This window comes from Oncorhynchus mykiss, chromosome 2 (assembly GCF_013265735.2).
Source record: "Oncorhynchus mykiss isolate Arlee chromosome 2, USDA_OmykA_1.1, whole genome shotgun sequence".
NCBI classification, from domain to species: Eukaryota; Metazoa; Chordata; class Actinopteri; order Salmoniformes; family Salmonidae; genus Oncorhynchus; species Oncorhynchus mykiss.
The window spans coordinates 34,621,141-34,692,696 of NC_048566.1; the positions used below are offsets into that span (position 1 = coordinate 34,621,141).

At 42.7% G+C, this 71,556-nt stretch overlaps 5 protein-coding genes across 6 annotated transcripts in view; 4 read left to right on the plus strand and 1 right to left on the minus strand.

Moving 5' to 3' along the window:
• The first annotated feature begins 5,220 nt into the window (after positions 1-5,220).
• Positions 5,221-13,834, plus strand: LOC110488146 (transmembrane protein 106B). Its single transcript, XM_021560187.2, has 8 exons — positions 5,221-5,375; positions 6,152-6,362; positions 6,615-6,678; positions 6,816-6,975; positions 9,906-10,046; positions 10,461-10,510; positions 10,598-10,651; positions 12,288-13,834. The coding sequence occupies exons 2-8, from the start codon at positions 6,158-6,160 to the stop codon at positions 12,406-12,408; spliced, it is 795 nt and encodes a 264-aa protein (XP_021415862.1). The 5' UTR covers positions 5,221-5,375; positions 6,152-6,157; the 3' UTR covers positions 12,409-13,834.
• A 9,460-nt stretch (positions 13,835-23,294) lies between these two features.
• vwde (von Willebrand factor D and EGF domains) lies at positions 23,295-25,637 on the plus strand. Its single transcript, XM_021560203.2, has 5 exons — positions 23,295-23,700; positions 23,895-23,990; positions 24,226-24,330; positions 24,609-24,704; positions 25,309-25,637. The coding sequence occupies exons 1-5, from the start codon at positions 23,460-23,462 to the stop codon at positions 25,416-25,418; spliced, it is 648 nt and encodes a 215-aa protein (XP_021415878.2). The 5' UTR covers positions 23,295-23,459; the 3' UTR covers positions 25,419-25,637.
• Positions 25,638-25,814: 177 nt separating this feature from the next.
• LOC110534811 (von Willebrand factor D and EGF domain-containing protein) lies at positions 25,815-56,515 on the minus strand. The gene is made up of 31 exons (XM_036946716.1): positions 56,109-56,515; positions 50,774-50,964; positions 45,580-45,811; positions 44,333-44,398; positions 43,360-43,592; positions 42,830-42,919; positions 42,487-42,640; positions 42,048-42,265; positions 41,165-41,238; positions 40,747-41,020; positions 40,217-40,419; positions 39,004-39,872; positions 38,653-38,789; positions 36,936-37,100; positions 36,492-36,596; positions 35,516-35,630; positions 34,703-34,965; positions 34,089-34,308; positions 33,636-33,770; positions 33,220-33,483; positions 32,528-32,959; positions 29,044-29,139; positions 28,785-28,880; positions 28,442-28,537; positions 28,194-28,289; positions 27,986-28,081; positions 27,719-27,814; positions 27,428-27,523; positions 27,196-27,291; positions 26,978-27,075; positions 25,815-26,877 (listed from the first exon to the last, which is right to left on the minus strand). Exons 1-31 carry the CDS (start codon positions 56,179-56,181, stop codon positions 26,863-26,865), a joined length of 5,394 nt encoding a protein of 1,797 aa, XP_036802611.1. The 5' UTR covers positions 56,182-56,515; the 3' UTR covers positions 25,815-26,862.
• Positions 56,516-66,968: 10,453 nt separating this feature from the next.
• On the plus strand, positions 66,969-71,146 carry si:dkey-30e9.6 (uncharacterized protein LOC564083 homolog). 2 transcript variants are annotated; one of them, XM_036946727.1, is made up of 5 exons: positions 66,969-67,062; positions 67,217-67,697; positions 67,858-67,942; positions 68,166-68,308; positions 68,691-71,146. In XM_036946727.1, exons 2-5 carry the CDS (start codon positions 67,254-67,256, stop codon positions 68,772-68,774), a joined length of 756 nt encoding a protein of 251 aa, XP_036802622.1. In that variant the 5' UTR covers positions 66,969-67,062; positions 67,217-67,253; the 3' UTR covers positions 68,775-71,146. The 2 variants fall into 2 exon arrangements, with proteins under 2 accessions (XP_036802622.1, XP_036802619.1); XM_036946724.1 differs by lacking the exon at positions 68,691-71,146 and having other exon boundaries at positions 68,166-68,613.
• Positions 71,147-71,469: 323 nt separating this feature from the next.
• arl4aa (ADP-ribosylation factor-like 4aa) overlaps positions 71,470-71,556 on the plus strand; it is a 2,595-nt gene continuing 2,508 nt past the window's right edge. The window contains exon 1 of the mRNA XM_021560237.2: positions 71,470-71,556. This exon is cut by the window's right edge and continues 43 nt beyond it. The gene's annotated coding sequence lies outside the window, so the exon portion shown is untranslated.

Genomic DNA, 71,556 nt, shown 5'->3' on the forward strand with positions numbered 1-71,556 from the left:
CACAGTTTAATCACACTTTCTGAACAGCAATGGACAAAATTATTTACAAGTTGTAGGCCGATAAGTGCTTCTTATCTATCAAGGTTTGCAGCACACAGTAAAGACCTATTACCTAGTTTAAAAGCATTATAACAAAGACAATATTTTTTACATGATTATTGATCAAGGTCAGCAAAAGCACTTTTTTGTAGAGATTAAAATGTAGTACAAGAGACAACAAGGTTACAAGGCTAACAGTGCACAGTCTAATCAAGCTTTCAGAACAACAATGGAGAACATCCTTTATAGTGTAGCGGAAGAATGAGAGAAGGTGATACCCAAGACTAGCGACTGGCTGGCGTGGGAGCACAGCGTGAGCACAGTGTGATGACTCAATCCCAATTTATAGCATTGTTTGCATGACAGGTTTCATGCATGTTAACATAAGAAGCTTCCTCCCTAAGTTTGTTTTATTCACTGCTTTAGCACACTCCGCCAACCCGGATGTCCTAGCCGTGTCTGAATCATGGCTTAGGAAAGCCACCAAAAATCCTGAAATTTCCATCCCTAACTATAACATCTTCCGACAAGATAGAACTGCCAAAGGGGGCGGAGTTGCAATCTACTGCAGAGATAGCCTGCAGAGTTGTGTCATACTAGCCAGGTCTGTGCCCAAACAATTCGAGCTTCTACTTTTAAAAAGCCACCTTTCCAGAAACAAGTCTCTCACCGTTGCCGCTTGTTATAGACTGAAAAATCTACGATAATCGAAAGTTTCAAAAAGCATTTTTCTACGGCTTGCCATGCTTTCCACCTGGCTGCCCCTACCCCGGCCAACATCTCACCACTCCCTGCAGCAACTTGCCCAAGCCCCCTCTCGCTTCTCCTTCACCCAAATCCAGAAAGGGAATGCTCTGAAAGAGGTGCACAATCTGTATCTCTACAAATCTCCTGGGCTAGACAATCTGGACTCTCTCTTTCTATAATTATCCACCAAAATTGTTGCAACCCCTATTACTAGCCTATTCAACCTCTCCTTCATATGGTCTGAGATCCTCAAAGATTGGAAAGCTGCCGTGGTCAACGACCTCTTCATAGGGGGAGACACTCTAGACCCAAACTGCTATAGACCTATATCCATCCTCCCCTGCCTTTCTAAAATCTTCAAAAGCCAAGTTAACCTCTCCAGATTGCTGATTATAAAGAATGATTCATTTAAGTTTGACTTTGAGTTCCTGGTGGTAATTTCTACAACAAGGTGAAGAAGACTAATGAAACTTGAATCAAGGAAACGAATGTTACTGTGTGAATTAAATGGTCATGTTTAGATTGATTCAAGAGTTTATAAAGAGCTATGCATTTTGACATGTTTCATTGTTCTGTAAGTGCTATGGATTTATAGTTACAGAGACACTGTGTTTTTCTAGTCATCGGATGGCGGATAGTTCAAAGAGGAGAGACACAGGGGGTGACCCAGTATCATTTAGATAAGAGTTGTGAGGATTAGATCCAAGAATGTGTGTGTTGTTTTCATGCCTTTGTTGGAATGTTTTGGGCCATGCAAAGTGATGTTAATTAGAGAATAAGAGATACTCAGAGTTGGCACTCTTGGAAGAATAAAAGCCCGGTTTAAACGTAGATCCTGGAGTCACTGGTAAACCACTCTCCCGATGCACGTTAGTATGTCACAGTGGTGAATTGTCTATGCTGTTAAGACATATTATCTTTTGTGTTCTTGTTATTGTTAGATATCTGGTATGTCGACTGAAAAACAGAAGCTGGCGCACAACAAGAGAAAATTGTTTTGTGTAGAGGCGATGACTAACGGCAAATAAACTATAAGCTATTACAATAAAGAAAGTCGCACACTCTATATATAAACTCCCAGTAAATTATTGGGCATATCACCAATGTTTCGGCATAACTGTGCCGTCTTCAGGGTAATGTCAGGAATGCTTGAACCAGGTTATGTAGACAAACAGTGCAATTCGTGCAACCAATGACAATAGTGAGGGGTGTGTCCTAATTATTAAGTTAATTAGAATGAATTGAGTGAAACTGTTTGATAACATTTGTTTATAGCATATTGAATATATTAGGCGATTTTATCTTATGAAAACATAATTAAATATTGTACATAACATTAGCATCAACATACATTATTGTTTAATTACATTTTACATATATATTTAATTGTTTCCTATTTCATTTTTTAGCAACATGCTCAATGCCTGTGTATTTGAGGGAGGAGATAGGATGGTTAGCTTCAACAAAGTGAACTGCTTCTGGATAACCAATGTTCTTACACCTGATTGAGCTGCGGTGTTCAGCTATGCGTTGTTTTAATTGTATTTTCGTTTGTTCTACGTAGGCTTTCCCGCCTAAACAGGTGATGAGATTACTCCCTTGGTCTTGCATAAGATGGCCATATACCACACCCCCTCGTAGTCTTATTGTTTAAATATAGAGACGTGTTGATTATCGATCAAGGTCAGCAAAGGCCTTTTCTGTAGAGATTAAAATGTATTACGTAGTAATTTTCTCTCTGACAACTGATATAAAACATACTCTCACATGCCATTGTGACAAAGCATATTCACATTGCCCTCTAATAAGACTGCATTACAGAATAAGCACACACAAACACCAAAACTACTACCATCTGAGTGTCTTCTAAAATCCATGCATTGCCAGATACTGTAATGCCAGGTATTTCTGAAGTGGAAGTAGTGTATCCTTTAATTCTCTATCATACTGGCTTAAGGAATCCATCATTTTAATATGTAATGTAATACAATTACTGCTACTAACTATATGTTGCATATCTATGGCTATAACTGTCCAATGTGACATTAAGTTCATAGGCACTATCACATAATCAAATCAAATCAAAGTTTATTTGTCACGCGCTCGAATGCAACAGGTAGACCTTACAGTAAAATGCTTACTTACCAACAGTGTGATTTTTAAGTAAAAAATAGGTATTTGGTGAACAATAGATAAGTAAAAAAATAACAGTAGCGAGGCTATATACAGGCACCGGTTAGTTGGGCTAATTGAAGTAGTATGTACATGTAGGTATGGTTAAAGTGACTGCATATATTATAAACAGAGAGTAGCAGCAGCGTAAAAGAGGGGTTGGGGTGGGGGCAATGCAAATAGTCCTGGTAGCCATTTGATTACTTGTTCAGGAGTCTTATAGCTTGGGGGTAGAAACTGTTGAGAAGCCTTTTGGTCCTAGACTTGGAACTCCGGTACCGCTTGCCATGCGGTACCAGAGAGAACATTCTATGACTGGGGTGGTTGGGGTCTTTGACCATTTTAATGGCCTTCCTCTGATACCGCCTGGTGTAGAGGTCCTGGATGGCAGGAAGCTTAGCCCCAGTGATGTACTGGGCCGTACGCATTACTCTCTGTAGTACCTTACTGTCGGAGGCCGAGCAGTTGCCGTGCCAGGCAGGGATGCAACCAGTCATGCAAATTGTAGTGGGTCTAGGGATTCTGGGATAATAGTGTTAATGTGAGCCATTACCAGCCTTTCAAAGCACTTCATGGCTATGGACGTGAGTGCTACGGGTCTGTAGTCATTAAGTCAGGTTGCCTTAGTGTTCTAGTGCACAGGGACTATGGTGGTCTGCTTGAAACATGTTGGTATTACAGACTCAATCAGGGACATGTTGAAAATGTCAGTGAAGGCACCTGCCAGTTGGTCAGCACATGCCCGGAGCACACGTCCTGGTAATCCTTGTGAATTTTGACCTGTTTAAAGGTCTTACTCACGTCGGCTGTGGAGAGCGTGATCACACAGTCGTCCGGAACAGCTGATGCTCTCATGCATGCCTGTGTTGCTTGCCTTGAAGCGAGCATAGAAGTGATTTAGCTCATCTGGTAGGCTTGTGTCACTGGGCAGCTCGCGGCTGTGATTCCCTTTGTAGTATGTAACAGTTTGCAAGCCCTGCCACATCCGACAAGCGTCGGAGCCGGTGTAGTACGATTCAATCTTAGCCCTGTATTGGCACTTTGCCTGTTTGATGGTTCGTAGGAGGGCATAGCAGGATTTCTTAAAAGCTTCCGGGTTAGAGTCCCGCACCTTGAAAGTGGCAGCTCTACCCTTTAGCTCTGTGCAAATGTTGCCTGTAATCCATGGCTTCTGGTTGGGGTATGTACGTACAGTCACTGTGGCGAACATGTTCCAGTCAAGTAATATATTGACTGTAACGGCAGCTTTCCCACTCACCTTCTGTGGATCCTTGCGATGCACCCTGCTCTGTGTCCTCTGTACCTGCGTCTCTTTCTCTTGCCAATGACGGGGATGTTGGCCTTGTCGGGTGTTCGAAGTACATCCTGTGCGTACCTTGCAGTCGGAGGCTGAGCAGTTGCCTTACCAGGCAGTGATGCAACCAGTCAGCATGCTCTCGATGTTGCAGCTGTATAACCTTTTGAGGATTATAATTCATAAAAATATATATTATTAAATTATTTTACGAGGAAAGTCAGTTAAGAACAAAATCTTATTTACAATGACAGCCTAGGAACAGTGGGTTAACTGCCTTGTTCAGGGGCAGAATGACAGATTTTTACCTTGTCACATCGGAGATTCAATCTAGCAACCTTTCGGTTACTGGCCCAGTGCTCTAACCACTGGAGTACCTGCCGCTCCCCTAGATAACTCCTGCTCTATAGAGATCATCTTCATCTTAAAAGAGTCAAATATAAGATGTGCCTTGTAGTGTCCTTTTTTGGCATTTATCCCTGAATGACAGATTACTGAGCTCAATATGTAGGTCAACCTCCCATTGCGAACTGCTGAAAGATCAATAAAGCGAGATAAGGACACAAGGTTTCACATTACTGTGGATGACTTTTGACCTTACTCGAGAAACATAAAGTACAAGAAGTGCTGGAGAACGAAGTGCTGTATGACACACACATATGTATGACACAGTCCCCCTCCAAAACTAACCATATTTGGTTAGTAGAGATCCTACTGTGTATTTTCTACCCCACTTTAGCTGAGACAGGCGGAAACGTTTTCTCATTACAGCCCAATATTCGCAACATACTAGTGTCAACATTGTATTTTCATTATTGGTCTTAAAAAATATTATTTACATTTGTTTTCATAAATTACTTATTGCAATTTCTTGTTGACACAATAAAAGTGGCCATAGATTAAAATTCAATATAATTTGAATTAGTTATACACATTGACATAGATTTTTTGAAATGCCGACCTTTATTTTGAAGGTTTCCACATTACCATACGAAAGTGACGTCTCGTCGGAGCTGCTGGCAGAATACTAGTGCGTGTATTTATGTCAGTACTATATTGATAACAACAGCGGCTATTCGTGACCAAGCATATGTAAAGCAATTCTGCGTGAATATATGCAAAGGTAAGCAGATGAATCAAATATCGAATGTTGCCATTTTAATCATATCCGTAGTGCGTGTGTAATACCGCACAGTGAGGCTTTGACATTGTCAGGGGAACCGGGCAACATTTTGCAATATGGAAACATTTTATCCATGCTAACAATGCCCTGTGCTCTGCAAGTATTCTACGCAATCATTCACATCAATAACTTGACACCAAATAAAAATACAACAGAATATCGGAGCAAATACGCAACAATGTATTCGTGAGTTTCGGATTAAAATGGCAGGCGGCGAACGAGTTTCTCTGGAAGGAACATGGTGTACTGTGTAGCATAATGGTCTTCTGCACGTCATCACAGTACCTCGACCATTGGCGCACAGTGTATAGTAGGAGCAGAAGACACGATGCGATGTGTTTTGCTGACTAGGTTACATATATTTGGTCCATACGAAACTTTGGTCAGAACAAGTGTCTTTTGTTTGACAATAATTGTTTCAAGCACGCATGAATTACATAGATGGTGCGCACTTGATAAGAGCTATTGGGGAGTTGGTGTAAACTGGTCTAAACAAAACCAAAATAATCTATGCAAAAATGGAATAGGAGAATGGTAGCCTGTCTACAGTATAAATGGTCATGACGTAGGCAGGTACCTTGTTATAGTACAGAAGTAGTATAAAACAATGTGTGTAAACTGACCATAACTACCATGTAAATATCAAATGAATATGTGGCATGAGTTTTCACTACCAACCACACCTACTTATTAGATCTTACATGTTTTATTCACAGAAAGTGATGGGGAAGTCACACTCCCTCTTGTCGAAGGGGAAAGCCGACCGTGACAGCCAGAGTGGCCTGACGACTGGTCCAGAGTACATAGACACACAGAGTGAAGAGGATGGAAAGAATGGAGATGTGTCTCAGTTCCCCTATGTGGAATTTACTGGCAGAGACAGTGTCACATGCCCCACATGCCAGGGCACTGGCAGAATACCACGAGGTAAGGGGATAAACAAATACATTCCTACACAGTAATAAACATGAACTCTCACTCACTGACACAATACACCTACATCTGTTCTAAATCTCCACCTCATGAGCTGCTAATTTTTTTTCCTAATTTGCATTTTGATTTGATAGGCCACCTAGAAACACCGTGACTTCCAACATTCACTGAAAATGAAAAAGACATATGTTTGAACCAACATCAGTTTCCTCTGTAAATGGCTTTGTCATCACATCTCTAATGCAGGCCAAGAGAACCAGCTTGTGGCTCTGATTCCATACAGTGACCAGAGGCTCCAGCCAAGGAGAACGTAAGTCTCATCTCGCTCAGCCAGACGTCTCTTTTTTTTGAAAGCTGTGCAATTGAATGATTCAACTGTGGTTGACTGTGGTCTAATATCCAACTTCTGTCTTTCTTTTAATGGCGCTTCCTCCCTTTCTCTTGCAGAAAGCTGTATGTCACGGTGTCTGTGTTTCTATGCCTCCTGCTGTCTGGCCTGGCTGTGTTTTTCATGTTCCCTCGGTCTATCGACGTCTCCTATGTGGGCGTGAAGTCAGCATTCGTCTCCTATGACCAGGACAAACGGATTGTCTATCTCAATATCACGGTAAGATCCTCTCTCTGGTGTTCGTTGTTCTTGTGTTTCCATCTAAGGGTTGACATGGATTCAAATCAAATTGTATTGGTCACATGTTTCGTAAAACAACGGGTGTAGACTAACAGTGAAATGCGTATTTACCGACCGTTCCCAACAATGCTAAGAGAAAAATAGAAAGACAACAACACAAGGACTAAATAGACCATGAGTAACAATAACACGGAGTACTAGCACCGAATCAATGTGCAGAGGCATGAGGTAATTGAGGTAGATATGTACAGTTGAAGTCCGAAGTTTACATACACTTAGGTTGGAGTCAGAAGTTGGATTTTTCTATATCCACAGTAAAATGAGTCCTATATCGACAACCTGAAAGGGCGCTCAGCAAGGAAGAAACCACTGCTCCAAAACCGCCATAAACAAGCCAGACTACAGTTTGCAACTGCACATGGGGACGAAGATCGTACCTTTTGGAGAAATCTCCTCTGGTCTGATCTCTGGAGTTGATAGGCTTGAAGTTATAAACAGCTGCTGGCAAACGCACGAAAGTGTTGTTTGAATGAATGCTTACGAGCCTGCTGCTGCCTACCATTGCTCACTGCTCTAGCAAATCATAGACTTAGTTATAACATGATAACACACAGAAATACGAGCCTTAGGTCATTAATATGGCCGAATCCGGAAACTATCATCTCGAAAACAAGACGTTTATTCTTTCAGTGAAATATGGAACCGTTCCGTATTTTATCTAACAGGTGTCATCCATAAGTCTAAATAAAATCAAAAATAAAATCAAATTTGATTTGTCACATACACATGGTTATCAGATGTTAATGCAAGTGTAGCGAAATGCAGTAATAACCAACGAGTAATCTAACCTAACAATTCCACAACTACAACCTTATACACACAAGTGTAAAGGGATAATGAATATGCATATAAGATATATAATGAGTGATGGTACAGAACGGCATAGGCAAGATACAGTAGATGGTATCGAGTACAGTATATACGTATGAGGTGAGTAATGTACGGTATGTAAACATTATATAAAGTGGCAGTGTTTAAAGTGGCTAGTGATACATGTATTACATAAAGATGGCAAGATGGCAAGATGCAGTAGATGATATAGAGTACAGTATATACATATACATATGAGATGAGTAATGTAGGGTATGTAAACATTATATTAAGTGGCATTGTTTAAATATTCCTGTTACATTGCACAACCTTCAATGGTATGTCATAATTACATACAATTCGGGCAAACTAGGCGGCCCAAACTGTTGCATATACCCTGACTCTGTGTGCAATGAACGCAAGAGAAGTGACACAATTTCACCTGGTTAATATTGCCTGCTAACCTGGATTTCTTTTAGCCAAATATGCAGGTTTAAAAATATATACTTCTGTGTATTGATTTTAAGAAAGGCATTGATGTTTATGGTTAGGTACACATTGGAGCAACGATACGCACCGCATTGATTATATGCAACGCAGGACACGCTAGATAACTACACATGGTTGATGATATTACTAGTTTAACTAGTGATTATGATTGATTGATTGTTTTTTTATAAGATAAGTTTAATGCTAGCTAGCAACTTACCTTGGCTTACTGCATTTGCGTAACAGGCAGTCTCCTCGTGGAGTGCAATGTAATCAGGTGGTTAGAGCGTTGGACTAGTTAACTGTAAGGTTGCAAGATTGAATCCCCCGAGCTGACACGGTAAAAATCTGTTGTTCTGCCCCTGAACGAGACAGTTAACCCACCGTTCCCAGGCCATCATTGAAAATAAGAATGTGTTCTTAACTTACTTGCCTAGTTAAATAAAGATTAAATAAAGGTGTAAAAAAATATGAATATATTTTTTTTAATTGGCTAATTCGGTGTCCAAAAATACTGATTTCCGATTGTAATGAAAACTTGAAATCGGCCCTAATTAATCGGCCATTCCGATTAATTGGTCGACCTCTATTCTGGATGGCAGGGAGCTCGACCCCAGTGACGTACTGGGCCGTACGCACTACCCTCTGTAGCGCCCTCTGTAGCGCCTTGCGGTCGGATGCCAAGCAGTTGCCAAGTGGTGATGCAACCAGTCAAAATGCTTTCAATTTTGCAACTGTAAAACTTTTTGAGGATCTGAGGGTCTGTGCCAAATCTTTTCAGCCTCCATTTGGGGGAGAGGTGTTGTCTTTCCTTCTTCACAACTGTGTTGGTGTGTGTGGACAATGTTACTTCCTTAGTGATGTGGACACCGAGGAACTTGAAGCTCTCAACCCGCTCCACAACAGCCCTGTCGATGTGAATGCGAGCGTGCTCGGCCCTCCGTTTCCTATAGTCCACGATCAGCTCCTTTGTCTTGCTGACGTGGAGGGAGAGGTTGTTGTCCTGGCACCACACTGACCTCCTCCCTATAGGCTGTCTCATTGTTGTCGATGATCAGGCCTACCACCATTGTGTTGTTAGCAAACTTAATGATGGTGTTGGAGTCATGTGAGGTCATTCAGTCATGGGTGAACAGGGAATACAGGAGGGAAAAGAACACGCACCCCTGACGGGCCCTGTGTTGAGGGTCATAGTGGTAGATGTGTTGTTGCTCACCTTCACCGCCTGGGATATATATATATTTTTTTTTTTACCTAGGGGCAGCCCGTAAGGAAGTCCAGGATCCAGTTACATAGGGAGGTGTGTTTAGTCCCAGGGTCCTGAGCTTAGTGATGAGCCTGGATGGTACTCTGGTGTTGAACGTTGAGCTGTAGTCGATGAAGACTATTCTCGCATAGGTGTTCTTCTTGTCCAGGTGGGAGAGGGCAGTGTGAAGTGCAACAGAGATGGCACCATCTGTGGTTCTGTTGGGGCGGTATGCAAATTGGAGTGGGTCCTACGTAATGACTCTCTTTCCAACAACTGTTGTGCCGTATGTCTTTTCTTCTAGAACACTCTGAACATCACCAATAACAACTACTACGCTGTATCCCTGACCAACATCACAGCCCAAGTGCAGTTCTCTAAGACAGTGATTGGGAAGGCCCGTATTAGCAATGTGACGACCATCATACCACTGGATAAGCAGCAGGTGGGTCTTTACCATGTAAATATTAGAATAATATGCCTTGGTATAATTGCTTGTTATAAACATATTACAGTTCATAAAGTGAGCATAGCTTGACAAGTGAATCAAAGTTGTACTTTCAACTGTCCTGAAGTGCTTTTCTATCGCTCAACACAGCAGCGTATTGTTCCGCCCGCTTTGCTGCAAAATCTAGCAACAAAATCAGCCCGCATTGATAATGAACCTTGTTGTTGACGAATCCACTAGAACATCTGTCCCTGTTCTGAGGGCATCAGTAGCAGCAAGGATGGAATAAGGCTGTCATTTTTGGACTGTTGCCCTCAAACGTTACTCATTACTTACTCAGTCAGCACTCAAGCGCCCTGTTCGATATGGGAGATGGATAACGGCTGCATTACATCATATTGTCTGTTCCAGATTGACTACATGGTTCCCACAGTCATTGCTGATGAGATGAGTTATATGTTGTAAGTATTTCACAAGTAATTGCATTTTATTGTGTGGTTGACAGTACAAATGGTGGCATTTCTTTAATAAATGTTCTGTGTTTGCAGTGACTATTGCACCCTGCAGTCCATAAAGGTTCACAACATTGTGGTCATGATGCAGTAAGTATACAGTGCATTCGGAAAGTATTCAGACCCCTTCCCCTTTTTCCACATTGTGTTACACATTACAGCCTCATTCTAAAAATGTTTGCTCATAAATCTACACACAATACCCCATAATGACGAAGTGAAAACTGTTTTTTTTAGACATTTTTGGAAATGTATTAGAAATTTTAAAAACAGAAAAGTCTTATTTACATTGGTATTCAGGTCCTTTGCTACGGGACTCAAAATTGAGCTCAGGTGCATCCTGTTTCCATTGTTTCTACATGTTTCTACAACTTGATTGGAGTCCACCTGTGGTAAATACAATTGATTGGGCATGATTTGGAAAGGCACACACCTGTCTATATAAGGTCCCTGACAGTGCATGTCAGAGCAAAAACCAAGCCAATGAGGTCGAAGGAATTGTCTGTAGAGCTCCAAGACACGATTGTGTCGAGGCACAGATCTGGGAAGGGTACCAAAAGATTTATGCAGCATTGAAGTTCTCCAAGAACACAGTGGCCTCCATCATTCTTAAATGGAAGAAGTTTGGAACCACAAAGACTCTTCCTAGAGCTGGCCCGCCCAGCCAAACTGAACACTCAGGGGAGAAGGGCCTAGGTACGGGAGGTGATCAAGGACCCCAAGAACCAGCTCCAGAGTTCCTCTGTGGAGATGGGAGAACCTTCCAGAAGGACAACCATCTCTGCAGCACTCCACCAATCAGGGCTTTATGGTAGAGTGGCCAGACAGAAGCCAATCCTCAGTAAAAGGCACATGACAGCCCACTTGGAGTTTGCCAAAAGGCACCTAAAGGACTCTCAGACAATGAGAAACAAGATTCTCTGGTCTGAGGAAACCCAGATTGTTCTCTTTGGCTTAAATGCCAAAAATCTGGAGGAAACCTGGCACTATCCCTACGGTGAAGCATGGTGGTGGCAGCATCATGCTGTGGGGATGTTTTTCAGAGGCAGGGACTGGGAGACTAGTCAGGATTGAGGGAACGAGAGAGCAAAGTACACTGAGATCCTTGATGAAAACCTGCTTCAGAGTGCTCAGGATCTCAGACTGGGGCAAAGGTTCAACGTCCAACAGGACAACAACCCTAAGCACACAGCCAAGACAACGCAGGAGTGGCTTCGGGACAAGTCTCTGAATGTCCAGCCAGAGCCCGGACTTGAACTCGATCAAACATCCTGGAGAAACCTGAAAATAGCTGTGCAGCAACGCAGAAACTCCCCAAATACAGGTGTGCCAAACTTGTAGCGTCATACCCAAGAAGACTCAAGTCTGTATTCGCTGACAAAGGTGCTTCAGCAAAGTACTGAGTAAAGGGTCTGAATACTTAATGTAAAAAAATATATTATTAAATTTCAAAAAGCCCTTTTTGCTTTGTCATTACGGGGTATTGTTTGTAGATTGAGGGAAAAACACTATTTAATCAATTTTAATATAAGGCTGTAACATAACAAAATGTGGAAAAAGTCAAGGGGTCTGAATACTTTCTGAAAGGCAGTGTACCTTTTCAAATATCTACTAATACATTGAGTTTACACATGTTACTGTACCTACTCTATTTTGTCAAACCACACACGCCCATGTGGGCAGACATTTTGGGGAAACTGACTACTGTCTATTGACTGGTTTTCAGGGTGACAGTGACCACATCCTACTTTGGGCACTCGGAGCAGGTCTCCCAGGAGATATACCAGTATGTGGACTGTGGGGGCAACACCACCTCGCTGCATGGACATGTGAAGATGTATCAGTAAGGCAGTCAAAACTCAGCCATAATGGAAGCCCATCCATCTAAAGGCAGACGAGAGGGTTTTTACGGAGTTCCTTTGGGCACACGTCCCCTGGAGAATAGGAGGAACCATGAAGCAAGGTACCAATGTTCAGTGTAATGAGGGTTTGAGGATGTCGCAGGTAGAAAATCTCTTCCTAATCGAATGACCCAATCCAATGTGTACAGGCATTTGAGGTAAAGATGCACTTTAGCTTTGTATGGGAAACGCAATCATCAGAAAGTATTTATATGGCAGAGTTGTTGATGTAATGTAGTCTGTACCACTAACCTTCCCAGAACACTAGCTTTGGGACGTGCAATACAAATGAAGTAATAGGACAGCATCCTCATTTGGATTACCAGCACCACTAATCACCCCTAACCACTTTTTTGATGGCATTTTATGCCATTCTTTTTTTTTTTATATACCAGCCATTTTGTTTTCTTCAAGGATGTATTTTGTACAAAATAGTACTTCCTGATGATGTGTGTCGTTACACTTACATTTTCATTGTAATGATAGAATGAGACGTAAATCTAACTGAGGTGGCAGATCATGTCGGGGTGGAGTCGGCGTAATTGTGATGACTACGGACCACAATTAGATTGCGACATTTAGGGATCTAATGAGAGGGATCTTGTATTTTTTATATAATTCAAATACTGTACCTATAACTATTAGATGTGGTGTTTTATGATGTGAATTACTCTTTAATTGTAAACCTCTGAATTGTTTGTTGTAATGGGAATGTTACAGGGTTTTTTTCTAACTTGGGTAGTAGACGGCTACCCATTTCGAAACATGATATTACATAGATACCCTCAATGGTGTTGTAAAATTAGGTTTTTATTTTCTCTTTGGGAATCGATTTTAAAGAGGTCATTTTGTCTTTACATTTTTAATTTGATGCCCTTTGCCCCTTTTTTAATTTGTCATGATTGATCACTGAAACTCGCAAGTAAGTTGTGCTTTTCGAGTTTGTGTTTCTTTCTGAGATGATTAAATGTCAGGATACAGTAAGTATCCATTTTGTTATTTTCCTTAAACATTTGTTATTGCTTTTAACATCTGTTGTGCATGCACGGAATACTGAACTGAGGACAATAAAAATGCCCAAGATAAAATATCAGATGTGTACATTGTTTATATTATCTGATATACACTATGGAGGAACAATCACACCAATGTATCGTTGTATATGTCAATGTGCCATATTATGTACCAAATCACCCAAGAAGGAACATTTTCATCAGTTTAAAGTCAGTTCTGAATCCTCACTGAGGCGCGTTGACTGTGTACTACTGTGTAAATGTGGATACTGTCCATGTAAGCCACTGCCAATCATACAGTACATGTAACAATGTTTTTTTCCTTGCATGAAACTGGGAATAAAAGTGGTTGATTTTGAGGTTTTTGTTTGGTGCATTTATTAATAGTTTGTAGTTGGGGGAGAATTCAAAGGGTGGAGAAATGTGCAATACCAATCACTAGCACAGGGTGGCGCCTAATTTAACTAAATTAACTTAGAAACAAGTAAGTGTTGGAAGAAAATATAGTTTCTGTAATGACAAATGACCATATGCACAAGTTTGCATAAAAAGCTTACTTTACTCACTATTGAAGTCCAAGTAATTAACAACACAATGCATGTCATTCATGTGTAAAACACACCGAGTCCAATATCTTAAAAATAGCATGACGTTACATTTAAAGTCACTCAGAATAGACAGGCTTAGGTATGTTTGACAGGGTGCTCTAGTGAACACATGTACTTTTATACTAAATGGACAGTATACAGCATGTGTTTGCTGTCATACAGTATTGTGTCAATGTGGTACTCTGTTCTACAATATCCTAAACAGGTTTGTATGCTGTATTGTAATGCATGTGTATTGTAATGCATGTGTATTGTAATGCATGCTGTATTGTAATGCATGCTGTATTGTAATGCATGTGTATTGTAATGCATGTGTATTGTAATGCATGTGTATTGTAATGCATGCTGTATTGTAATGCATGCTGTATTGTAATGTATGCTGTATTGTAATGTATGCTGTATTGTAATGTATGCTGTATTGTAATGTATGCTGTATTGTAATATATGCTGTATTGTAATGCATGCTGTATTGTAATGCATGCTGTATTGTAATGCATGCTGTATTGTAATGTATGCTGTATTGTAATGCATGCTGTATTGTAATGCATATGCTGTATTGTAATGCATGCTGTATTGTAATGTATGCTGTATTGTAATGCATGTGTATTGTAATGCATGCTGTATTGTAATGCATGCTGTATTGTAATGTATGTTGTATTGTAATGTATGTTGTATTGTAATGTATGCTGTATTGTAATGAATGTGTATTGTAATGCATGCTGTATTGTAATGTATGCTGTCTTGTAATGTATGCTGTATTGTAATGAATGTGTATTGTAATGCATGCTGTATTGTAATGCATGCTGTATTGTAATGTATGTGTATTGTAATGCATGCTGTATTGTAATGCATGCTGTATTGTAATGCATGCTGTATTGTAATGCATGCTGTATTGTAATGCATGTGTAATGTATGCTGTATTGTAATGTATGCTGTATTGTAATGTATGTGTATTGTAATGCATGCTGTATTGTAATGTATGTGTATTGTAATGCATGCTGTATTGTAATGTATGCTGTATTGTAATGTATGCTGTATTGTAATGTATGTGTATTGTAATGCATCTGCTAGTCCTGTATGACCTTTGATTTTATTTGTAGACTGTTCTGGATGTGTGTCAGTGTGTTACTTTGTTTGCTTCTAGATGCTTCAGGTCTCCAGTGTGTAACGGTATGCTTACCTCACATCTGTTGCTGTCGTTTAAACGGCAGTGGACTTCCTCTCCAGGATTCAGGTCTGGGACTTGGAACGGTTCCTAATTAACCAGGGCCCAGTTTCCCAAAAGCATCTTAAAGCGATAGTTCTCCCAAATGACAAAATTATACATTGGTTTCCTTGCCCTGTAAGCAGTCTATGGAAAAGGTATGACAGCGATCCATGATTTGGTTTAGTTTCCCTGGCACTGTTTCCACATGCTAACGTTCTAGCATTTGTGGCACAAATCCCATTCAAGTCACGGGACCAATATTAGCATTTTTCACGCACCATGTCCAAATCATCTGAAGGTATCTCAAATTGATTGTAAAAGCTCAACAAAGTCAGTTCTAGATGTTTTGAACATGATGCGCAAAAAATGCTAATATCGGTCCCATGACTTGAATGGGATTCGTGCCTCAATAGTTTCCCTAAACCATTGTTACTAAAGTTTCACTTGAAAACACAGCTAAGTGCGTCGTTAAATACTTCTGCGTCACTTTATACACAGAAGATCTCCACCAAACATACAATAAGGATGTTTATACACCTCTGTGACCACAAGGTTCAATAGAAATACAAAGTTGCCAATGGCTTTGCAATTGTTACAAACAAGCAAAGGATATAAAATATGCTTCAAATGAAAACCGAGATGACTGCATTAAAATGTAAATACAGTATAGGCTACATAGGCCTATGTATTTCAATCATATTGTGTAACACGTTAAGCTTAAGTTCCATCTATTGGGAAACCGGGTCCAGACACAGACACAATGCAGTCACATGCTGTGCTCACTGGCATCATTTATGACCACCAACTATGAGGGAGACTGAGTTTTCCTGTATTCAGAGTGTATTGAAACTAATGGTCAAGATTCGGAACTATTTGTAATGGTGAGCAGTCTTACTGTGCTTCCTCAGCATGATACAAGACATCTGGAACATAAAGTAGACTGGGTGAGGATGTGAATCTGGTTTCAGACTTCTGGGTTAAGCAGTTCATGCAATGTTCACAAAATGGAGTTCTTGCGGAAATAGGGTTGTTCTTCAGGGAGAAAAGCTACAAATGGTGAACGTAACATGATGTTTTTACAGCTATTGAGGAAGTACATTAACCCAGGGATGTATGGATGCCAGTGTATGGGTTCATGTTTCAGGGGTGTAGCCTAGACAAACAACAAGTGTGTGAAATAATGATCTAAATCCAATTGTGTTTCTACAAACAACACTAAATATCATAGCACACCGAAAAGGACATTTAAATATCAGTGCAAGGTAGACTAGGAAGTTAGAAATGGGAGCAGACTAGACTAGTTTGGTTGTGTAAATGTAATTTCCTTCCCCATAGATGATACATGCTTTCCCTTTTCCAGATGTAAGGAAATGACTTTTCCAGGTGCACTGTCGATGGACTTCCATCACAGAGAAAACCAACTGAACATTTCTGTTCTACCACTACCCTATTTTCCCTTCCATGATGGAGAAATAGAGTTGCCTAGTACAACCTCAAATGGTTCCCGAATAACCCTTTTTGGTTCCAGGTATAACCCTTTTGTGTTCCATGTAGAACCCTTTTTTCCAGAGGGTTCTAAATGCAACCCAAAATAGTTCTACCTGGAACTAAAAAGGGATCTACCTGGAACCAAATGGGTTCTCCTATGGGGAACCAATTTTTCTAAGAGTGTACCTATCATTGTGAATTAGGTCTACTTCAAACTCAGCAGGCTATACTTTACAGGCTATAGCCCACATTAGGCCTGCATTCTGACTAATAACCATCACATCGCGCATAGACCGTAATAATGAAGCCTTGATCATTTTTAAACTTCTATTGAAGTCTATCAGGTGGACACGTTAGCCAGGTTGCCTTCTCTGTTCAGCTATTACATTCCACTCCTTGCCACTTGTCATTTGCCAAAGAGACTGGCCTTTCGGCAATCTTCAAATATGAACGTTCTATCATTAATGAGCTCGAGGAGATCAGAGGATTTGATCCTGATTCGATAACCCTCACAGCTATCCAATCACAATGTTTATGCAAATTAGATAGCATTTAAAAATAAAAATAACTTAATTCATACATTTGATTGGAAGCATTCTAACATTCAGCATTCTGACAAAAAAACATTTTATTGTAAACATAAACATTGGGCGCGGGGAACACAGAGCATTCCCGTTCATTGCTTTCTTACCACCAGCCAATGTGATCACATCACACCAGAGAAGCTTCCCTGCTACTGTGAACACTGTAGCATATGTTATATCCAGCAAGCAAGAGCAAGGTGCTTCTTTGTCGAATATATGTTTTAATTGCTCAAAATAGGTGACCAAACTACATTAAGTGTCCAAAACATTAGGAACATCTACTCTATCCATGACATAGACTGACCAGGTGAATCCAGGTGAAGGTTCTTGATGTCACTTGTTAAATCCACTTCAATCAGTGTAGATGGAGGGGCAGAGACAGGTTAAAGAAGGATTTTGATGCTCAAAAAGAAAGGAGGACCAAGGCACTCTCATATAATGAATTAAAATGCCTTTATTTGTATGGCATGTTCAATGTAAACAACGTTTTAAATATCCAACGCCTTTCGGCTGCGTGGCTTTTGTCAGGGAGTACAAAGAAAGGATAATACAATGCCCTCTTTTGAACAGCTTTTTCCAAACAGAGGATTTTTATGCCTTGAGACAATTGAGACATGGTTTGTGTATGTGTGCCATTCAGAGGGTGAACGGGCGAGACAAAAGATCTAAGTGCCTTTGAAAGGGGTACGGCAATAGAAAGGGGCAACTCAATATAAGGAAGGTGTTCCTAATGTTTTGTACACTCAGTGCATTGGGACACACATTGGGCTAGACTACTGGTTCAATAGTTATAAGAGGAATAGAGAGAGGATGGATGTAAGAGAGGCCAGTAGAGATGCCAGCGGAGATGCATGAATTGCACAATAATATTTTTGGTCTGACGCACGTTTTGTGCCAATGAACTGAAATTGAACATCACCAAATTTGTCGGTTTAATTAAATATGCAATAAAAAAGTATAATGCCTAGGCCTATTTGAAGACTTGTTGACTTAGAGAATTGAGATCGCCTGAACATGTACAACATTTTTACCGTTGCACTAATCTTTCGTGGGTGGGCAGCTGACAAATTACCTGAGACTTTAGTTCTGGGTGAACAGAAATGACCATTGCACAGAAGTCACTCACTGTTTTGAAGTGATTTATTGACAGCTGTCTCTGAACTCTGTCGAGACTTTTCCAACTAATGTGAAAGGTCAACAAGGGACTCCCTTAATGTTAGAGAAACCCAATTATGGTCCTTTTCCAGTTCACACAAACATTTGAATACTTATAGCTACTATGTCAGGTGTTCATAGTCTGTGTACCAGTCTTTTTGGCTTACATTCCACTCCTTGACACTCCTGTAAGTTACCTACATAAGCAGCCAGGGTTTATCACTTTGACTGGCAGGCATTCCTCTCTGCAGAACCACTTAACAGAGAGGTCCTGAGAGGAAATTGAGACCACCTTCAAACTCCCCAATCCCACCCTGTCCACACCAATGTGAAGCTAGCCACAATAACTATTAGCCACAATAATGGTATTTGCGAGTTGCCTTCAAAATAAAAGTCCCACGTTGAAAGTGATGCAAACGGATACAAATAGTGGAACTATGCCATATTTGGACTAGATAATGCTAAGCAAGCCTGGCTTGAGGTTACATAATTCTAAATAAATACAATAATTCATAAATAGTACAACAAATGTTTTAATCCCACTGTGGATGTATTTGACTGCATAATTGCATTTTGGGGCATACATACAGTATATGCACTGTACAGCCTTACCTACGGAGTGTGCACTGTCTGTGCACCCATGGAATGGGGTTTCAGCCTATTCAGTGACACCCACAGATTACAACTCGGTACAGTTTACACAAATATTAGCGTCAGAGCTCTTATTGTCATTGGTGATCAGTCCTGCTACTGTCATGTCGTCAGAAACCTTGATGATGGTGTTGGAGTCAAAAATATAAGCGTCTTATTGCAGGACTTTGACTGTGGCAAATCACCTCCTCAGTCAAACCCTTGTGCGTATTGAATATTAATTCATGTTGGACTGTACAGCCTTAACTATGGAGTGTGCGCCCATGAATGTGGGTATTAGCCTACTCAGTGACACCCACAGATTACAACTGTAGAGTTTACACATATATTAAAAATCAAATCAAATGTTATTTGTCACATGCTTCGTAAACAACAGGTGTAGACTAACAGTGAAATGCAGGGTTAAAGATAAAAGATCAAATAAAAAATAGAAATAGTTACACGAGGAATAAATACAGAATAACAATAACAATGCAGAGTAAAAAAAGAACATGGCTATATAGAGGGAGTACAAGTACTGAGTCGATTTGCAGGGGTACGAGGTAATTGAGGTAGCTATGTATATATACAGTAAGTAGGGTCACTGTAAAGTGACTAGGCAACAGTATAGATAACAGACAGTAGCAGCAGTGGGGAGCCATTTGATTAGCTACAGTGGCAAGAAAAAGTATGTGAACCTTTTGGAATTACCTGGATTTCTGCATACATTGGTCATAAAATGTGACCTGATCTTTGTCTAAATCACAATAATAGACAAACACAGTATGATAAAACTAATACCACACAAATGATTGTATTGTTCTTGTCTATATTGAATACATCATTTAAACGTACACAGTGTAGGCTGGAAAAAAATGTGTGAACCCCTAGGCTAATGACTTCTCCAAATCCTAATTGGAGTCGGGAGTCATCTAATCGTGAGTCCAATCAATGAGACAAGATTGGAGATGTTGGTTAGAGCTGTCCTGCCCTATAAAAAACACTCACAAAATTTGAGTTTGCTATTCACAAGAAGCATTGTCTGATATGAATCATGCCTTGAACAAAATAGATATCAAAAGACCTAAGATTAAGATTTGTTGACTTGCATAAAGTTGGAAACAGTTACAATGTATCTCTAAAAGCCTTGATGTCCACGGTAAGACAAATTGTCTATAAATGGAGAAAGTTGCTACTCCCTCTAAGAGTGGCCATCCTGCAAAGATGACTGCAAGAGCACAGCGCAAAATGCTCAATGAGGTTAAGAAGAATCCTAGTCAGCTAAAGACTTACAGAAATGTCTGGAACATGCTAACATCTCTGTTGATGAGTCTACGACACGTAAAACACTAAACAAGAATGGTGTTCATGGGAGGACACCACAGAAGAAGCCACTGCTGTCCAAAAAAACATTGCTGCACGTTCGCAAAAGAGCAGCTGGATGTTCCACAGAGCTACTGGCAAAATAGTCTGTGGACAGATTAAACTACAGTTGAGTTGTTTGGAAGGAACACACAACACTATGTGTGGAGAAAAAAAGACAGCACACCAACATCAAAACCTCATCCCAACTGTAAAGCATGGTGGAGGGAGCATCATGGTTTGAGGCTGCTTTGTTGCCTCAGGGCCTGGACAGCTTGCTATCATCGACAGAAAAATGAATTCCCAATTTAATCAAGACATTTTGCAGGAGAATGTTAGGCTATCTGTCCACCAAATGAAGCTCAACAGAAGTTGGGTGATGCAACAGGACAACAACAAAAAACAGAAGTAAATCAACAACAGAATGGCTTCAACAGAAGAAAATACGTCTTCTGTAATGGCCCAGTCAGAGTCCTGACCTCAACTCAATTGAGATGCTGTGGTATGACCTCAAGAGAGCGTTTCACACCAGACATCCCAAGAATATTGTTCAACTGATACAGTTTTGTAAAGAGGAATGGTCCAAAATTCCTCCTGACCATTGTGCAGGTCTGATCCGCAACCACAGAAAATGTTTGGTTGAGGTTATTGCTGCAAAAAGGAGGATCAACCAGTTGTTAAATCCAAGGGTTCACATACTTTTTACACCCTGCACTGTGAATGTTTACACTGTGTGTTCAATAAAGACATAGCAACGTATAATTGTTTGTGTGTTATTAGTTTAAGCAGACTGTGTTTGTCTATTGTTGTGACTTAGATGAAGATCAGATCAAATTTTATGGCAAATTTATGCAGAAATCCAGGTAATTCTAAAGGATTCACATGCTTTTTCTTGCCACTGTATTTAGTAGTCTTATGGCTTGGGGGTAGAAGCTGTTCAGGGTCCTCCTCTCCACCCTCTCAGAGCTGGGCATCTCAGGCTCTGCACACTTTTTAATTGCAGGACTCTCCTACCATTTGACTTGGAGGGGATCTGTGACTGCACCATGTAGTCTCACTACTGATGTCCTCCAGGGCTCGGTTCTAGGCCCTATTCTCTTCTCTCTATACACCAAGTCACTCGACTCTGTCATATCCTCACATAGTCTCTCCTATCATTTCTATGCGGATGACACGACTATCTTTCTCCGTCCCACCTTCTGACACCCAGGTGGCGAATGTCACGACTTCCGCCGAAGTCGGTCCCTCTCCTTGTTGGGGTGGCGTTCGGCAGTCGACGTCACATGCCTTCTAGCCACCGCCGATCCACTTTTCATTTTCCATTTGTTTTGTCTATGTCTTACACACCTGGTTTCACTTCCCCAATTACCTGTTTATTATTTAACCCTCTGTTCCCCATGTTTGGTTGTGAGTGATTGTTTGTTGTATTGGGTTCGTATTGTGGGCTTGGATTTATCTTGTATTTTGATGACTTTGAGTAAAGTTACTTTTATTTCCTCATCTCTGCTGTCCTGCACCTGACTCCTCTGCACCAGCTACACATAGACCCTTACAGCGACACTCATCTCTGCGTGCCTGGCAGATATCTCAGCTTGGATGTCAACCCACCACCTCAAGCTCTGTCCTCCAGGGTAAGGCCTGCCCGCTCCAAGACTTCTCCATCATGGTTGACAACTCCACAGTGTCCCCCTCCTAGAGTTCAAAGATTCTTGGCGTGACCTAGGACAACACCCTGTCCTTCTCTGCAAACATCAAAGCAGTGATACACTCCTGCAGGATCATGCTCAACAACATCCGTTGAGTACGATCCTACCTCACACAGGAAGTGGCGCAGGTCAAAATGTAAGCCTACCACGCTGCACCTTGGTCTCATTCGAACGACGGACGTAACAGGATTTGGCTATTTCAGCCACACCCATTGCTGCCAGGTGTATAAAATCGAGTACTCAGCCATGCAGTCTCCATAGACAAACATTGGCAGTAGAATGGCCCATACTGAAGAGCTCAGTGACTTTCAACGTGGCACCATCACAGGATGCCACCTTTCCAACAAGTCAGTTCGTCCAATTTCTGCCCTGCTAGAGCTGCCCCGGTCAACTGTAGGTGATGTTATTGTGAAGTGGAAACGTCTAGGAGCAACAATGGCTCTGTCACAAAGTTGTAGGCCACACAAACTCACAGGCCGCTGAGTGCTGAAGCGCATAGAACGTAAAAATCGTCTGGCCTCACTACCTACCGAGTTCCAAACTGTATCTGGAAGCAACTTCAGCACAAGAACTGTTCGTCGGGAGCTTCATGAAATGGGTTTCCATAGCCGAACAGCCGTGCACACAAGCCTAAGATCACCATGCGTAATGCCACACGTCGGCTGGAGTGGTGTAAAGCTTGCCACCACTGGACTCTGGAGCAGTGGAAATGCGTTCCCTGGAATGATGAATCATGCTTCACTATCTGGCAGTCCGAGGACGAATCTGGGTTTGGCGGATGCCCACTTTCATCCTTTGGAATTGCCCATCTATAGCAGCAAAAGGGGGACCAACTCCATATTAATGCCCATGATCTTGGAATGAGATGTCGCAGTGGACAGGTGTCCACATACTTTTGTACGTATGTGTGTGTATGTATGCCCCCAATGCAATACTTTTATAATCCAACCTTTTATTAGCATTAGCTAGTTCAAATATGTCACAAAACCACTATTTGTATCCGTTTGCGTCACTTTCAATGAGGGACTTTTATTTGAAAGCCGAAACGCAAATTCCACTATTGTTGTTAATCGACATTGTGGCAAGCTTCACATAGGTCCCGTCCTCTCCGTATCCTTTCTCTCGACTGACTGCTGTCGTATCTCTGTCCATCAGTGGGAGCGACGTGGAGAGAAACCTTGAGGCGTCATTGTTCGAAGAACTTCGTTTCAACCCCAGTTCCCATTGTCCACTAAGTGAAGAGGATGGTGCTTGCTCGCTGCTGCTTTCCCGTGTCGGTAAAGATGAACGTCGCGCTGCTTGCCTGGTTGGTTGCGCTTGTGGGCATCTGCTTAGCGCGCTCGGACGCTCCTCGAGGGGTGGCGGTGCCCTTTGTTTTTGACCTCAAAGCGACTTGCGACCCTCCGTGCCAACATGCTGGCATCTGCATCCGAAACAACACCTGCTTCTGTTCTCGCGGCTATGAGGGAGAGACCTGCCAGTATGGTGATGTTACAACTTTATATTTGCCTACAAAGGAGACGGTAAACAAAATAGCCAAACTAGAAAAGAAAAGTGATTCATTGGAGAATATATGAAATATGTATATCATATATTTTTTTCATCACAACATGTGATGCAAAAGTTGCATGACTTACTGGGTGAGTGCTGATGAATATATTGTCTGTTGTTTTGAACAGCTAACTGCTATCCCAAATGTAAGAATGGAGGAGAGTGCCTTCGCCCTGGAAAATGCAGATGTCCTTCTGGATTTGGAGGAAAATATTGTCATAAAGGTACTTATCTAATTCTGTTAACCTTTTAGATATACAGTATGTTGGTTCTTGGTTAATGTTAAAAATCTGATGAAATATTGTAATCATATTTATTGGTAACTACAGTGGGCTAGTACAAGTAACCTATAATGTTTTATTTAGAGAGACTGTGGTTTGAAAAGGGTAGGGAGTTAAGACTTGAACATGGACATGGAGAGGTAAGTGGATGATTTGATTTGATGTCTGTCTTTTCCAGTGAAATGTGATAGTGGATGCTGGAACGGTGGCGACTGCATCGCTGTGAATGGAGTGGCCAAGTGCATCTGTCCCTCCAGCTGGACTGGCTCCAAATGCCAAGAGGGTTTGTTTACCTCCTAATTAGCCTAATCCACACAGAGGTGAAACCAGCAGTGAGACTGGTTGCTCAGCTGGCCTATTAATCAACAGTAGCATATTAATCCTCTCCGGAACCCTCTGACAACTCCATTGAAATGCTAAGATACCTTCACACCTACTAAAACAATAAAGAATAGTTGATTCAATTACAATTGAATGGGACAAAGAAAATGCTTTACATGGCCAAAGGTATAATGATGATTTATTGGTTCCCAGAATGTTGAGAATGCGATGTTTCCCCAGCGATCTGTCCCCAGGGGTGCAGGAACGGGGGCAGCTGTGTGGCCCCAGGAATCTGCAGCTGTCCAGAGGGCTGGCTGGGTGGAGCCTGCCACACTGGTGAGTGAGATCTTAAGATGAATGCACTAACTGTAAGTCGCTCTGGATACGAACGTCTGCTAAATTACTAAATGTAATGTAAAACGTGAGAATCATACACACTTCACACTCATATATTTGGCACACAACAAACATACACTATACACATTTTCAGACATGCACTTCCTTACTCTGACCCCAACAGACACACAAACACGGTAATTATGCACACACTTGCAGACACACTTACACAGATACAGGCAACAGGCCAAATAAATGTATAACCCATAATTGGAGCCTAATCACTGATCTGTTCTGGAAGTGTGTTAGGAGTGTTAATTTTTAACACACTTGGGACAAACAATAGATAGCAGAGAAGTTAATCAGGCATGCTAAATAATAAAAATATAAATCCTTTATCCTGAAAGAATCTACTGAGTGAGATACCTGTCAATATGAGATACCTGTTGAAAATTACTGTTTTGAGATATTCTGAGAGCTGTCATTCCCCAGATGTGAAGAGGCCACCAGAAAAAATAATGAGCCCTCCTTCCTCTCTTAATGTAACATCTCTTTTTCTCATTTCCCCCTCCCTCCGTCTCTCTTCCCTCTCTCTATCTTGCAGCTGTGTGTCACCGGCCATGTCTGAATGGAGGCAAGTGTTTGTCTCCCGATTCGTGCCGCTGTCGCCCTCCTTACTCTGGACCACACTGTGAGGAGAGGAAGGTGTTTTAACCCTTTAGGGGTCAGAGGTCAAAGAGGCCATGTAGAACCGTATTCATTCCAAATCTGGTGCTTTAGATATCATCTCTCTGCCTTTTGTAAAAATGTTTTTTTTTTTTTATAAAGAACCACAGATTTTTGTGTTAACAATAACATTTGACTGTTAACTCAACATCTACTATACAATTTTGGGTTTGAGCTATATTATGAATAAAATGTGGCTAAAAGGTTTATTGTTATTTTCTTTTGAAATCATTTCTTATCATGCAGTCAGATGATTTACAGTAAAACAACACTTAGCGAACTGCTTTTACTAACAATATACTATAGCCAATTAATAGTATAACTAAACTGTTACAAAAGTGTTCGTCCATCCCTTACTGAATTGCATTTCAAGCATTCAACGTGTTACTTAAAGCAAATGACACTAACTTTTTTATTTTGTTTCCATATGCGTGGTTTACAACGCGGTGTAAATGTTAAAATAACAAATGTTTTGACCTATGTACAGTATAATGTACAAAATTGATCAAGTATATCTGAATTGATACTTACAACAGATCTCGTCAACAGTTACAAAACAATTGCAGACAAGTGGCCCTAAAAATCAAACAAGCTAATAACATTTCCAAGGGCAGGTGTGATGTATAAAGAAGAATAGTGTTATTTCTCAATACATATTAAGTACTGTATGAAACAGTGCACAACAGCTTAGGCAACAAAAAACAAACACTTTCTGTACCACAATAAACCCGAGCTGAAAACTTTGGCCAAATCAATAACAAGGAAAAACAAATCAAAAAGAAAAGTGAGTATTAACATCTTATAAAGACAGATTGTTCTTCAATAAACCATCAACTCGTTTTTCATCTGATCCTCTTCTCTTACTCCAACATAATACTGCGTGCAGTAACACTTTTTTTTTTTATAAAAGCCTTGGATACGGACTATAAAACACATTTGTATGCATTAAAATACACGACTTAATGTCTCTGTTAGATTACATAGTTTGGCTGCGTTTACATAGGCAGCACATTTCTGATCTTTTGCCCAATTATTGTTAAACGAGCTGATCTGATTGGTCAAAAGACCTATTAGTGGAAAAAGATCAGACTTGGGCTGCCTGTGTAAATGTAGCTTTTGAGACAACACGATTGGCATAAACATTTCTAAATGGATATGCAGTGTTTAAGACAGTATTATGCATTGTTTATGAATATGTTATGCATTTCTTATGCAAGGGCTTTACATCAATGTGCTACCTTGAGCATTGAGGTAGTAACAAAACAGGGACAATTAGATACGTGCACTATATCCGCCCCCTCTGTTAATGTACAAAGATACACACACACACACACATACAGGCACACACACTTCATGATCACACACTGCCTAATAAGGACTCTCCACCTGCGCTGTGTATTTTGTAAAACTTCAGCATCTTCAGTCATTTCCCTTATGCAAGAGCGGCCTACAAAAGAGCAGAGATTTTACAGTACATAATCTCCCAACAATAAATAAAAAATAAAACAAACTGTTAATAAACACCCAAACTGTGGCCCAAAACTCACCTTTAACCCACAGGTGACGCCAGTGTACCCGTTGCGGCAGTAGCAGAAGTTGGGCAGGACACACCTTCCCCCGTTGAGGCATCTCTGCTTACAGATGGCTGTCCGTCAGGCAGAAGGAGGAAATAGTATATAACTCAATATAAGTACAGGATAAAAGTATATAGCTATGTATTGAAACTTGGCAACAATATATCATATTGAATGTGAGAAGGACTCACCGGACTGACACTGTAGGCCTTCCCATCCTGTGGGACAGTGGCAGGTGTTGGGTCCCACACACTCACCACTGTTCTTACACTTCTGCAGGCACACAGCTAAATATATATACACACACACACACACACACACACACACACACACACACACAGAGAGTTGCTTAGCATTGTAAAGGCATCTTTACATGGTGACAGGTTCAGGTTAACAGTGGTTGTACATTATGTTGTCACTCACGAATGTTACACCTCTTCCCCCTCCACCCAGAGGCACAGGAGCAGGAGTTGGGCCCCACACACTTCCCCTTGTTCATGCACATGGGGTCGCACACACCTGAAAGACACAATGCAACATGCATTTTTGGCTCAACTAACATAACTGCATGTACATACTAGCTTGCTACAGGGTTATTACAATTAGGTCCTTTCACATGTATTTACGTTGATATAGGGCCTATAACCATTTAATACCACATGGATAGACAGTGATGTGGGGTGTTTGGTCATGTTGGGTGGCAGTGGCTCTTACTCTTCTGACACCGCTTCCCTGTGTAGCCCCCGGGGCAGGAGCACATGTTGTTCCTCATACACTGACCTCCATTCTTACAGGGAGGGCTGCAGACAGCTGGAGGGCAAGGCACACAGTGACACAGCTACAGTTATACCTCACTAAACCACAGTACCACCATGCAATAGACTTCTGTTCAAATTGATGGATCAATCACTAATAGGGGAACAGTAGAATGTGTCATATTGAATTGAGGTTATTGATTGTCAGTGTGACACCTATTCTTACCAATCTGACATTGGGAGCCATAGAAGCCACCGGGACAGGCGCAGATGTTGGGTTTGATACAAGTCCCACCATTCAAACACACTGGATTGCAGACAGCTGGAGGTGAAGACAATGGAATATTTAGCCCATAGCTAAACATACTGTTGTCAAAAGAGATATATTTGTCATGGGCTTCTAAGTAGAAACATGTGGTGTTGATTGGAGTTACCTGAGTTACATGTTGGTCCGTACCAGCCAGACTTGCACTTACACACATCGGGAGAAATACACTCCCCTCCATTTTCACAGTGCCTGTTGCACACCACTGAACAGAGACACACATAGACACAGTTACACACGACAACTCCTAACCCCTATACACACATTCTATTTTTTTAGGAAGCAGACTGGTTTAGATAATTGTAGGGAAACATGATATATGCCAGAAAGGGTCAAATGGATTGAATTCTCTCTCACTGATTTCACATCTTGGTCCCACGTAACCGTAAGGACAGGTGCAGAGATTCCTGACCAGACAGGTTCCTCCATGCTGGCAAGATGGCTCACAGTTAGCTACAAACACAGCAACCAAGGGGTGTACAGAGCATCCAGTAAGAAAAGGACAATATATACAATATTTAACATGGAGAACATATAGCCTGTACCCAGATCTGTTTGTGCAATCTTACCAACTCATATTACGTCATTGTCAAGCCACACAATGAGTGACAATGAGTTGGCAAGTTAGCACAAACAGATTTGGGGCCAGGATATAGAGTACATAGTTCGAGTTCAAATATGTGTGGGATGATATGTTTACCTTCCTCACATGTTGGTCCGCTGTAGCCCACGGGACAGACACACTCATCTGGGCTGACACACTTCCCCTGGTTCTTGCAGTCCGGTCGGCAGACAGCTGAGAAGGTAGAAGGTTAATAGAATTTACAACTTCTATGTGTAACTGAAAACAACTTATTCTGATTTACATACATTTTTGCAGAAGTTACTTTGTAACTCTCATAAAGGGCAATAAGAATAGAAACTCAGCTGTCTAGTCCAACCCTGACTGTTGTTCCCACCTATGTGGCAGTTATATCCGGTATAGCCTTCTTTACAAGTGCAGGTATTGGGTAGAGAGCACTCCATATTCCTTCCACATGGATACCGGCACACAGCTGGAAAACACCACAAACAGTTTCATGGGAACCTACAGTATACAGTGGCTTGCGAAAGTATTCACCCCCCTTGGCATTTTCCTATTTTGTTGCCTTACAACCTGGAGTTAAAATATTTTTTTTTGGGGGGGTTGTATCATTTGATTTACACGACATGCCTACCACTTTGAAGATGTAAAATATATTTTATTGTGAAACAAACAAGAAATAAGACAAGAAAACTGAAAACTTGAGCGTCCATAACTATTCACCCCCCCAAAGTCAATACTTCGTAGAGCCACCTTTGGCAGCAATTACAGCTGCAAGTCTCTTGGGGTATGTCTCTATAAGGTTGGCACATCTAGCCACTGGGATTTTTGCCCATTCTTCAAGGCAAAACTGCTCCAGCCTCTTCAAGTTGGATTTGTTCCGCTGGTGTACAGAAATCTTTAAGTCATCCCACAGATTCTCAATTGGATTGAGGTCTGGGCTTTGACTAGGCCATTCCAAGACACTTAAATGTTTCCCCTTAAACCACTCGAGTGTTGCTTTAGCAGTATGCTTAGGGTCATTGTCCTGCTGGAAGGTGAACCTCTGTCCCAGTCTCAAATCTCTGGAAGACTGAAACAGGTTTCCCTCAAGAATTTTCCTGTATTTAGCGCCATCCATCATTCCTTCAATTCTGACCAGTTTCCCAGTCTCTGCCGAAGAAAAACATCCCCACAGCATGATGCTACCACCACCATGCTTCACTGTGGGAATGGTGTTCTCGGGGTAATGAGAGGTGTTGGGTTTTCGCCAGACATAGTGTTTTCCTTGATGGCCAAAAAGCAAAATGTTAGTCTCATCTGAACAGATTACCTTTTTCCATATGTTTGGGGAGTCTACCACATGCCTTTTGGTGAACACCAAATGTGTTTGCTTATTTTTTTCTTTAAGCAATGTTTTTTTTCTGGCCACTCTTCCATAAAGCCCAGCACTGTGGAGTGTACGGCATATAAGGTTTGCAGCTTCTTCGGGGTTATCTTTGGTCTCTTTGTTGCCTCTCTGATTAATGCCCTCCTTGCCTGGTCTGTGAGTTTTGGTGGGCGGCCCTCTATTGGCAGGTTTGTTGTGGTGCCATATTCTTTACATTTTTGAATAATGGATTTAATGGTGTTCCGTGGAATGTTCAAAGTTTCTGATATTTTTTTTATAACTCAACCCTGATCTGTACTTCTCAACTTTGTCCCTGACGTGTTTGGAGAGCTCCTTGGTCTTGGTGCCGCTTGCTTGGTGGTGCCCCTTGCTTAGTGGTGTTGCAGACTCTGGGGCCGTTCAGAACAGGTTTACACAGTTGAAGTCGGACGTTTACATACACTTAGGTTGGAGTCATTAAAACTCGTTTTTCAACCACTCCACACATTTCTTGTTAACAAACTTTAGTTTTGGCAAGTCGGTTAGGACATCTACTTTGTGCATGACACAAGTAATTTTTCCAACAATTGTTTACAGACAGATTATTTCACATAATTCACTGCATCACAATTCCAGTGGGTCAGAAGTTTACATACACTAAGTTGACTGTGCCTTTAAACAGCTTGGAAAATTCCTGAAAATTATGCAATGGCTTTAGAAGCTTCTGATAGGCTAATTGACATAATTTGAGTCAATTGGAGATGTACCTGTGGATGTATTTCAAGGCCTACCTTCAAACTCAGTGCCTCTTTGCTTGACATCATGGGAAAATCAAAAGAAATCAGCCAAGACCTCAGAAAACAATTTGTAGACCTCCACAAGTCTGGTTCATCCTTGGGAGCAATTTCCAAACGCCCGAAGGTACCACGTTCATCTGTACAAACAATAGTACACAAGTATAAACACCATGGGACCATGCAGCTGTCATACCGCTCAGGAAGGAGACGCGTTCTGTCTCCTAGAGACAAACGTACTTTGGTGCGAAAAGTGCAAATCAATCCCAGAACAACAGCAAAGGACCTTGTGAAGACGCTGGAAGAAACAGGTACAAACGTATATATATCCACAGTAAAACGAGTCCTATATCGACATAACCTGAATCGGCCGCTCAGCAAGGAAGAAGCCACTGCTCCAAAACCGCCATAAAAAAGCCAGACTACGGTTTGCAACTGCACATGGGGACAAAGATTGTACTTTTTGGAGAAATGTCCTCTGGTCTGATGAAACAAAATAGAACTGTTTGGCCATAATGACCATTGTAATGTTTGTAGGAAAAAGGTGGAGGCTTGCAAGCTGAAGAACACCATCCCAACCATGAAGCACGGGGGTGGCAGCATCATGTTGTGGGGGTGCTTTGCTGCAGGAGGGACTGGTGCACTTCACAAAATAGATGGAATCATGAGGTAGGAAAATTATGTGGATATATTGAAGCAACATCTCAAGACATCAGTCAGGAAGTTAAAGCTTGGTCACAAATGGGTCTTCCAAATGGACAATGACCACAAGCAAACTTCCAATGTTGTGGCAAATGGCTTAAGGACAACAAAGTCAAGGTATTGGAGTGGTCATCACAAAGCCCTGACATCAATCCTATAGAAAATTTGTGGAGAGAACTTAAAAAGCGTGTGCGAGCATGGAGGCCTTACAAACCTGACTCATTTACACCAGCTCTGTCAGGAGGAATGGGCCAAAATTCACCCAACTTATTGTGGGAAGCTTGTGGAAGGCTACCCAAAACGTTTGACCCAAGTTAAACAATTTAGAGGCAATGCAACAAAATACTAATTGATTGCATGTATACTTCTGACCCACTCGGAATGTGACGAAATAAATAAAAGCTGAAATAAATCATTCTCTTTACTATTATTCTGACATTTCACGTTCTTAAAATACAGTGGTGATCCTAACTGACCTAAGACAGGTTTTTAAAAAACTTGGATTAAATGTCAGGAATAGTGAAAAACTGACTTTAAATGTGTTTGGCTTAGGTGTATGTAAACCTCCGACATCAACTGTATATACTGAGATCATGTGACATATCATGTGACACTTAGATTACACACACGTGGACTTTATTTAACTAATTATGTGACTTCTGAAGGTAATTGGTTGCACCAGATCTTATTTAGGGGCTTCATAGCAAAGGGGGTGAATACATATGCACGCACCACTTTTCCGTTTTTTATTTTGTATCATTTTTTGAAACATGTTATTTTTTTCATTTCACTTCACCAATTTTGACTATTTTGTGTATGTCCACTACATGAAATCCAAATAAAAATCAATTTAAATTACAGGTTGTAATGCAACAAAATAGGAAAAACGCCAAGGTGGATGAATACTTTTGCAAGGCACTGTACTTCCATGTAAGGATTTTAATGTTAAAAATATATGAAAAAAGAACAAAGACCATATGAATGAAAAACAGACAACAAGAGTGCTAACCGCTAACCTTTGCAGGTGACCCCATCTCCAGTGTAACCATACGGGCAGCGGCCACACTTGAAGGAGCCTGAGACAGTGGGCTCGCAGGGCACACCGGAGAAGCAGGGAGAGTCTGCACAGGTCACTATGGGAGATGATGACCCCCACCTCACCCTGTGGCTGAGGTCAGGAGTCAGTTCCACCTTGCTGCTCTGACCTCGGTTGTGATTGGTGGGGGTGGAGACTCTGGTGATAGTTTGGTCCTGGGGGCTAATAGATGTCTTTCTGTCCACGGAGAAGACTCTCTTGCTACCCAATGAGGGCCCCTCAGTTTTTCTCCTGTTCTGGGAGAAGGAGGTGGAGGAAGAAGAGGAGGAGGTGGTGCCAGTGATTTCCCTACTGGAGTCTTCCGTCACTTGAGGACGTCCATCTTCTCTGTTGGTGGTAACTGGCCTCTGTCCTGTAAAACACTGGAAGTTAGAAATTAAATGGGATTTGTATAAGAGCTATTATAACTCAATCACCTATATCAACTAACCCTGAAGACCTAGCTAAATAATACTGGCATAACAGTTAGCTTTACTAGGAGCCAGCTATGATCCAGCTATAAAACTATGAAAAAAGCCCATATAAGACCAGATATTTAACAACTTTATTTTAAACACCCAAACACACGAACCCCGTGAATCATCAGCTAAGTGATCAGGTGACCCTTCTCACCTGTTGTGGTGCTTCTACTACAGGTGTGTCCGTTGCCATGGAGCCCAGGTGGACAGGGTCCACAGATGTACCCTACGGACACGTGTGTGCTCTCAAAGCACTGCACCCCTGGGTAGCATGGTTGTCTGGAGCAGGGGGCCTGGTTTGATGGTTTAACCGTGCCAGAACCCTGGTGACCTCCTGTGGGTACAGCGGGTACAGGCACGGTCACTCTATGAATAGGCTTATAGTCATCTCCCTTACCACTGGACGGCTCCGATTTAACTACAGAAGAAGAGGAGGTAGAATATAATTATTCACAGTCAATAGAAATATATTGATAAAATAATGAGGGGTGGGGGTGAGAGGATAGGGGTACAGAAAGAGAGAGATACAGAGGGAGGGAGAGAAACAGAGACAGGGAGATGGGGACCCACTGCAACTCTTCCCGTCCCCAGTGTAACCCTCTGGACAGAAGCCACAGGTGAATGAGCCTAGTGTGTTTTTGCAGCCCACCCCAGGGAAGCATGGCTCTGCGGCACATTCATCCACATCCTCTCTACAGGTATGACCTAGAACACAAAAACAACATGAATGAAAACTCAGCCTTCCACACACACAGATTGTAATCTACTAACAAAACATCAATATCTAAATTCACTGAACCAGATAAGGAAATCTGGCAATGCTTGTATCCAAACACTAAAAGAGTGGTCATAAGGAGTATGGTTCATAGGATGTCAAAGCACAGCTTCCTAACTGAATGATTCAAAGTAAGTTCTCAGAGTCATAAAAGCATCCGAGACCCACAAATGAGCTGCAGTATTACCATGGAAAGCATGTACAATGTACAGTGTGTGTTGTAATTCTATTTCTGTCATGTACAGTACCGGTCATTCCGGGGGGACAGATGCAGGAGAAAGAGTTGGGTCCGTCTATACACTTGACCAGACGACAGGGGTTGGGTTTACAGTCGTCTATGTCCTCCTCACACCTGTCCCCTGTGAAGCCAGCGGGACAGACACATAGGTACTCCCCGCTGCCAGAGGGGAGGTTGATGTTTGTAACACAGGAAGCTCCGTTCAGACAGCCACAGGGCCGCAGAGAGATCTGGACACACACAAATACACGCACGCACACAAACGAGCGGGAAGTGTTAGTAGAGCTTGAGTTTAATTCACAAATACTTTGAAATGGACATAAAAGCATGAGGAAGAATGATTGACAATCCGTGAGTAATTACTGCATTTTAGTTTTGAATGTCTTGCTAACAGACATACCAAAGCAACAGACGCAGAAAGACTAGTACAGCGGCAGGCTAGACAATAAGGATTGTACATCTAGAGCTCCCTCTCGCGGTAGACAGAAAAGCTGACAATCAAGAGAAATCTCTAGGAATCCCCATTCACAGAGTTAACAGAATCAAGTCAAGGAATTCGCATCCCAAGTTTCTTATTTTGGGGAATATCCTTATTCAACAGTGTTCTCATCTTTTGAAACCTACCTGTACAGAGGCAAGCGTCTCAGCACTACAATCGTCTTTGATAGTGAACTGAATCGTCTGCGTGGAGGAGGCGGCAGCAGTGTCAGTAGCCTTCCAGATGAGCAGGCCAGTGGGGGAGAGGGAGGTGTCACTGGGGCCTGACTCCAGAGTGAACAGCACCACAGAGCCTTCTGGGTCCTGAGCCTGCAGCTGGTACACAAAGTTCTCTCCCTGGAACGTCTGCAGACGCCCCTGTGCTGACTGAAACACTGGTGGCTCATTCTCTTCCAGGCACAGAATAGTCATATTTAGTAATAACGTTAATCATTTCATCCTTAAAGTCCATGCCATTATCTGAGGTACAAAATATACAATAATTTCCCCTTTATTTCAACTTGTTTATGGATATGTTTATCTATCTTTGTAAATGGTTATATTCCTAATTTGAACCAGTTGTATTCATTTCTATAATTTACTATGATTGATCTGGAGTGATTTGTCCTAATTTTGTATAAACACTCAAATCAAAACACAGCACAAAGAACACATTGAGTCAACCACAATTACAGTACCCAGAAGCCTGATGTTACTATAATGAGTCTGACCCCAATAACACCTTGTTGTCTATAGCATGACCAACACTGAGCTGTAGACATATTGCAGAGACCATGCAGCCATATGTGTTCTCTGTGACTGTGTGCTGTCGTCAGTAGTGGGTGGCAGCAAATACCTTTCAGTTTGCGTGGTATGAATGTGTATAGAGATGCTGTTGTATAATGTAAACAGCAGTTGTAGAGTAAAAGTACATTATAGGTAAGAGGACATAGTACTTACGCTCAGCGATGGACCATGTGTATTTGGAGGAGTCTGGTCGGCATATCAGGCATGGGCTGCTGGGATTGAGGTCTCCTTCTCCATAACACACACTGTCAATGTTGCATGTTTTCTCCTGGGGATTGATACACAGTAACAAAATTGGCATTTATCCGTTTCCCTTTTAGAAAACATAAAAACATCTGTTCTTGCCATTGAAATAGGAACCAGGAACACTTTTCGGGCCAACAAGAGAACAAGGGCTGGCAATGTCTTACTGCATATACAAGCAAGTGAACCTTGACAATCACACTGTACATGTGGACTGGGCTAAAACACCTAATTGTTTCCTGTGTTAAGAGATGCCAGAGAGGTAATCAATCAGAGCATTGGCCACTTTTCATTTGGGTGATAAATGTTCTGTTTGAGTTCTTCAGAAGAAACTGGTTGGCACGCATAACAAGGAGGAGTGGTGCTCATATAGCACATGGGGATGTGTGAAACATACTTGTCAGCATGAAGCGTCTCCACTTGCGCCACATAGCTAGCTTTTTGTGTGGCGCCGACTGGTAAGACGCTTTGGGTGGAGGAGTACGTTTCACACATCCCCATGTGCTAAACTCACAGTTCGTTTTAAGAGGGTGCGGGCCCATGTGCTGGTTTTTCCTGGTGGGAAAGGGGCCTGAAATTTGAGCTAGCCTGAACATCTGTGGAATGTCCCACAACATAATGTACAGTATCTGTTGAATGTTAGTGCCTAAAAAAGAACACAAACTACGAAAAGCGGATTCATACATCGTCAGGCTGAGAACATGTTCTCAATCAACTTGGAAAACACAATGAACAAGGACATGAAAAAAAGGGGGAAAAGTTACCGTGTTACAATTATTGAATCATTTAAAGTCAGATTCGAATCATTAAACAACACATTCTGATCATGCTACCAGAAACGTTGATACCATTAAAACCCTGAGAAAAAAAACCAAGAGAAACCCACCCTGGAGGTACAGAGAACGTCAGCGTTGAGCGTGCAGATCTGACAGGCTCCATCGAACAGGGTCAGGATCTTGGCGTTGCTGTAGCTGTAGCCGTCGTTGGACACCTGCCAAGACAACGTTAATGACTTATTATCAGTGACTACTGGTAATACACATTTACAGAAGCTCCTACTATAAGTAAGGGTATCATCGTGAAAACATCAGGTTGCACCATCTTGAAAACATCTGGTAGGTGTGCAAACAAACCATATTACAACACTAGGCCAGAACCCTGCCCTGCTGCAAACCGTACTATTGTTTAGGGCTCTCTTACCCAGCTGTATTTTATGAGGGATTTGCCCATTGGTGGGTTGGGATCTTTTGGGTAACAGCTTAAGACTGGCTCCTGGTTAGAAACTGTAAAAACTTTACTGCGATGTGCTGCATAGTGTTGTTCCACTGACTTTGATCTGCCAGCGTGCGAGGGGTCTGTCGGTGGCCGTATCCAGGTCCAGGCCTGCAGTGGCTTGTCTGTACTCCAGGGGGAGCTGACACTCCAGACCTGACACATCCAGGAAGGTAGCCAGGGTAAACTGAGGTTCGTCCAGGGTCCACTCACCATCTACAAACTGGACGCACGCAGACAGAGACAGGTCGGGACACTCGGCTCAGAAGTACTGTGCTACAGAAGTTAATATCACAAATATGGAGGTGTGTGTGTGTGTACAGTGGGGCAAAAAAGTATTTAGTCAGCCACCAATTGTGCAAGTTCTCCCACTTAAAAAGATGAGAGAGGCCTGTAATTTTCATCATAGGTACACTTCAACTATGACAGACAAAATGAGAAAACTAATCCAGAAAATCACATGGTAGGATTTTAAATGAATTTATTTGCAAATTATGGTGGAAAATAAGTATTTGGTCAATAACAAAAGTTTATCTCAATACTTTGTTATTTACTCTTTGTTGGCAATGACAGAGGTCAAACGTTTTCTGTAAGTCTTCACAAGGTTTTCACACACTGTTGCTGGTATTTTGGCCCATTCCTCCATGCAGATCTCCTCTAGAGCAGTGATGTTTTGGGGCTGTTGCTGGGCAACACGGACTTTCAACACCCTCCAAAGATTTTCTATGGGGTCGAGATCTGGAGACTGGATAGGCCACTCCAGGACCTTGAAATTCTTCTTACGAAGCCACTCCTTCGATGCCCGGGCGGTGTGTTTGGGATCATTGTCATGCTGAAAGACCCAGCCACGTTTCATCTTCAATGCCCTTGCTGATGGAAGGAGGCTTTCACTCAAAATCTCACGATACATGGCCCCATTCATTCTTTCCTTCACACAGATCAGTCGTCCTGGTCCCTTTGCAGAAAAACAGCCCCAAAGCATGTTTCCACCCCCACGCTTCACAGTAGGTATGGTGTTCTTTGGATGCAACTCAGCATTCTTTGTCCTCCAAACACGACGAGTTGAGTTTTTACCAAAAAGTTTCATCTGACCATATGACATTCTCCCAATCTTCTTCTGGATCATCCAAATGCTCTCTAGCAAACTTCAGACGGGCCTGGACATGTACTGGCTTAAGCAGGGAGACACGTCTGGCACTGCAGGATTTGAGTCCCTGGCGGCGTAGTGTGTTATCAGTGGTCTTGTATGTCTTCCATTTCCTAATAATTGCTTCCACAGTTGATTTCTTCAAACCAAGCTGCTTACCTATTGCAGATTCAGTCTTCCCAGCCTGGTGAAGGTCTACAATTTTGTTTCTGGTGTCCTTTGACAGCTCTTTGGTCTTGGCCATAGTGGAGTTTGGACTGTGACTGTTTGAGGTTGTGGACAGGTGTCTTTTATACTGATAACAAGTTCAAACAGGTGCCATTAATACAGGTAACGAGTGGAGGACAGAGGAGCCTCTTAAATAAGAAGTTACAGGTCTGTGAGAGCCAGAAATCTTGCTTGTTTGTAGGTGACGAAATACTTATTTTCCACCATAATTTGCAAGTAAATTCATTAAATATCCTACAATGTGATTTTCTGGATTTTTTTTTTTCTCATTTTGTCTGTTACAAAATTACAGGCCTCTCTCATCTTTTTAAGTGGGAGAACTTGCACAATTGGTGGCTGACTAAATACTTTTTTTGCCCCACTGTATATGTGTGTTTCTGTGTGTGATGTAGTATGGTACCTTTTCCTTCAAAAATTCACACTTGAGTTCATAGGAGTCTTTGAAGCCTTGTCCAAAGACCTGTACAGTGGAGCAGTCACTCTGTCTGACATCACACAGTCCCTCATTCTCCAGCTCTGTGATCTCTGGAGTCTGGTCTTCACCATCCCAAACGACACCAGAAACAGACAGAAATGAGAAGCAAAAAAGATGTCAGCAGGTTTTTTTTAAAATAATTTCACTAGGATTAGTAAATCACTGTGATGTGTCTTTGATTAACTATGAGCCAAACCCTGGTCTAGTGTTGACAATATGTATGATTGACTTAGAGTATAGATGTGTATTACAGATCTAACCCTCCCCTCTTCTTACCAGAGATAATGCTGCAGTCATAGGACCCGAACCCGGGGAAGCACACACACCCCAATTTGGAGCACTGCCCATTCCCATTACATAGATTAGGACACTTGAGTAAGGACAGCATGTCCTGGTGCTCTTCCTCTCTCCCCCTCTCCTCCACTAGCCTCCTCTCACACTCGTTCTCAAGCAGAGGCAGAGTGACGCCCACCCAGGCCTGGTCGTCCTTTAGCTGGAGGTCGCTGACACACATAGCCACCGCCTGGCTCACTATGGCCGGGCCTAAGAGCCGGCCGCAGCCCAGGGCCATGCTGGAGTTAGCCACCGCCCGCTGGCACTGCACCCTGGCCTGGAGCTGTGTTAGCCCAGACAGGGTGGGCCAGGCGGGGGGAGGGGAGGACTCGGGCCGGGCCGTCAGCTCGTGGTCCTCTGGGAAGAAGTAGGTGAAGCCCTCCAGGTCGGACTGGCTCAGGCTCTGGTAGGGCGTGTCGGGGAGGAACTGGTAGGACTGGCGTCTTCCACGGCTCCTCTGGTTGTTGGCTCCATGGCTGGAGCCTGTTAGGGTAGAGCCTCTCTCTACAGGCTGGGCGGCGGTGTCCTCGGCCTGGCCGTGCTCTTTGGAGTTTCCTGAGGGGTGGTCGTGGTGGCCTTTGAACAGCTCTACTGAGTTGATATATTCGGCAGTGACATCCAGAGTGGGGATGATACTGTGGAGTCTCACGTTGCCATGGTGAGAACAGGAGGAGTCAGAGCCAGGGATTGGCTGAGACCTGGTTCGCGGGGACGTGGGGTGGGACTCCACTTCACAGTTACAGTACCTGCGAGGGTTTGGGGCGCTCTGATAGGACGGAACGGTGTCAAACAAGCTGCCACCAGGAGGGAGTCTGCCAGAAGAGAAATACATCCTTATCAGTTAGGATCTCGACGGAAACACATTCAACAAATAATGACGTAACACAACCACAGCTGAAAGATCTCATGTAAAATGTTCAAAATGATTCATATCCATCGTTTAAAAGAACAGTCTCAGGTCCAGACTTGGTTGGGACAAAAGCCCACTCCCGCTTTGCAGATCTAAAGAAACTGTATAGGCATAGAAATTACAATGAAAGCTGCAGTGCAATCACTGATAGGCTGGTTAGAATCATCACCACATATCTTCTTCAGATCTGCAAACTCCATAGCGTTAGGGGCTAGAGGTTGATTTAAAACTTGGCATCAGACTAACTTCCATTCAGAGATGAAGGCTGCTACGTCTTCGTTGTCTAGCGCTGCGCCCCCTGCTGTGTGGAGGTCATTGTGGGTCTGTCCGTCATACGTCCCACACAGGCCCTGGGTTTGGCTCCAGTCTGAGCTGGGGGCCCTCAGGGTCAGACTCATGCCCCAGTCAGACACATCGGCACGCACAAATGCCCCAGACGAGAAGGTCATCTACAGCACAGACAGAAAGGGGATTAGATCCTATTGTATTCTGTTGTATTTCATTTGATTTTGGTCTATTCTATTACAAGATTTCCAGTGCTTCGCTATATCACCACATCTGTATCATATCATAATTACCATAAACAATTGAATACTGACTTTGCACTGTAAGTTTACACTGCCTTTCTCAACACCCTATTGGCTAATGACTACTACCTGTGGGCGTGGGCTTCAACTCTGTGACCTTTTCTTTTTCCTGCCACCGCGAACTCATCGGAAGACAACTTTAATTGAATTCAATTATTTACGTTACACTTTATGTATTTATTCACTCACTGTGACTTTGCGTCCTTGGTAAGACTCAGTGATGCGGATGCCACTCTTGCCCACGTCCCTGTTCTTCACCGACAGGTGCGGCCTGGTGTCCCCCAGCTCTCCATTGCACATGTCGAAGGCTATGACGTCACCGCCGTGTCTCGCCACGAAGCCGCACGTGCACGAGGCGCCGTGGACAACGCTCCCGCACTCCCACTGGCGCACATGAACCTCGAACGGCTGCCTCGTGCTCTTGTACAACACAAACGTCCCGATCTGATAGTTGTCATACTGCCTGAAAGGAAATGCATGAAATACAATACACTACAGTATCAGTTACGGTAATGTGTATCCTTGTGATTGTTGTCATATTTGCAGGCTAACATTGCCTTGACTGAATCTATCATTTATGCTGACTATAAAGGAGTGGCTGAAGTACCTGCCATCAAACGTGATGATGTGAGGATCAGTGAAAGAGTAGCAGTATGCAGAGGGAACATCCGTCACTGTGATCTGAAAACACAGAGAAAATATCACATATCAGATATCATTTATTTCATTTTCACATTCAGCTATCTAGATGAGAACATATACAGTGCATGCTTATATGAGTGTGTTGGCAACTTACAGTTTGTGTATGGGCACTGTGGCAGTGAGCAAATGTACACTATACAGTGTATATAGCATCATAGCATATTCTGCATTGAGTGAGTTAAGTGTAACAACCTAGACTGGTCCCAGATCTGTGAACAACCTGGACTGGTCCCAGATCTGTGAACAACCTAGACTGGTCCCAGATCTGTTAACATAGGCTGGTTTCGGTGTCACGCATACTCCTGCTTCCTCCCTCCGGTGCTCGACTTCGTTGGTCTACTAACCTCCGGTCCTGGCTTCATTATTACGCACACCTGTTCCCCATCAATACGCACACCTGGTTGTCATTCCCTCCTTGATTACTCCCCCTTTATTTAGCCCTCAGTTGTCTTCAGATACTAGGTGTTATTGTTTTCTCCAATGTTCAGCCTCATGTTTGTTCATCTGTATCGGTTCTTTATTAAACTCACCTTCTGCACCTGTTTCCTGACTCCCGGCGTATATGTTACATCCAGATCTGTTAACAACATAGACTGGTCCCAGATCTGTTTATGCTGTCTTGCAAAGTTTTATGGCAAACAGGGTGACAATGACATAGGAGTTGGCAAGACAGGGTGACAATGACATAGGAGTTGGCAAGACAGCACAAACAGATCTGGGACCAGGCTAATAACAACCGCCACTCTCCTCCCAACCCATCATAAGGGTATTTTTTCCAGTTCCAGTACCTGCACACTCTGTGGTGTGTAGCCGCTCCAGAGGAAGTTGGATGTGACGATGGGTTTGACAAAGATCTGTGTTGTCCTGTCCCCGTCCCTGAGGAAGTCTGTGACCGCGCTGAGATGAACCAGGGCCTGGCTACACACCCCGTTACGACACCCCAGGCTCTGGGAGAGATCCACCCGGCACGACGTCAACACCACGTCTGGACCCAGCAGATCGTCTCCTACGGAGGAATAGATAATTTAATGGTTATTGTCATTGGCTTTGTTTTTGTCTATTTCGTAGGGATACCAACATGTCAATATGCGTTGTCACTGGAGAATCAAGACGCTATGGAAATCAAACGTATTGCCAAAATCAGTTATTAAGAATACTACATTTTGAAGAAAAAAACTTTACTGTGGTGATACTGTGAGTATGCAGGATTACTTACGAAGCCTTTACCTTGATTGCTTGTACTCAGGTGTAAGGAGAGAGTACACTGCTCTGTGGTGGAGGAGGAGGAGGCACCGTCAGGGCAGGGGACAGGGATGGTACTCTCCACAGTCAACTCATAGTCCTTCCCATCCTCAGACACAGTAGTCACCTCGGGTCTCAACTGCAGAGACAAATCACAAGAGAAATTCTGATTAACCAGTGACTATTTAAAACAAAAAGGAGACACACAAACCCAGACCCAGAGAGAGACAGACAGACAGGCATGCACGCACAAACACACAACTTACACACTTCACACACACTCAAACACCAAATCCTTGAAATAGTGTTCTCTATCTCTTTGACTTACCCTGATCCCAGCGAAGAACTCTTCGCTCTCCGCTGGGGTTCCCTGGATGTCCGGCGAGTCCACGAAAAAACTGGAGCAACTGCAGTAAATCTGACAGAGAGGGAAGGACAGCCACAGCCGTTCAGGAGGCGGAGAGAGGCTACAGTTCAGGATGTAGAAAAGCCTTTATAGTTGAAGCCAGGTAATATACATGATACCACAGGAAAACAAAACAAAATGTCTGACAAGAGTTTCATAAAAGGATGACACGACAATATACTGTATAACTTTGATGGCCGGTGGCAGTCTAGGTTTTCAACACGGCCAGCTCGATTGTTCTGTATCCTCACTTGTAAAAGAAATTCACAGTTTTGAGAGAGAGTTCGGAAGCTAGCATTATTCTGGCCGTTTGACTGTTTTACAAGCGAAGTAGAAGCTACCCGTAACCACAAGTCTCGGATCAAATGACACCACCCCCGATCTTAACCTTAACCATTAGAGAGGAAAAATATCTGAACCTGCGTCAGTGGTTAGGGGTAACTTCTACCCACCTTGTCCCCCAGTCGGAGGTTGATCCCGTCCAGCTCGATGAAGGCAACGGTTTGGACAGTAATCTCTTGTTTCAGTTCTTCTTTGATGCCTTGGGGGGAGAGGCGAGACCAGGCAACCACATAGCCTAGGGAGCTGTTCACGCTATGGCCCTCGAAGCTGCACTTCAGGTAGACGATGCTCCCAGAGAGCTCTGCTACTATCACAGGTACCGCTGGGGAAGGAGGATGTTTGGCTGGAAGGGATAATGGAGTTGTGTTCAGTAGGGTACACCAAAGCAAAATGTTTAGCAACATATTTTATTGGACAAAATTAGACAAAATGTCTTATTGGACAAAATGGGCAGTTTCACCCAGTTTTCTTCCTACTGAACATGTAACTGGTATTTACATGGACATAGCAGGTAATAATGTATACAGTATTTGGGTGATATGAGATGATTGTGTTATAATAGAAGCTTGGCTGAATGTTTTTGTCCTGTGACCCATTAAGTAATCAAAATCTATATTTCAGGCAAAGATCCAGTCATCAGCCACTGCTTTCCAGTGGGTCCCAACATTTTGGTCTATTTCTGTAACTCTAATCAGGGAAAGGGGCCAACCATAACAAACCAAAAGAGTAGGTACCTAAACGGTGGGTACCTTCTCCTATTTATAGTTTCCCTTCCAACTTGATAGCGTCTCTTGTGTGAATAAAAGTTAATTAAACCATCCACCTATGTCCCCAGCCCCCCTCCTCCTTCGCCCTAAAACCGGGAGGGAAAATTCACGACCTCGCCGAGAGATATCGTCATGGAGACGGGGCGAGGGAGGCAGGAAACACATGCTTAGCTCATTAAGAGGACCTGTGAGGGGCCTGTTGCTGCATTCCACACCGCATGGCAATTCTGATGTGGATTGTTGTGGTGTCTGACTTTAACAAGGGCATCCTATAGAGCCAGGCAACACAGGGTCAGGAGGCAGAGAGCTCACTCACCTTTACACACTCCATCAACCTCCACCTCGTCAGGACCACACACCACAGCCGCAGAGTCTGACATCTCTACATGGTGAATGAGAGCAGGACGATGAACAGACAATTAACAGTGGTGGTCTTAACAGTTAACACTACAGAGGTCTGAGTCACAAGCACATAAATAACAGTTTAATGAGTTACATGTGGTTAGTGCTAATTCTTTAGCGTTTTTACAGTCGTATCATGTCACCTTTACGCTATTACCACTATAAGAATTCCCTCTTAATAATAATAATAGTAAAATGAGTTATATCCTATTCTAGGAGCATATACAGCATTTAGCTAACACTTTTAAAGAAACCTAAAGTCTCAGTCCCTCCTGTCTCAGCCTCCAGTATTTATGCTGCAGTAGTTCATGTGTCGGGGGGCTAGGGTCAGTTTGTTATATCTGGAGTACTTCTCCTGTCCTATCCGGTGTCCTGTGTGAATTTAAGTATGCTCTCTCTAATTCTCTCTTTCTTTCTCTCTCTCGGAGGACCTGAGCCCTAGGACCATGCCTCAGGACTACTGGGCATGATGACTCCTTGCTGTCCCCAGTCCACCTGGCCGTGCTGCTGCTCCAGTTTCAACTGTTCTGTTTGTGTTTATTATTATTTGACCATGCTGGTCATTTATGAACATCTTGGCCATGTTCTGTTAGAATCTCCACCCGGCAGAGCCAGAAGAGGACTGGCCACCCCACATAGCCTTGTTCCTCTCTAGGTTTCTTCCTAGGTTTTGGCCTTTCTAGGGAGTATTTCCTAGCCACCGTGCTTCTACACCTGCATTGCTTGCTGTTTGGGGTTTTTAGGCTGGGTTTCTGTACAGCACTTTGAGATATCAGCTGATGTACGAAGGGCTATATAAATAAATTTGATTTGATTAAAGTAATGTCATGTTTACATTGACACATACAGTAAGAGATTACAGCATAGAGCATTGGCAATACGCTATGCAAGTGATGCAGCACTACATCGGACTGTACTTCCGAGGTCAGCCCTAATCTTTTGAGTGGGCTTGACGATTATATCATCAAATTAATGAAAACACGTTCATTTATGAAATTATATTTGTGTTTGAATGGCCTTTTATGACATTGTGGCGCTGAAGACCATGGCACTACGTTTTTGCCCATTGAAGAAGAAAAAAACTATGCCACCTCACTTTCATAGCATATGGAGCTCCTCATTGCCTCCACCTAAACAGACTATCGTAAACAGCTGCTGTACCCTGTGCACAGTAGCCCATGCAACCCTGGGTGGGCTGGAGCAGGTAGACGTAGAAGTCTCCACAGTTGCGCACGGTGACAGGAATGCGGAACAGGCAGCAGTCCTTACTGCTGCTGAGGAAGAACTGCCAGGTGGCACAGGCCGTCAGATGCGTCACCTCCAGGGGCCGGGGAAGGCTCTCGCCCTCCCCCAGAGACAGCCAGACTGGGGCCTGGGTCCCACAGTGATTCACCTGGTGGACACAGATAAAGACAATGGAGAACAGAATGAGATTACTTTAGCCTGGTTCCAGATCTGTTTGCGCTGTCTTGCAAACTTCTAGTCACTCAATGTGATAAAAAGTAAGACAGCACAAATATGTCTGGGACCAGGCTAGTTTATACTGGGTGGTAATAATACAACCACATGGGTAATGATTGGTAGGGCAACACTTTGCAGGCAACAACTGCAATATGACACATGACAATGCCCTGGGAAGAAGAGGAAGCTGACACCTCTGATGGATCCTTCAGTCTGCAGCACAGCGGGCAGCCCAGGGAAAATGAGGAACATCTTTCTCTCTCTCCCTCTCTTGCTGTCTAACCATGTCTCTCTCTAATGATGTCTCTCTCTATCTCTCTAACCTTGTCTCTTTCTCTCTCTAACTCTGTCTCCCCGTCTCTCTCCTGTCTCTCGTGTCTCTCTCGTCTCTCTCTCCTGTCTCTCTTGTCTCTCTCCCGTCTCTCGCTCTCTTTGGTCCTGTGCTTAATGCTGATACCATCCCAGGGTCCTCAGAACAAAGAGCCTATGTTCACTTCAAAGGGCAAGACTAGCACTCATGTTACCATTGCAGTGATTTGGCTACTCACTGAAAAGTACTCAAGTGCAAGAAAAGCTGCTTAAGAAAATATTTACTAAATAAACTAAAGTAAAAAGTAACACAATAAAATAACAACAATGAGGCTATATACAGGGGGTACCGTTACCGAGTTAATGTGCGGGGTTACAGGTTAGTTAAGGTCATTTTTACATGTAGGTAGAGTTATTAAAGTAACTAAGCATGAACAATAAACAATGAGTAGCAGCAGTATAAAAACAAGGGGGGAGGGGGGGCATTTGATTAATTGTTCAGCAGTCTTATGGCTTGGGGGTAAAAGCTGTTAAGGAGCCTTTTGTACCTAGATTTGGCACTACGGTACCGCTTGCCGTGTGGTAGCAGAGAGAACAGTCTATGACTTGGGTGAATTTTCTTTGACAATTTTTGGGCCTTCCTCTGACACCGCCTAGTTTATAGGTCCTGGATGTCAGGAAGCTTGACCCCAGTGATGTACTGGGCGGTGGTCACTGTCCTCAGTAGCGCCTTACAGTCGGATGCCGAGCAGTTGCCATACAAGGCGGTGATGCAACCGGTCAGGATGCTCTCGATGGTGCAGCTGTATAACTTTTTTAGGATCTGGGACCCATGCCAAATCTTTTCGGTCTCCTGAGGGGGAAAAGTTGTTATCATGCCTTCTTCATGACTGTCTTGGTGTGTTTGGACCATGATAGTTTGTTGGTGATGTGGACACTAAGGAACTTGAAACTCTCAACCTGCTCCACTACAGCCCCGTCGATGTGAATAGGGGCGTGTTCGGCCCTCCTTTTCCTGTAGTCGACGATCAGCTCCTTTGTCTTGCTCAAGGTTGTTGTCCTGGCACCACACTGCCAGACCTCTGACCTCCTCCCTATAGGCTATCTCATCGTTGACGGTGATCTACCACTGTTGTGTCGTCAGTAAATTTAATGATGGTGTTGGAGTTGTGCTTGGCCACGCAGTCGTGGGTGAACAGGGAGTACAGGAGGGAACTAAGCACGCACCCCTGAGGGGCCCCAGTGTTGAGGATCAGCGTGGCAGATGTGTTGTTGCCTACTGTTAGCACATGGGGTGGCCCGTCAGGTAGTCCAGGATCCAATTTCAGAAGGAGGTGTTTAGTCCCAGGGTACTTAGCTTAGTGATGGGCATTGTGGGCACTATGGTGTTGAACGCTGAACTGTAGTCAATGAATCGCATTCTCACATAGCTGTTCCTTTTGTCCAGGTGGAAAAGGGCAGTGTAGAGTGCGATTAAGATTGCGTCATCTGTGGGTCTGTTGGGCCCGTATGCGAATTGGAGTGGGTCTAGTGTTTCCGGGATGATGCACTTCATGGCAACAGACATGAGAGCTACGGGGTGGTAGTCATTTAGGCAGGTTACCTTCACTTTACTGGGCACAGGGACTATGTGGTCTGCTTGAAACATGTAGGTATTACAGTCTCGGTCAGGGAAAGGTTAAAAATGTCAGTGAAGACACTTGCCAGTTGGTCCGCACATGCTCTGAGTACATGTCCTGGTAATCCGTCTGTCCCTGCGGCCTGGTGAATGTTGACCTGTTTAAAGGTCTTGCTCACATCGGCTATGGAGAGCGTGATCACACAGTAGTCCAGAACAGCTGGTGCTCTCGTGCATGCTTCAGTGTTGCTTACCTCGAAGTGAGCATAAAAGGCATTTAGCTCGTCTGGTAGGCTCGCGTCACTGGGCAGGTCGGGTTTCCCTTTGTAGTCCGTAATAGTTTGCAAGCCCTGCCACATCCGACAAGAGCATAGTGGGATTAGTGTCCCGCTCCTTGAAAGCGGCAGCTCTAGCCTTTAGCTCAGTGTGGATGTTGCCTGTAATCCATGGCTTCTGTTTGGGATATGTGCAGTTGAAGTCGAAAGTTTACATACCCCTTAGCCAAATTCACTTAAACTCAGTATTTCACAATTCCTGACATTTAATCTTAGTAAAAATTCCCTGTCTTAGGTCAGTTAGGATCACCAATTTATTTTAAGAATGTGAAATGTCAGAATAATAGTAGAGAGAATTGTTTATTTCAGCTTTTATTTATTTCATCACATTCCCAGTGGGTCAGATGTTTACATACACTCAATTAGTATTTGGTAGCATTACCTTTAAATTGTCAAATGTTTCTTCCACAATAAGTTGGGTGAATTTTGGTCCATTCCTCCTGATAGAGCTGGTGTAACTGAGTCAGGTGTGTAGGCCTCCTTGCTCGCACACGCCTTTTCAGTTCTGCCCACAAATTTTCTATGGGATTGGGGTCAGGGCTGTGGGATGGCCACTCCAATACCTTGACTTTGTTGCCCTTAACCATTTTGCCACATCTTTGGAAGTATGTCTGGGGTCATTGTCCATATGGAAGACCCAAGCTTGTGACCAAGCTTTAACTTCCTGACTGATGTCTTGAGATTTTGCTTCAATATATCCACATACTTTTCCTCCCTCATGATGCCATTTATTTTGTGAAGTTCACCAGTCCCTCCTGCAGCAAAGCACCCCCACAACATGATGCTGCCACCTCCATGCTTCATGGTTGGGATGGTCATAATGGCCAAACAGTTCTATTTTTGTTTCATCAGAACAGAGGACATTTCTCCAAAAAGTACGATCTTTGTCCCCATGTGCAGTTGCAAACTGTAGTCTGTTTTCTTTATGGTGGTTTTGGAGCAGTGGCTTCTTTCTTGCTGAGCGGCCTTTCAGGTTATGTCGATATAGGACTCGTTTTACTGTGGTTATAGATGCTTTTGTACCTGTTGCCTCCAGCATCTTCACATTGTCCTTTGCTGTTGTTCTGGGATTGATTTGCAATTTTCACACCAAAGTACGTTTGTCTCTAGGAGGCAGAATGCAACTCCTTCCTGAGTGGTATGACAGCTGTGTGGTCCCATGATGTTTATACATGTATACTACTATTTGTACAGATGAATGTGGTACCTTCAGGCATTTGGAAATTGCTCCCAAGGATGAACCAGACTTGTGGAGGTCTACAATTTTTCTTGGCTGGTTTCTTTTGATTTTTCCATGAAGTCAAGCAAAGAGGCACTGATATGTAAACTTCAGAATTCAACTGTACAGTATGTACGGTCACTGTGGGGATGAAGTCGTCAATGCACTTATTGATGAAGCAGGTGACTGAGGTGGTATACTCAATGCCATTGGATGAATCCCGTAACATATTCTAGTCTGTGCTAGCAAAACAGTCCTGTAGCGTAGCATCCGCGTCATCTGACCACTTTAGTTTTTACTTGTAAGCAGGAATCAGGAGATAGAATTATGGTCAGATTTGCCAAATGGAGGGCGAGGAAGAGCTTTGTATGCCTCTCTGTGTGTGGAGTAAAGGTGGTCTAGAGTTTTTTTCCCTCTGGATGCACATGTGACATGCTGGTAGAAATTAGGTCAAATGGATTTAAGTTTGCCTGCATTAAAGTCCCTGGCCACTAGGAGCGCCGCTTCTGGATGAATATTTTCTTGTTTGCTGATGGCCTTACTGGTCTTAGTGCCAGCATCGGTTTGTGGTGGTTTTTCGTAGGCGGCTACGAAAAATGTATATTATTTGTGTCGTCGTTTAAACACAACTAGGTGAAACATAAGATATTACAGTTTGTAATGTCACGTTGGTAAGATAGTCTCGAACGGAGATCATCCGGTATATTTTCCAGTGATTGCACGTTGGCCAATAGAACGGATGGTAGAGACGGGTTACCCACTCGCTGACGAATTCTCTTAAGGCACCCCGATCTCCGACCCCTCTATTTCCGTCTTTTCTTCACGCAAATGATGGGATTTGGGCCTGGTCTCAGAGAAGCAGTATATCCTTCGCGTCGGACTCATTAAATAAAAAAATCTTCATCCAGTTCGAGGTGAGTAATCGCTGTTCTGATTTCCAGAAGCTGTTTTCAGTCATAAGAGACCGTAGCTGCAATATTATGTACAAAATAAGTTACAAACAATGCAAAGAATCACACAAAATATCACAGTTGGTTAGGAGCCCGTAAAACGGCAGCCATCCCCTCCGGCGCCATTATAAGTTCTTATATCATGGGGACAATATTTTTCTGTACTGTTCTGATTGAGGTATGGCATTTGCTGTGAAAGACCACCTAAACCAGGGGTGTAAAACAAAAAAAATCTCTGGGGGCCACATTCGGTCTTCAACAGAGGTCCGGAGGGCGGCACTGATATTTAAAAAAAAAAAAATATTCGGCGTCAAAATAAAATAAAAATAGTCCTCTATCCATTGTTTTAAAATATGGGTGTTAGCGACACGTAGGGGCATTGGGTGACCTCCATACATTGTATCGTGCTTTGAGACCTAGTGAGAAAAAGTACTATAAAATAAAATGTATCATCGGCATTTACCTCCACACATTGTGTGGGCATGCTGGCGGGCTTGTCAAAGATCTGGAACTGGTACCAGCCTGGTATGAGGGAATGGTCACAGATGAAGTCCTGGAGGGCTGACTGCTGCAGGCTGCGGGAGCTGAAACTGGTGCTGCGGTATGGGTTCTGGAGCAGAGAGTGACCCCCCGGAGCACATTCTGGGGGAAGCACTGAGGATAGACACAAGCAGCCAAACATGTAGCACAAACATGAGTCAATAAGGTGCTGCTGTGTTTTCACTCAAAGCACACGCACGCATATGCACACAATTTGATTTGAAGTTACCGATCCCAAGTTAACACCCCAACACACACACACAAAATCAACTGAGTTAGCAATGAAACTGTCAATACTATGTTGCAACCATGTAATAACTAGGCCTAGCCTGATCATAATAATTGTAAAATAGGAGTTATGGGATTATGAGACAAATTAATGTTGAAAATATGTTGATCTTGGTGATCTTGTTTGTACTTTTGTGCATTAAAAAAAAACATTTATTTGGAGAAATGAAACTCTTAACAAAACAACAATTTTCTGGAGTTGGAACGTCTAGGAGTTGTGACTAGAGGGAGTACAGCTACGACCGGAAGTTACTTTTCGCAGCAGGTTAGGAGAGCATTTTAGCTAACCCTAAACTTTTTCTAACCTTAACCTAAGTCTCCTAACCTGCCACATTAATTATCCTAACCTGCTGAGTAAATTATCCTAACCTGCTACGAAAAAGTACCTTCCGGTCGTAGCTGTACTCCCTCTAGTCAGAATCAAGTAAAAAATGGTGACATCATAGAGAGACACTGACATTCTAGGTGCATCAATCAAACAATTACTTGACTTAACAACAAAGTACTTTCAAAAAATATTGTGTTAAACTAGTTAAAATAACTGTTTATAACTATGGAGGATCATAACCCTTTCCAGAGTAATGCATTCACACCTGACTCAACACAAGGTAAGCCTTTTATGTTCAATTACAATTCAAACCTCTCAAAACTGTCTGTTAGCTTTTCAGCTTTCTAACTATCTATGCTTTATGCTTTATTCTAAAGTTAGCATGAAATTATCATTTTGCATGACAGAAATTAATTAAGGCATAATGACTTTACAAATGCATTTATTCATAACATACTGTACAAAATATTTTGTGAATCAAAAAATTATAATTTGGTTTCCTTTCAGGAAACAGTTTACTTGCAGGACAGATAACTCTGGTCATAGATCACAGCACAAACCCTCCGGTTGTAACAGCCCATTTCCAGCAGCCTCCTAATCATCCCAATCTCCTTCATCACCATCTTCATCATCACCATCAACCCCTTCTTTCTCATCATCAAACCCATCAACATGCGATCTATGGCACATTGTTGTCTACCAAAGATCAGCCCCCTCAGCCAACACCAGTGCCACAAATCTGGGCAGCATGCCCCCCACCAGGGTACATCTGTGTGGCTGCACCAGCACCAGCAGCTGCAACCAACATTACCATGGCACCTATTGACACAACAGTGAACACTGGCAATCCAGTTGTCCTATTGGAGGAGGCTGCAGGAAGCCCTGTGATGGAAGCTACTAAAAATAAAGAGGAGGTTGCAGAGCAGGGAAGAGGGGAGACGACAAAGAAAACGGCCATCATTGGAGAGGTTGGTGACAGTAGTGATGGCGTGAACAGTGAAAAGATAGAAGGTGAAAAGAGGGATGGAGAAAGAAGTGTAGAGGATAGTAACCCTAGTCCTGTGAAGGAGCTAGTCCAATGTGCAAGGAGCGGTGCTGCAGATGGAGGTGGGGACAGAACAGGTTCAGACATTTCCTCATCCAGGAAGCAGAAAGGTAGCATTAAGGGGGCTAAGTTAGGGGTGCAGCCTACCCCAAACGCTCCCCAACCACCCCAATTGACAAGGAGCCGTCTGGGTCATCAGATGATGCAGTCTGTTCAGGTTTTCCACAAACTTGGGGTAAAATCCCAGACATCCAATCAGTCCAACCAGTCTATTCCCAATGAACAAATAACAGAAGAACAGGTCATTTTGATTGACCGCGACCTGCTAGACTTTGATACGATTCATGTTACCGTAGCAAACAGTCACTCCTCAGTGGTGGAAATAAGAATGCGAGATGTTGTAGATACCATTGGGGCATCCCAAGCTGAACATCCTTTGTCTGCAAAACCAACTGTCTTTGACAACCCAATAACACATGACAACCTTTCACAGAAGTATGCTAGCTCCACAATCAAGTCTGTCTCCCCATCCTGTCAGAGTAGGCAACCAACTTCATCAGGGGGAACAATCCACAGCGACCCCACACACTCCCTACCCTTCGCACCACCAATTACCCAAAACCACCCCCCGTTCAAAGCCCCCAACCCTCAACCAAGGAGAAGGTATCGTGGTTCTCGCCATCCCAACACGTGCCATCACCCAACCCCTCCTGGGCAGTACGGGAGGTTACCCCCTCCTGATTCCCTCTACTTTCCCAGCCCGTGGCAGGCCTCGGTGCCCATCTCTCTATGGCAGAGGGAGGAGAGGGAGGACATGAAGAGGAAGTCCCAGCAGCAGAGAGAAAGGGTGTCCCGGATCACCAAACAAGGCTGGGACCACAACGTGTTCATCAACAGGGACCAGTACACTCTGGAGAAATACCTGAGTAGTCCCACAGTACCCATGCTGAAGGGAACCATGAGCGCCTGGAAAAAGCTAATGGAGATCTGGAATAAATGAAGGGCATTTTTGGGGGGTTTGTATGTGTTTAGTGTATCTTTTAGGAAACTATAGTGATGCACGGGGTATACTACAAAAGGTGGTAAAGACGGTTCACTTCTATGCTTTCTACATTGACTGTCACTGTACTGTATGCAAGTTACGGACAGTCGTGTTTCACTAATTGAATGTGATTTACAGGAAAAGGTGATTGTCAAATCCACTATGCACAGTGAGGAGATCCACTTTGTATGGGATTGTCTTCAACTTCCCCTACATCTATGTTGTAATTTAATGTAGCCAATGAAAGTCCCAGCTGGGAGCAGTTAGAGTGGAAGTGTTTAGTATGAAAGGATCCGTTACCAAACATGGCGTCTCTTTGGCTACGGAACTAAGCCATAGCCACAGCTAACAGCCTTATTATTTATAGGCTTCCAAGTCAAGTAGAGACACTTCAGCTCTGGCAGGATGTGACTGCTAATGTCCATATGGTCCATTTTAATATATGCCTTCACATGAGAGGTATCATAAAAGGGGGAAGGAATATGAAGTACATGCTATTCAATGGTATGTGGTAAAAAAAACTATTGTGGTGATCAGAATGTTGCTTACGATAAGCATGCTTAAAGTAGCTTCAAAGACAGTCCGACTTCTCAGTTTAGGGTGAAATGTGAAATTGAAACAGGAGGGAAAGTATTTATTTGGAGCATACCGAAGCAAGACCCTCGGGTGTTGGACAGAATCTAAAAGAAAGACATCCTCTTGAAACTTTGCTGAGAGGGAAAGTAGGGCCTACTGCAAATACAGCTATTCTGAAGCAGGAATGTTTGGTTGTTGCCACAGTAACACCAGCTGTGCTCACCTGAGTAACAATTCTGACATCACAGTCACGTAACATTCTAAAAACATTCTAAAATGTGCTACTGATGCTCTTGATTTTATGTAGGTATGTCCTTTATAATGTATCTGGCATAAGAGCAGAGGATAAAAATGAACTTTCAGTACAATTACCAACAACACTTATTACAACAAGATCATGGTAAGTGTGTTGTTTGAACATCTTTTAATAGCATAACCACAAAACCAAAAATGTTGAAACAATCAGAAATTTCTTCACAAAGAAAAAGTGTACTTAGGGTGTACTAGCATCAAATATGATTACTATTAAATTGCAAGCCTAACAAAAATAGATGGTCATGATTGATCAAATATTTAATATAAAACTAATTTGATTGTCTTCAATATACAGGACACCGTTCAAAAATGGGCCTAGATTCTGCTGTTCTTGCAAACATTTCCACAGAGGCCTACACCTCTGGAGGTATCATCCAGCCATCTACTCCATTGATTGATTATGTCTACACACCACACCCTCAGCACCTTCCGGTGATGCCTATTGGACCAGTCTGGCCCTCACAGCCATACCACTGTGTTCCAACCATGGTGGGTGCTGCTATTCCTCCCGTGTCTGTGGTTGATCCCAGCATCCCCTCTACGGTGATGAAAAGAGAGAAGGATAAAAGGCAACGAGCTGTTAGGTCGAGGGCAAAAAGAGACCCTAACAGTTTCACTCAGAAATACAGGAGACTGATGACGGTGATGGGCAAGACTGGAACCAAAATTGACGACACCTCTTATACAAACTATCAGAGATGGGACGCTACTGATATGGTGAATCTTCCAAGTCAGGCAACTGAGGCCAAAACAGAAGTGGTGGGTACCCCTGACAGAGACGTATATATGCTAATGGTTAATGAAGAGCAGAACAGCATGAGGGAACATAAGGACGAAGGCAAGATGAATAGAGATAAAGATGGAGAGAAAACTCCAAAAGTGAGAGCTGTGGGACTTAAAGGCCAACATGAGATGAGCATGAGGCAGAGATTTCACAGCCAAGTGAAAAGTCATAGCCCAACTAACTATGACACAGTGACGCCAGTCGGACAAGTTGTTGCAGGTGACGACAGGATCTTTCAGAGCTACCCTATCATCGTTCACTCTCAGCAGCACCTGGTCAGTCCATCTCTCTTCCGCCAAGACGGGAACTCTCATAGTAAATGTCCTGAGATACCCTTCAGCACAATATCTCTGTCCGAGTGGGCGGCCCTCATGGACACGTGTCTCTTTCCACCTTGGCCGCAGGGGTCAAAGGCTTGTGTGGTTGGAGAAGACACAGAGACAGGCTTGGCCCTTGCTGCCTCCAATGACAGGTCAACAGACTGCCATAGCAATGAGAGTCGTAGGTATGTCCCCTTGGATGACAGAACCTTGATTGATGAACTTTACTATCAGTATGCACGCCACAGATTTACACCTTTCTTACCAGATGGACAGGACTAATGGAGAGAGCAGATACAAAATGTTTATCTGGCTCTAATAAATTATATATTTTCAGCATTAAAAACGGTATTGTCACCTTTTCTTCCATAGCTATCCCCCAGTTCATAATAGTACGCTTACTGTGTTCATAATATTCATCGTAAACCATGTCGAAAAAAAACATGTTGAAAAAAGAAGCTTGGTAGGCTACAGGTAATTTACGCACATCATTTTACGGTCTACATCCAATGTAGTCCCAATTTGGCATTATCAATTAATAACATTGGCATACCACTTACCTGTTTGACAAAACATTGTATTAGGGAGTAAAATTAGTAAATACAAATGTTCCAAAACTATGTTAAGTTTCATCGTTCACGAGCCAATCTGAAGCCTTCCAAAATGACCACTGACAGACCACGGTTTTACAACGGTCCTTGGCTCCTCAAGAGGTATGCTCAGTTCAGCTGCCTTCGATTTTCCAGTAGCCTTAAAAAATAGTAGGGATAGGCAGAAATAAACGACAATCAAAGACACCGCCGAGAGTCAAAGAAAGTCCGTTTCTAAGAGGTTCGCAAGAGCTGATAAAAGCACTTCCCCGGCACACCGGACTGCGGCGCGTGACCACAAACTCCAAGATCAAAAGCAGCAACATATTAGGAGGAGCGTCCACGAACCTTATCTCCACCGAATCAACAGCGACGACTGTTTAGACGAGGACAAGTGATAAAAGGATTAAAGTCGGGGACTATCCAGTTGCATCAACAGGAAAATGGTCGAGTCGTCATCATGATTGTGGTCATTCATTCGCTGAGAACTGATGCAGCTTTCAATTTTGAGCAAATGTAAATCTAAATCAATAATGAAATAAAAGTAGAATTTATGTTTTTTTGTTATTGAAAATAATGGACTGTTATTACAATGTTTGTTCTTGGTACAATGTAATTAGTCATGATTGATTTTTCCTCTGGACTATAATTACCACTCAGCAAACTGTGAACTCTACCCAAAACACATCATAATTTTGTCACCGTTGCTGCTGCTGAGTGGATGACGTTGAATACCATCATAATTACAAATGCATAATAAACAAAAACTATGGAAATTAATATTAGCACTAAAATTTATGACATTACCATTGGGTGATTGAACCTGACCAACTTGACCGAGTTTGGCTGGTTATTTGCCTTATAATTATTCTGCAGTATACAATAATTATACATTCCATACGCCCATGTAGGACCAGAACAGTAAGGTTAAACTGAATTTACCACAGGCAAAAATGTGTACAGTCTATGATTTTTCTCTCTCTCCCTAGATTTCTCTCTAATTATCCAGCGACAATCTAGGCGATAATGATTTCCATTCACTATGCAGTCATGGGATGTTTAGTCACTACTCCAATCCACTAAACCATATGGTCATACTGTATCTTTCAGGAAAATGACTCGGCCAAAGAGTAAGATTTGGGATAGGCCAGATATCACCTAGGCCAATATAGCTCACTCTAAACGGTATCTTTCCATTCTCATTTAATTTGAAAGTGTATTGTGCAACCGTATACCTTGTTTACGGCATTCCAAGATCTCTTTCAGTGTTTGGATTTGAACCGACAATGATCGCTCAGTTCGAATTGTTTATAGACAGATGTAGGATCTTAATTTGAGCCAGTTTGCTACAGCAGGAAAATAATCCTGTAGCAACATGTTGATTGTAATATGGAAATGTTTTGTAGGGGCTGATACATTTGTTATGGCACATTTGTTATTTTAAAGTGGAAATTACTATGTGTATTATGATGTTAGAAGATTTTTTTAAACCTTCGAATACACTACGTTTGCTTTTCCTGATGTATGGGGAAATTCTCATCAACAATAGTGATCAAATTAAGATCCTACATAGGGAAAATGTGAAATGCTATTCATTACTGAGCCGAAATTTAACCTAAAGGCAAATATGTTCAGTGATGTGTGTGGGACATAAAAAGCTGTTGAATTGTGTTTATAAAGATTACAATTTTACTATAGCTGTGGACATCATTCAATAACACATTGACATCCCACACTAACATTTGTTTGAGAACTGATAGAATTACATAACACAGAATTACACTATAAAGACAGGACTGATATCTTAATGGGGAGGCTTTTCAGTGGGCTCAAAGAGCTCTTGAAAAACTAACAAACCAATCAGATGGGTGATAACTTTTTCTGAAAGTCATAGAATGGTTTTCACATGATGACCTTTATATACTGCTGGAGAAAGGTTCCCTAACCATCTTGTCCAAGGCTTTCTCCTTTTGACTCTCAGGCAGAGGGAGGCACAACCACTCGCTCGTAAATCTCCTGGACCATCAACCTGTTAGTGTCTGGAAAATCTATCAGGTAAAACACAGATATTCCCCTCATGCAGTTTCTTTCCCATAACAAGTAATTAGGTAAAATCTCGATCGTACATTCCGATTCACTTAGTTTTTCAACCATGTAAACACTACATACAATCATGTATAAATCTAATCTCGGGAAAGAACAAGTGATCTGACCCATTAACAAATACAGGTAATTGACAATTTTATATTTTAATCTAAACACTTGACCTCATTTTGTGCAATTTTCCCTATTACAATTAGTTATGCATGAATGGAGTGAGGAGAAAATACTACTTCCTATACCTCCTGTGGGAAATCTAATATCAGCTAATGGAATACTGCTGTGTAATTACTTTGACCTCCACTTACAAACCCTGAATGTACAACTTCATGTACACACAACATGGTTTTGGTATTTGTACTTTTATCCTCTAATTTGTGCAACACAAAACACGGCCCTCTCACAAACAATATTTACAAAACAGTGTAAAGCCTACCACTAAAGCACACACAGTTTTAACTATAATCACCAACAGAACAAAACAATGGAAGCAAAATACAAAAGATAAAGACAGAACAAGCTCCATGATTTACGTCATTAGGAAAAGTAACAGATAGATCTAGTGACAGGCCTTATAGGACCATTACCGGACTGACCTTGTCCATGTAGCCCAGTGGCGCTGCAACAGGGAACCACTCCAGAGGCCAAAGCCACACACGCATCCAGACGTGTGCTCACATGCCCAGCCCACTTCTGCTTATTGATAGAAAGATGGCACTATGGAGAAAGTGATGTTCATTATAATCAGTTGCCAAGGAGGAGGTACTGCTGAGCAGATTGGCATATTGACATGGTCAATTGTTATACAGACAAAAGGATGGGAGGCTATTAGATAACATGGTAACATGCCGTATTAAAGCTGTCAATATACATGACCGTGCTTCTGGTGCCCTAGATGTACAGGAAATAAAAAATAACCCACACACTGCTTGTTGTGCTCCAGAAACAACCTAAAATATGAGGTCTTCATCAAGTCTCAAGTCAGTTGCTGACCTCTGACCTTTTTAGATATGCATTCAGTGTTCCACCCTTTCTGACATGACATCTAAATATGACATTGACCCAGCACCCTGATTTACACTGCAATCTGTTCACTTCTTTTTTTCTAAGACCAAACATCCTGTTTCCAGACAAAGATAAAAGTAGGCCTACCTAAGGGAGGAGGGGTGAGAGGTTAGACAGTTGAAAGGATGGGGGGGAATGGCTGGATCTAGGACCCACAGTTGCTTTTGTGACTGAGCTTAAACAACGGTAAAAACAGACGTTGGGTCCTGGAACGTGGTCAGAGACGGGCTGTGGTCCAGGCAGACAGGGGCGTTGAGCTGAAGGAGAATGGCTGGGGAGGAAATAGGAGACATGCAGCTTAGTAATGAACCCAAGCGGTTAATGGAAGAACCATTTCCACAACCCACCTCCACAGTCCACACATATACTATCGGCTGCCATTTGTTCTTTGTGTTCTCCATCTGTATTTAGCTTTGTGTGTTTCTTTCTTTCAGTACACCTACAGCTACCAGAGATATCGCTCTGTTTCACAGCGTGATTTGTCTGGGCTATTCACTTGTTTGTGTTCAGACAATATAGCAATTAGGCACCGCTGACAGTTCTCTGCTTTGGCACTCTCCACTACACTTACTGTGGGGTTAAGTGGGATGTGTTTAAGTGCACTTAAACAGAGGGTCATCAGTGGCCTCTCAGGTTGACAGCTTTGACAAAAACCCACAATAATTGGTACAACTGAACCTTGAGGGCTTGGTAGCTGTAAATGATACTGGATACAATGGCAATAAGTATTCTAAGACACAGCTGAAAAGGCAAAGGTTAAACCCAGCTTTATAGGGGCATTAGGGTCAACTCCTTTACAGGGGTTGTATGGCTTGTATCAGGTTTCCTGTTGCCTTTAGCCTCTCTGTTCAGCTGCCATGATGGGCCCAAATAAAAAGGCCACCACACCAACTGCGTGGGTAAACTCTCCCACATGCAGATATGAATTTGTGTAAGGGGATACCCTCCGCTTTACGTCTGACCCCAATATATTGCAGCTGTGACCTCTGACCTCCTCTGTCTGTGTCTAGGCCTGAGGTTCCATTCTCATTCGACCACAGGATATTGGGAATCTATCAGGAAAAAAATCGACAAAGGTTTCTTTCAGCATGTCCAAAAATGTTTTACTCATAGCGCAATTGACCATTATAGATGGCTGACTTAGCATAGCACACTGGCAACTGAATACAATGAATGCAGTTATGGTTTGTGCATGTTTCTCTTAGTTGCCTTGAGAACGCTGACCTGAAAGGAGGAAACCGTCTTGAGGATAACTCATCATACTATTCTATACAACGTAATGTCCAACAACTTCATTGTTGCTTGGGGATAAAGCTGACATAAAACACTGAGATGTGACTAGATCCATTTCACAATGATCACAACATATTGATGAGGGGGCTACTCATTTTACTATTGGGACAGTTGTTACAAAGACAAAGACATACAGGCAACTCCCATGCATCCTCCGAAACACAGCCCAACCAAGCCGCACTGCTTCTTAACACAGCGCGCATCCAACCCGGAAGCCAGCCGCACCAATGTGTCGGAAGAAACACTGTGCACCTGGCGACCTTGGTTAGCGTGCACTGTGCCCGGCCCGCCACAGGAGTCGCTGGTGCGCGATTAGACAAGGATATCCCTACCGGCCAAACCCTCCCTAACCCGGACGACACTAGGCCAATTGTGTGTCGCCCCACGGACCTCCAGAGTCTCTGGTGGCACAGCTAGCGCTGCGATGCACTGCCCTAGACCACTACGCCACCCGAGAGGCCAGCTGTTAGTTTCTTAACGACCGTTCCACAGGTGCATGTTCATTAATTGTTTAAGTTCATTGAACAAGCATAGGAAACAGGGTTTAAACCCTTTACAATGAACATCTGTTAAGTTATTTGGATTTTTACAAATGATCTTTGAAAGACAGGGTCCTGAAAAAGGGACTTTTCTTTTTTTTTGCTGAGTTTACATACATTACATATAACAAGAGACATTCCCTCTACACCTATGCAGACTCCTCTTTCTCTCTCTCACACACACTCACTGTAGAGCCTCCTCAACTGATGTTAACACATACAACATACTTTTCACTTGGAGTATGTAGTGCCATCTAGTGGTTTCTTATTTTCCTCACCCCACCTGACAAGAGGTAAACTATTGGAGACCAAATTAATAATTAGAAATTCCCTGTCAACCTGGACTCAAGGGTAGACGTAACATAGTAAAGGTAAATCAAGGGACACTCCAATTAGTATGATATGTTAGGTTTCGTATTGGTATGTATTCATTTGTGGATGTCCATCATTCATTTTGTATGATATGTTACGAATTACAATTCGTGCAATATGTTACAAATTTTCAAATCGTATGATACACTATGTGGACACCCCTTCAAACTAGTGAATTAGACTATTTTAGCCACACCCGTTGCTGACAGGTGTATAAAATCGAGCACACACCCATGCAATCTCCAAAGACAAACATTGGCAGTATAAACGCCTTACAGAAGAGCTCAGCGACTTTCAATGTGGCACCGTCATAGGATGCCACCTTTCCAACAAGTCAGTTTGTCAAATTTCTGCCCTGCTAGAGTTGCCCCGTCAACTGCAAGTGCTGTTATTGTGAAGTGGAAACGTCTAGGAGCAACGTCTCAGCTGTGAAGTGGTAAGCCACACAAGCTCACAGAACGGGACTGCTGAGTGCTGAAGCGAGTAGCTAAAAATCGTCTGTCCTCGGTTGCAACACTCACTATCGAGGTCCAAACTTCCCCTGGAAGCAATGTCAGCACAATAACTGTTCATCGGGAGCTTCATGAAATGGGTTTCCATGGCCGAGCAGCCACACACAAGCCTAAAATCACCATGCGCAATGCCACGCATCGGCTGGAGTGGTGTAAAGCTCGGCACATCGGACTCTGGAGCAGTGGAAACGCGTTCTCTGGAGTGATGAATCATGCTTCATCATCTTGGATTCCGACGGTCGAATCTGGGTTTGGCGGATGCCAGGAGAACTCTACCTGCATACAATGACATTCTAAATGATTCTGTGCTTCCAACCTTGTGGCAACAGTTTGGGGAATGCCCTTTCCTGTTTCAGCATGACAATGCCACTGTGCACAAAGCGAGGTCCATACAGAAATTGTTTGTTGAGATTGGTGTGGAATAACTTGACTGGCCTGCACAGAGCCCTGACCGTAACCTCATCAAACTTACTTTGGGATGAATTGGAACGACGACTGTGAGCTAGGCCTAATTGCCCAACATCAATGCCCGACCTCACTTATGTTCCAACATCTAGTGGAAAGTCTTCCCAGAAGAATGGAAGCTGTTATAGCAGCAAAAGGGGACCAACTCCATATTAATGCCCATGATTTTGGAATGAGATGTTCGACAAGCAGGTGTCAACATACTTTTGGTCATGTAGTGTATGTTGCAAATTCCAATTTGTTGTGGCTAACGTTAGCTAACGCTAATGTTAGCTAGGCTAACATTAAATCAAATCAAATGTTATTAGTCACAGGTGCCGAATAAAACAGGTGTAGACTAGGGGTTAGGGTTAGATAACATGCTAAGTAGTTGCTAAGTAGCTAAAAAGTAGTAAGTCAAATCAAACTTTACTTGTCACATGCGCCAAGCCTAATACAACAGGTTTAAACCTTACCGTGAAATGCTTACTTACAAGCACTTAACCAACAATGCAGTTCAAGAAAGAGTTAAGAAAATATTTACCAAATAAACTAAAGTAAAAAATTAAAGTAAGTAACACAAAATAACAATAATGAGGCTATACACAGGGGCCACCGGTACCGAGTCAATGTGCAGGTTAGTCAATGTACAGGTTAGTCAAGGTAATTTGTAGGTAGGGATAAAATGACTATGCGTAGATAATAAATAGCGAGTAGCAGCAGTGTAAAAACAAATTAATTTAAGGGGGGGGGGGGTCAATGTAAATAGTCTGGGTGGCTATTTGACTAATTGTTCAGCAGTCTTAGGATTTGGGGGTAGAAGCTGTTAAAGAGCATTTTAAAGAACATTTTGGTCCTAGACTTGGCGCTCCGGTACCAATTGCCGTGCGGTAGCAGAGAGAACAGTGTATGACTTGGGTGACTGGAGTCGTTGACAATTTTTTGGTCTTTCCTCTGACTCTGCCTATAGATGGCAGAAAGCTTGGCCCTAGTGATGTACTGGGCCTTACACACTCTGTCGCGCCTTACGGTCAGATGCCGAGCAGTTGCCTTACCAGGCGGTGATGCAACCGGTCAGGATGCTCTCGATGGTGCAGCTGTATAACTTTTTTTTTTCTTACATTTTACCACGTTTTCTCCCCAGTTTCGTGGTATCCAATTGTTTAGTAGCTACTATCTTGTCTCATCGCAACAACTCCCGTAAGGGCTCGGGAGAGACGAAGGTTGAAAGTCATGCGTCCTCCGATGCACAACCCAACCAAGCCGCACTGCTTCTTAACACAGCAACTTGGACAACTACAAATACTTAGGTGTCTGGTTAGACTGTAAACTCTCCTTCCAGACCCATATCAAACATCTCCAATCCAAAGTTAAATCTAGAATTGGCTTCCTATTTCGCAACAAAGCATCCTTCACTCATGCTGCCAAACATACCCTTGTAAAACTGACCATCCTACCAATCCTCGACTTTGGCGATGTAATTTACAAAATAGCCTCCAATACCCTACTCAACAAATTGGATGCAGTCTATCACAGTGCAATCCGTTTTGTCACCAAAGCCCCATATACTACCCACCATTGCGACCTGTACGCTCTCGTTGGCTGGCCCTCGCTTCATACTCGTCGCCAAACCCACTGGCTCCATGTCATCTACAAGACCCTGCTAGGTAAAGTCCCCCCTTATCTCAGCTCGCTGGTCACCATAGCATCTCCCACCTGTAGCACACGCTCCAGCAGGTATATCTCTCTAGTCACCCCCAAAACCAATTCTTTCTTTGGCCGCCTCTCTTTCCAGTTCTCTGCCGCCAATGACTGGAACGAACTACAAAAATCTCTGAAACTGGAAACACTTATCTCCCTCACTAGCTTTAAGCACCAACTGTCAGAGCAGCTCACAGATTACTGCACCTGTACATAGCCCACCTATAATTTAGCCCTATCAACTACCTCTTTCCCAACTGTATTTAATTTATTTATTTATTTTGCTCCTTTGCACCCCATTATTTTTATTTCTACTTTGCACATTCTTCCATTGCAAAACAACCATTCCAGTGTTTTACTTGCTATATTGTATTTACCTTGCCACCAAGGCCTTTTTTGCCTTTACCTCCCTTCTCACCTCATTTGCTCACATTGTATATAGACTTGTTTATACTTTATTATTGACTGTATGTTTGTTTTACTCCATGTGTAACTCTGTGTTGTTGTATCTGTCGAACTGCTTTGCTTTATCTTGGCCAGGTCGCAATTGTAAATGAGAACTTGTTCTCAACTTGCCTACCTGGTTAAATAAAGGTAAAATAAAATAAATAAAAAAACAGCGCGCATCCAACCCGGAAGCCAGCCGCACCAATGTGTAAGAGGAATCACCGTGCACCTGGCAACCTTGGTTAGCGCGCACTGCGCCCGGCCCGCCACAGGAGTCGCTGGTGCGCGATGAGACAAGGATATCCCTACCGGCCAACCCCTCCCTAACCAGGGCGACGCTAGGCCAATTGTGCGTCAGCCCACGGACCTCCTGGTCGCGGCCAGTTACGACAGAGCATGGGCGCGAACCCAGGGTCTCTGGTGCGCCACCCGGGAGGCTGCTGTATATCTTTTTGAGGATCTGAGGATCTGGGGACCCATGCCAAATCTTTTGGAGGGGGGATAGGTGTTGTCATGCCCTCATCACGACTCTCTTGGTGTGTTTAGACCATGATAGTTTATTGGTGATGTGGACACCAAAGAACTTGAAACTCTCAACCCGCTCCACTACAGCCCTGACGATATTAACGTGGGCCTGTTCGGCACGCCTTTTCCCGTAGTCCACGATCAGCTTCTTTGTCTTGCTCACATTGAGGGAGAGTTTGATGTCCTGGCACTACACTGCCAGGTCTCTGACCTCCTCCCTATAGGTTGTCTCATCATTGTCGGTAATCAGGCCTACCACTGTTGTGTCGTCAGCAAACTAAATGATGGTGTTGGAGTCGTGTTTGACCACGCAGTCGTGGGTGAACAGGGAGTACAGGAGGGAACTAAGAGCGCACCCCTGAGGAGTCCGAGTGTTGAGGATCAGCGTGGCCGGCGTGTTGTTGCCTACCCTTACCACCTGGGGGTGGCCCGTCAGGAAGTCCAGGTTCCAGTTGCAGGAGGAGGTGTTTAGTCCAAGTGTCCTTAGCTTAGTGATGAGCTTTGTGGGCACTATGGTCTTGAATGCTGAGCTGTAGTCAATGAACAGCATTCTCACATAGGTGTTCAATTTGTCCAGGTTGGAAAGGGCAGTGTGGAGTGTGATTGAGATTGCGTCATCTGTGGATCAGTTGGGGCGGTGTGCGAATTGGAGTGGGTCTAGGGTATCCGGGATGATTCTGTTGATGTGAACCATGACCAACCTTTCAAAATACTTAATGGCTACTGACATGAGTGCTACAGGGTGGTAATAATTTAGGCAGGTTACATTTGCTTCCTGGGGCACAGAGACTATGGTGGTCTGCTTGAAACATGTAGGTATTACAGACACTGTCAGGGAGAGGTTGAAAATGTCAGTGAAGACACTTGCCAGTTGGTCCGTGCATGATTTGAGTACACGTCCTGTTAATCCATCTGGCCCCGCGACTTTGTGAATGTTGTCCTGTTTAAAGGTCTTGCTCACATCGGCGTTATCACATAGTCGTCTGGAACAGCTGGTGTTCTCATGCATGCTTCAGTGTTGCTTGCCTCGATCGAGCATAAAAGGCATTAAGCTCGTCTGGTAGACTTGCATCAATGGGCAGCTCGCAGCTGGGTTTCCCTTTGTAGTCCGTACTAGTTTTCAAGCCCTGACACATCCGACGAGAGTCAGAGCCGGTGTAGTAGGATTCAATCTTAATCCTGTAAGTAATTAGATAAAAATCAAAAGTTGTCCATGATGAGATTCAAATACGCAACCTCAGGTTTGCTAGACATTCGTGTTATATGCCCACCCATCCACCCCGACTAAGTAGCCTTCTATGTTCTGTAACCATACCAAACATAACATATCATACTAATTTGAGTGTCCCGGATTTACATGTACTACGTTACGTCTAGTATGAGATTAGACTGCCTCTGTCTTCACATCCTGACTGTGTAAATTACCATATAATTTTCTACTCTATTACTCATAACAATTCCGTGATCAAACACATTTGTGAACAGACAAACACTGTAGATTTAATAAAATATTCTAAGAAGCTACACTAAAGTTTACACATTCAAAAACTACCCTTCAGGATAGAAAGTCTACCAAGCACAGACCGCGTCATTTCATATGCCTCCAAATTACTTAGTCAGTCTTTACTAATCTGACAGGTTCTTAAATTTGAGGGTTGATATTGGCATTCAGAGGGCACATTGTTCCTCGGTTGCTAGGACGTTTCTCTTTTTTCTTTTAGCGGAGTCTCCTGCTGTTCTCAGACCTTTTGCATATTCTTTATGTAAAGTCTCCAGACCCTGGTCACTTAGCAACCACTTTTATTGTATTAACACTTTCTTCCTGTGTTGTCCCTTACTTCACATCAAACAGTGCAAGCTGAACTTGAAACTTGGTCATTTCTGAACATGTGTCTTCTGTAACAGATTGTGTCTTTGAAATTCAAGGTAAGAGTAAAATCATTTATCCCTGGTCAACGCCGTTTGATGTATTTAAAAGAGGTAGAAGCAAAGTGTGTAATGTTAGACACTTTAGAGTTTTCTACTGCTGTATGGTTGAGAAGTTCAATAGCCCTTAATTATTTTCTTTGCACCTGAACAGGTTACCGTTCATACAATTTCAGGACTGTGATATCACAATGACCTCTAACAGTTATTTGGATCCTTCGACATCAGTTTATTTGAATAAAAAGACAGTCTTTTCTGCCAGCCTGAACTTAGCCACCATAAGAAGCGAAGGTTTTATCCGTCCTCATTATTCACATCAGGTTGACCCATGGAACTTGAAGCCGCCTGATTTCTCTCCTAAACTCTACACATCTCTGAGTGTCCCTCGAAGGAAGAAGACAAAAAATACACATAATCCTTTACTGACACTTGCCTCCAGTGAGACAGTCTTAAGTGTGGACAGATTTACCCCAAACATTCTAATTCCTGAGATTGACCAGAATAAAAAAGCACTGCCAAAATTCAGCACATCATACAGACCTCCTGGCTCTTTAGAATCCAAGCTGATGTTTGTTAAAACAGGGAAATACCCTCCTGTGGCCTACAAGAACCCTAAACCACATAACTTTAGACAGGTATGTTGCTGGCATATAACATAACACCTTCCTTCCATGTTGTTTGTGATTTCCATGATTTGTACAAAATACTGGTACTAAATTCTTGCAGCGTATGATTCTAACACAAGATGGCGACAAATATATTGAAAAACATTTCGCTCTGAAACATTTTTTTCAGCTTGCTGATGACATGCCAAATATGGTTACTGCAGCTGAAAGGGATCCTGGTCAGTTGAACTTCAAATCTCAGCACCTGAGTATAAGTAAGTCAGCTTTCCTGAATATTGGCGCGGAGACACTGCTCTATTACTGTAATTAGACAATTTCCTAAGCATCATCCATTTTGTGCTTGCTCATGATATAAGCACAAAGTCATTTATCATTTGAAGGCTAAATCCATGGCCTTTTATGAAAACTATGCCTACATTACACAGCAAACTCAGCAATATCCTGCCAACTGTGACACTGGTTTCCATTCTACTCCAGTTAGGGGGACCAAATCGGACACAGACATTTATTCAAGGGAACCTTTTGGGAAGATGGACACCTATAAGCCAACAGAGCCTAGATGGGAGGCCAGGCTCACACTCCCTAAATTGCCTTGGCCCCCAAAATCTGCCTCCTACACTGTGAGTGGGCTGGTTTATGCCCAGTCTGGCTATAGGCCCCACACCATTTTAATTCAATGCTTTTATGATACTTTAGGCCACTTCCGAAACGTGACTTAGTCAGTTACCAAGTTATTATGCTGTTTAACACTGTTTTGGTAAAAGGCTTAGGGCTTGAGAAATGTAACCACTCAAATTCATAGGCAGAGATATTGATGCAATGATTGACCCTCCATTATATCAAAATTATTGTTTTAACTACATGTTTTAAAGCTATACAGTGTAGGATCATCTTTCCTCCATTAAAAAGCCTAGAGCATAAGGCAAACCCATAATAAATATAGTATCTTCTGCTTCAAGTGTCTACTGATATACATTTTCTAAAATATTTTCTTCTTCTCAGAGACACAGGCACAGACGCGGAGTGTACAGTGCTTTCATGGACAGAGTAGAGGAGAAGATCTCCAGCTCTTGGAAAACTGGCTGACACTTTGACCTCTAAAGTCTTCTATGGAGTCCACAGCTGTGCAGTGATCTGTGCATCGGCTCCACTAAAATTTCCAGTGTGTTAAGCCAGACAATATGTTCTAATCTGGGTGTGTGAAAGGCATGGCTGAAATATTTGTATTCACAGAAAGGAATCTTGCAGGCTATAGCCTAATAAAAATACTTTGAGGTATCATGAAAATACAATAATTGTAGGCTAGACTAGAGAGTTCATTGCAAAACAATTGCCCATGCCATGACACTTTTTGAAAGATGTCAATTTATCTAGGCCTAATAGGCTATTGTGTGTGTATAAATCTATTCTCTCAGACAATAGGCAACAAAGATAATCCCAGTAACTGGAAAATGTAAACAAAGTGTGTCATTACAATGCCATTGAAACTAATTTCTAAAATGTAGGCCGAAATGCAATTAAAGTTCACAATTGGAGAGCAGCTAAACCTCGCTTAATCCAGAACAAAAATCTGGAGTAATTAGTCAGATGCTCGATTAAATTCTGGGTCCATACATGAGGGAGGGAGAAGGGAACAAACAGCTCCACCTGTTCTCTTCGCAAGTTAGGGGCAAATCTATGGGCCAAATGTTCCCTCCCCTTTCCGAAATTCTAAAGCACCAGAAATAATGCTCCTCATTATCTCACACTTCCCATTGTATCTTGACAAATGAATGTACCATTTATGTTAAAGTCGTCTGTCAACAAGAGATTAGAGAGCAGCCAAACTAATTTCGGAACCCGGAACCAAATTATTGAAAATGTTTGTTCATGTAGCAATTACAAGCACATTCCTATTGCTAAACGTGCCCTACATTTGTAGGCTATATAAAAGTTTGCATTCGAGAGAAAAGTTAAGTATATTTAGAAGTTGTAGCCTACACATTGTATTCCTGACCTGGGGGGTATACTACAAAGCAGCATCAATGATTTAGCCAGCTAACTTTTATAAGCAACCAGAAATAACTTGGTTTTATGGTTAATAAAATAAAATTGTTGTTAAATCAATTAGACCATGCCCATGTCAAGCTTATCTTTATACAAAATAAAAAATTATCAGAATATTGTTATAATCCTGTTTTGTAGTATGCCCACAGAGTTTCTAAACCTTGTTATAAACTGAGTGGTTCGAAAGCTGAATGCCGATTGGCTGAAAGCCATGGTATATCAGACCGTATACCATGGGTATGACAAAAACATTTTTTTACTGTTGTAATTACGTTGGTAACCAGTTTGTAAAGCAATAAGGCACCTTGTGGTATATGGCCAACATACCACCATGTCTGACTCCAGGTAAAAACTGCAGGTAGCCTAGCGGTTAACAGAGTCCCACCAGTAAACGAAAGGTCGCTGGTTTGAATCCCCAAGCTGACTGGGTAAAAACTAAAATCTATGTGCCCTTGGGCTAGGCACTAAACCCTAATTGCTCCTGTAGGTCACTCTGGATAAGAGTGTCTCCTAAAATGTAAGACGTTGTGCTTAAGAATAGCCCTTAGCTGTGGTATATTGGCCATATACCCCTCTGCAGTAGACCATGGATATACTGACAAGATACATGTCCCTCTGCCCTAACGAAACCTTTGTCCACAAAGCGGCATGGAGGGCTGTCTCGCTCCCGCCTATCCTTTCTTTGAATTGGTTGCTACATCACATTATTGTAATCCCTTTTTAAATATTTGATTAGGGTCGTTGACGTCAACCGCCTGTATTCAATCTCGAGACAACTCCAATATGAAGTGTTTGTTATTTTCAAAGTTGCCGGGATGTCACGTACCCTATTTATAACAGTACAATCGTAACAACTTAAACATTACAAAACTTATATTCGATCAAATAAACCTCGTGTTGCAAATAAGCCATTAAACGCCACCTGCTGTAGGGAGGCAGATTTTCCGCCGAGTTGGACCCCTCACTCTGTCTGTACTCGCCAATTTCGATTGTTTGTAAACTGGTTCGACCTGGATGGCGCGCTTTGGTCACGTCCACATTTTATCCAACAGGTGCTTGCGCTTAGTAATTACAATGTTCTTTGTTGATGGGTGTTTGCCTAATATCTTTCTTCGTTGAATATTTATGTGACATTATGTCCAGATGTGTTGAAATGTATTATGTATTTGCTAGTGATATTGAAACTAGTGAAGTATTGAGTGAGATCTTTATTTAAACTGAGGAAATACCTGTTATGTTCATTTTGGATTATCCCAGTTTTAAGGGTTGGGTTATTATTATGATTATTATTATTTTTACCTTACTGGCCTCAGATGGCTCATTTTCGGGTAAATTTAGGCTGGAGTGGCATGTTGTCCCAGCTGGGGCTCTGCTAAACTCAGCTGTGTGAGGAATTGTCGGCACTCTGCCTAAAAGGAAGCTAACCTTCTGCACCTGTAAATAAATTCCACCATTTTGTTCATTTTGCACTTGATTCCGTCGGACTCCTTCTTCGCAACCCCCTGACAAAACGGATAGTGCTATCCAGAATCCCTGGGACGTCCCTAAACTAAATCACACCTTCATTATTTTAAATGTAAACTTCAATGGGACGCTATTTCTAAAAACATAGGCTAACGTATTTATTTTTAATTATATATAATTAACATGATTTAAATAGATCCCGCAGGATTATAATTTCTACAATTAATCCTGTGATTATTCTCACTATAAATTCAGTATGTGTGGGATACATTTTATACTATTGACCAATCAGTTTGAAAGTAAACAGATAAGGACGCATCATGGGGCGGCGCTGTTTAGCGTGTATCAAAACCCAAGC

Bases quoted from the DNA above. Each gene is read 5' to 3' on its own strand.
- si:dkey-30e9.6 (XM_036946724.1), top strand. From the start codon at position 67,254: ATGACCTCTAACAGTTATTTGGATCCTTCGACATCAGTTTATTTGAAT. The intron at 67,698-67,857 runs GTATGTTGCTGG...CATTTTTTTCAG, and splicing joins AACCACATAACTTTAGACAG to CTTGCTGATGACATGCCAAA. The intron at 67,943-68,165 runs GTAAGTCAGCTT...ATTCTACTCCAG, and splicing joins ATCTCAGCACCTGAGTATAA to TTAGGGGGACCAAATCGGAC.
- LOC110488146 (XM_021560187.2), top strand. From the start codon at position 6,158: ATGGGGAAGTCACACTCCCTCTTGTCGAAGGGGAAAGCCGACCGTGAC. The intron at 10,047-10,460 runs GTGGGTCTTTAC...TGTCTGTTCCAG, and splicing joins TACCACTGGATAAGCAGCAG to ATTGACTACATGGTTCCCAC. The intron at 10,652-12,287 runs GTAAGTATACAG...ACTGGTTTTCAG, and splicing joins AACATTGTGGTCATGATGCA to GGTGACAGTGACCACATCCT.
- LOC110534811 (XM_036946716.1), bottom strand. From the start codon at position 56,181: ATGAAACTTAACATAGTTTTGGAACATTTGTATTTACTAATTTTACTC. The intron at 40,420-40,746 runs GTGAGTGAATAA...TCTGTGCTGTAG, and splicing joins ACCAAGGACGCAAAGTCACA to ATGACCTTCTCGTCTGGGGC. The intron at 35,631-36,491 runs GTGGGTTTCTCT...ATCAATCCCCAG, and splicing joins ACGTTCTCTGTACCTCCAGG to GAGAAAACATGCAACATTGA.
- vwde (XM_021560203.2), top strand. From the start codon at position 23,460: ATGGTGCTTGCTCGCTGCTGCTTTCCCGTGTCGGTAAAGATGAACGTC. The intron at 23,991-24,225 runs GTACTTATCTAA...TGTCTTTTCCAG, and splicing joins AGGAAAATATTGTCATAAAG to TGAAATGTGATAGTGGATGC. The intron at 24,705-25,308 runs GTGAGTGAGATC...TCTATCTTGCAG, and splicing joins GGGTGGAGCCTGCCACACTG to CTGTGTGTCACCGGCCATGT.